At 42.8% G+C, this 51,320-nt stretch overlaps 1 protein-coding gene across 1 annotated transcript; it reads right to left on the reverse strand.

The window, feature by feature from the left end:
- Positions 1-1,951: 1,951 nt before the first annotated feature.
- Positions 1,952-39,125, reverse strand: CBLN4 (cerebellin 4 precursor). Its single transcript, XM_073682762.1, has 3 exons — positions 38,401-39,125; positions 27,543-27,659; positions 1,952-5,454 (listed from the first exon to the last, which is right to left on the reverse strand). Exons 1-3 carry the CDS (start codon positions 38,707-38,709, stop codon positions 5,257-5,259), a joined length of 624 nt encoding a protein of 207 aa, XP_073538863.1. The 5' UTR covers positions 38,710-39,125; the 3' UTR covers positions 1,952-5,256.
- Positions 39,126-51,320: the final 12,195 nt, after the last annotated feature.

Below are 51,320 nucleotides of genomic sequence, written 5' to 3' on the forward strand. Positions count from 1 at the left end.
ATAACAGGCTGGAGAAACTTGCACCTATTGCCACTCTATCTTCAGCTCTTTTGTGAGAAACTAATGTATTTGGGTAGCCACTTGGGTAGTCTACCAAATAGAATTCCTGAGAAAAAAATTGGGGATGGCTTCGCTACTGGTTCTGGGGGCAGCGCTAATACCATGGTGTCGTACCATAGTTTACTGGAAATATTCCAGGCTGGTAGGAGGCAAGCAGCTTCCCACAGAAAAGTACCAGCAGTAATGTTCAGGGACCCTTGCTTGTGAAGGGCGGAGACGATACCGGGAGAAATAGTGGCGGCTGGGGACCGAGTATGGACACCCGGCCGCCGTCGGCATAAGGTTGTGGACAGCTTCCACCTCCACGAGCCTAAAAGGCCACATTTCAAGTGCAAGCAGCTTTAGAGGACATCCTGGGAGAAATGACAGCTGGAGTAGATGCGGTTTCCCAAAAGTCAGTCCTTTAACCCAGTTAAAAAATATGGCTGTGGTGAAATACAACTCTCTGCCCACTGGCCACATTCACTTGACCACGGGTTTGTGGTTAGGCGGTCCTTCCCAGTAAGTGCACTGAGGAGGGCACAGGTAATGTTGTAGCACCCGTGCTTGTGGAAGGCAGAGATGACACCGGGACAAATAGTGGTGACTGGGAACCAAGTATGGATACCCGGTCGCCGCCGCCATAAGGTTGTGGATAGCTTCCACCTCCATGAGCCTAAAAGGCTACATTTCAAGTGAAAGCAGCTGTCAAAAATTTGGCAGTATAGTATTGCAGCCTATGGGTGGGTGGGTGGCTGGCTGCATACTTGCGCTTGCATTCCAAGGAATGGGGTAGGAACAACTGAACGCTGCACTAGGATAAGACGTGGACGATGATTGTTGCAAGTCTGCAACGACAGGTGCATGGCAGGAGGCATCTTCTCATGCGCCAAGGATCACTTATGATGGGCACACTTTTAGGCAGTGACCTGGGAGTCAGAGATGCTTCCAGGGGTCTTCTCCATGCTGTTCCCATGTCTTTTCAGCACTGTATGCATGTGTCTGATGATGTGTCACACACCACATGGCCAGATAAGATTGTAAAATGTTAAAATGACATTTCCTGATGAATGCATTTGTCATGGTTGAAAGCAATGCAAAAGTGCAAAAACGCATCAAAAGCGCTATGTGTGAACATAGCCCAAGGTGTGGAGGAGTATTTTTGTTTTTGGTTATTTATTTTGCCTTATATACAAGTCATTACCCTGGAAAGGATGTTCCTTAACATATTTCCCAGGAAAATCCATTTTGATTTTGTTTTCGTATGTTTTATTGTGAGTCCATAAAAGTGGCGTAATACTCTGGCAACATTGTTGACAGCAGTGATCTGGGAGTCAGAAATGCTTCCAGGGGTCTTCCCCATGCTGTTCCCATGTCATTTAAGCACTGTCTCCATCGATTTGGGCAATTTGTAGGCCCTCTGCAGACTGCCGGAGGGAGCTGCCTGAAAAATTCTCGAGTTTGCCATAGACTTACATTGGGCTCGTTGCTCAGGTCGAGCACCCGAATACTCCAATGTGGTCGACCCGAGCAACGTGTACCCAAGCATTTTAGTGCTCGACCATCACTAATGATCATGTGATATTTCAGTTTTTCTTTTTTAATAAATTTGCGAAAATATCTACATTTCTGTTTTCTTTCAGTTAACATGGGGTGCAGAGTGTACTTTAATGAGAAAAAAATGAACTTTTTAGAATTTACCAAATGGCTGCAATGAAACAAAGAGTGAAAACTTTAAAGGGGTCTGAATACTTTCCGTACCCACTGTAGAAGGCAAAATAATTAATGAAACCCAATTAAAATATATTTAGGTAAGAAAAAAATGCAATTAAGCGTGTTAGAGTCATGTTATGTATTCGATGTTATTAAAGTTATACCCCAAATATGATGACCACAATAAACACCCTATCTCTTGGTAGAAACAGTAACACATTTATTTGACCAAACTAAATGTCCAAACAGAATATGCTACATGGATGTGACAGTATTCTTGTGTTGATTGAATGTATCAAAAATATTGATTGAAGCCATTGATTTAGGGGAAAACATCTCCAAAAATATCCAACTTTTTTAAATTTAATGTTTCCTTTTCTGGCTGAAAATACTTTGATATTTCTGAAACTTAGCTTGGACCAATCACCCTTTTCCTGTTAACCATCAGACGACTTTGTCTTTAAACTACAATTATTATACCACCCGGGTCCATTTTTTATTTATTTTTTTCAAAACTCAAAGGTCAAAATTTCTGTAACAGATGAACTTTTATTATATATCATTGTGACACTGAGAAGTAACCATATATCTATTGACTTCTACTCTACAAATAGACTCACTACTGACTAATGTCTCTACGACTTATGGAGAATATTTTCATACTTTCTTTTTTGTTTTGTTTTTTTTTCCACCATTTACTATATCATTTCATCATTTTTAAGGCATCAACTGATAAGTTATGTGCAATCTATAAATCATGAGATACAATATTAAATTAAAATAAATAAATAAATAAAAGAGGATCTCTTCCCGGGCTGATAAAAGTGATTCCGTTGGTAGAAAAAATATCCCCAGGTTTCTAATAAAGTGCATATGATCAATCATGCTAATTAAACTTGAGCAGTAAGATTGAGCCGTCCTGCAGGGCAAGGCTGCTTTTTGCAGAGCTCGACAAGATGAATGACTTGAATGTTGGGTAAGCATTTTCTTGTCATTGTTATGAGCTATTTGCTTTATTGTTGGAGCATGCTGCTTATTAACACCTTACTAAAACTTTTTAAACTTATGTTTTTTTATTATACTAAAAAAGTGGTAGGGTGATTAAAGAGGAAATATTATTTCTTTTTTTTTCTTCCTTTGACTCACCGTAATATTTATTATTATTTTTCCAAGGCTTGTAAATAGGAGAGATAGTATATAAAGTCCATATGAGAAGATGGACTTAAATAGTATGTGCACCTTTATAGTTTTTGAAAACATTCTGTATATCTGGAGAGGTGCAAACACCTCTATTGGTGGCTGACTTCAGTTTTGTTTTTTATATTTTCTAGGATTGTTTTCTCTGACATGCTGCTTGAGGACCTGCAAGTTCAGAGTTTTCTATGACATGCTGCTTGTGGATTAGCAAGTTCAGAGCTTTCTCTGACAAGTGGCTTGTGGAATTGCAAAATCAGAGCTTTCTCTGATGTGTAGTTTGTGGAGCTGCAAGTTCAGAGCTTTCTTTGCGAAGTGGCTTGTGGAGCTGCAAGTTCAGAGCTTTCTCTGATAAGTGGTTTGTGGATTAGCAAGATCAGAGCTTTCTCTTACATGCAGTGTATGGAGCTGCAAGTTCAGAGATTTCTCTGACATACTGCTTGTGGATTAGCAAAATCAGAGCTTTCTCTTACATACTGCTTGTGGATTAGCAAATTTAGAACTTTCTCTGAGAAGCGGCTAGTGGAGTTGCAAGTTCAGAGCTTTCTCTGACAAGCGGCTTGTGGAGCTGCAAGTTTAGAGCTTTCTCGGACATGATGCTTTTGGAGCTGCAAGTTAAGAGCTTTTTCTTACATGCTGCTTTTCGAACTGCAAGTTCAGAGTTTTCTCTAACATATATCTTGTGGAGCTGCAAGTTCAGAGCTTTGTCCAACATGCCGCTTTTGGAGCTACAAGTTAAGAGCTTTTTCTGACATGCTGCTTTAGGAGCTGCAAGTTCAGAGCTTTGTCTAACATGTGGCTTTTGGAGCTGCACGTTCACATCTTTCTATGACATACTGCTTGTGGATTATCAAGTTCAGAGCTTGCTCTGACATGCAGTTTGTGGAGCTGCAAGTTCAGAGCTTTCTCTAACATACTGCTTGTGGATTCGTAAATTCAGAGCTTTCACTGACAAGCAGTTTGTGGCTCTGCAAGTTCAGAGCTTTTTCTGACAAGTGACTTGTAGATATGTAAGTTCAGACCTTTCTCTGACATATTGCTTGGGGACCTGTGAGTTAAGAACTTTCTCTGATAAGCTGTTTGTGGATCAGCAAGTTCAAAGATCAATTGCAGTTCTTGAAAAACTGTCCCCTGCCGCTTATTTTTCTCAATGCTCTAGTCATTATTTCTGTCTCTTCTCTTGACTTCACACTGACTTTTCTGTGCAAAAAGGCAAATTAGAATTTTCCTTGACGATGTATAACAAGCTGTGTGTGAATAATACTGACATGCACTAATCACAGAGGCCTCTACAGTGTTTAGGAAGAAGCTAGCAAGATATTTCACTACAGTATCAGACTAAATACATGGTTTAATTGCAACCTGGACCCAAAGAGACAATTTTGCATATGAGCTGTATACACAAAATGGCATAAGTTTAATAAGTAAAACTATTTGAAAAACTGCAAAGTCAGCTCATATTTAAATTTTGGTGTATTGCAGCAAATAAAAAGAATATTACAAAGGTGGGAATACCCTGTAATTATGGTGGTCACCAACTAGTTATGAATATCTAACGTCCAAATTTTGGGTCATTTTTCTGATAAAGCCATTCACTTAAATGAAAACCACATAATAATACACTGAGCCCATTCTCAGCAGGGGACCAATGCGGATTGAGATGGCCTGATGCTGCCACAATGTAGGTACCATACTGCAACAGTCAATACAGGGCACATAGTGGGAAAATAAGTAACAAACAGAAATACTATGTGAAAGGCAAGTCCAAAAATTTCCTTTAAGAGAAAAAAAACCTCAACAACCATTGATACTTCCCCTTTACCTTCAAACCACTTGGTTAGCTTTTCACATTCACAAGATTACATCAAAACGTCAGTTTTTGATCGTCCATTTAGTTTACAACAATGGTAAAATAATTTAAGACTTTTAGACTTTTTTTTAGTGATAGGACTGTTCGCCATTATAGTCTGCAACAAAAAAAAGAACTAAATTGACCTCCATTGTCCTCATCGCATCAGCCCATGATGTTTTTTTCCCCTTTTAGGCAAAGAAAAAATTTATTTCATTAAATATAAGTTGCAGGCAGCTTTAGAATTGTAACATTAGGCATATATATTCATTGTCTGATGGACTCCAGATATACTGCAAACACACAATAAATTTTCTTTGAAATGTTTTTAGAATTCGACTCCAAATTCCACCATGAGAAGTCAATCGAGAGACACTAATCCATCGATGAAAGAATGATCTTCGAATTACATAGGTGAAGGAATTGTCCAGTCTCCAGCACCAGAGTGATTGTCACACACTTCACAGAGGGAACACCAAGAAGCCAGAGAAGGTGGAGTACTGCCAACCCCCAACCAAGTTGCCTTTCTCTAGTTTTAAGTAAACTTTGTCCTCTTTATCCAAATACAGGAGAACTCCATTGGTGGCTGCCTCACGAGTGACATCTTTGTCCCCAGCAAAAGCTGATATGACCGGCTTCCCGTTAAGCATCAGATTAACCTGAAGAAGAAGAAGCACCAATTATATGAAGAAAAAACATCAAAAATACATTTCAGTGGTCACATCAGTCAATCGAATTCTGTGACTTTCACAAAATGTAGCTCAATGTAACAATACACTATAGAGAGAAAAAGTCTGACATTTTTGTCCGACAACCATCATTTCTCCTTGGTGTCCTTAGAAGCCCAATTTTTTGATTGTGCAGAAAATAAAACAGAATTTCCAGTTGGGCCACATGTTACTCAGCTCAAGAAAGTAGAGACTCTACCTAGTAAAGTTAGACTGTCCGCACCTTATTTCCTCCATATACATCCCTTGACTGATGACCCTGAGGACAGGGATTGTCATTACAGGACATACTTGGCAGCATCTCCTTGACTTGACTGGATGCAACTGATTAGCAGTCAGGACACTTTGTCATAAAATACAGTATAATTTTCTGCAAAAATGACACATCAAAGTTGGCTATTAAGGAAAACTTTGGGAATTGCACGGCAGAATTTGAAAATACTGGTGGTGGTTTAGGGGGTCAAAAACGATATTAGATTTTTAAGGATTTCACTCATCTACAGTGCCTTGAAAAATATTCATATCCTGTCATCTTTTTCACATTTTTTCACGTTACAACCGCAAACTTAAATGTATTTTATTGGGATTTTATGTGATATACCAGCACAATGTAGCAAGTGTTTGTGAAGTGTAAAGGAAATGATATTTGGTTTTCTAAATACTGTAAAAATATAAATCTGAAAATTGTAACATGTATTAGTATTCAGCCCCCTGTAGTCTGATACCCCTAAATAACATCCTGAGTGACCAATTGCCTCCAGAAGTCACATAATTAGTAAATTGAGGCCACCTGTGTGTAATTTATTCTCAGTATAACTACAGCTGTTCTGTGAAGGCCTCTGAGGTTTGTTTGAGAACATTAGAGATCAAACAGTATCATGAAAACCAAGGAACACATCAGACAGGTGAAGGATACAGTTTTGGAGAAGAGTAAAGCAGGGATAAGTTATAAAAAAAAATAGCCCAAACTCTGAACATCTCACGGAGTACTGTTCAATCGATCATCCAAAAATGGAAGGGTTATGGTACAACTGGAAATTTACCAAGACATGGCCATCCACCTAAATTGACATCCCAAGCAAGGAAAGCACTAATTAAAGAATCAGCCAAGAGGCCCATGGACATTCTGGATGAGTTGCAGAGATCCACAGCTCAGGTGGCAGAATCTGTCCACAAGACAACAATTAATCATATACTTCACAAACCTGGGCTGCATGGAAGTGTGGAAAGAAGAAAGCCATTTTTTAAAGCAAACCAAAAAAAGTCCAGTTTGCAGTTTGCAAAATTCTATGTAGGAGACACAACCAGAATGTGGAAGACGGTGCACTGGTCAAATGAAACCAAAGTAAAACATTTTTTGGCTAAATTCAAAACACCATGTGTGGCAGAAAACTAACACTGCACATCACCCTGCAACACCATCCCCACCATCACACATGGTGGTTGGTGGTGGCACCATCATGCTGTGGGGATGCTTTTCTTCAATAGGGACAGGGAAGCTGCTCAGAGTTGATAGGAAGATGGATGAAGCTTAATACAGGGCAATCCTGGAAGAAAACCTGTTAGAGGCTGCAAAAGACTTAAGACTGGGGCGTAGATTCACCTTCCAGCAGGACAATAGATCTAAATATACTGCCAGAGCTACAATGGGTGGTTTAGATAAAAGCAAATTCATGTGTGTGAATGGCCCAGTCATAGTCAAGAGCTAAATCACATTGAGAATCTTTAGCAAAACTTGAAAATTGCTGTTCACGGATGCTTTCATTCAATCTCACTGAGCTAGAGCTGGTTTGTAAAGAATAATGGGCAAAAATGTCACCTCTAGACGTGGTAAAAAGAGTAACGTTTCTCCTTGTGGAAAGTGACATACCGGCCCTGAAATGCCAATGTAAGGAATTACTTGCTGTGCAATGCTCCTTCGGGAAGTTAAATATCCAAATTGCCTCTTTAGAGAGGAAGAGGACTAAAACTCTGCCACCTGTTGGAAGTAGCAATCCTACAAGTCACTATTGACCGTTTAACGAGTCTTGCAATATGACTTAGGATAAAAGCCAAATCAGAATCTCAATTTGCAAACAGTGTTTTGGGGTATTTACTCTCGTCAGTGCAAAGTATAAGATCTGATTTGGCTAGGTGAGAGGCTCTGGACTGAGGTCTAAGGTGTAACGTTTCTCCTTGTGGAGAGTGACATACCGGCCCTGGCATGCCCATGTAAGGAGACTTATTTGCCTCTAGAAAATTAAATATGCAAATTGCCTCTTCAGAGAGGAAAAGGCTCAGTAGAGCCTCTCACCTAGCCAAATCAGATCTCGTACTTTGCACTGACGAAGAGCAATATCCTGAAACACTGTGTCTGGAAATTGAGATTCTGGTTTGGCTTTTAGGCTATGTGCCCACGATGCAGAAATGCTCAGGATTTTTTCCTGAGTGTTTCTGCATCTCCCTGGCAGAAAAAAACGCAAGCGGATTGTACATGCGGATTGTACATGCGTTTTCCTGCCAGGGACATGCGGATGTAAAGCGTTCTTCACATGCATTTCCGCATGCGGGTTGACAAGCGCTTTCCAAGCGATTTTAGCATCACTTGGAAAGTGCTTGACAACTTGGTTACACTATATAAATCCATGCAACCGGCACGGATTTATATAGTGTGACCGAGAGAATGTAAAAAAATAAAAAAATAAATATATACTTACCCTCCGATGGCCCGTGCAGTCTTGATTCACCGTCCCGGCTGCCGGCAGCGGTGGATTGAAGGACCTGCCGACGTCAGCGTCGCGTGACCCGTCACATAACTCTGACGTCAGCGCAGGTCCTTCATTCCATCGTGAAGTGCCGGGAAGCAAGGAGGAGCGCACCGCGGGCCGCCAGAAGGTAAGTATATATTAATTTTTTATTTTATTCTTTTTTTGCAGCTTTTTTAATGGTACCTGGGTGTGGATGAGACTCTCCTCTTCTCTACACCCGGGTACCATCCGCACATTAGAACGCGCCAATTACGCAAGTACAGATGCAGTCTTGCGGAATTGGCGCGTTCTAATGCAAGTCAATGGCGGCGAAAACGCAGCACTTCCGCAAAATAATTGGTAGTGCTGCGTTTTTTCCGCAATGATAATCCACAGCGGAAATTTCCGTAGCATGTGCACAGCACATGCGGATTATCATTGGGAAACATGGCGGGCCTTCTACCATGCGTTTTTTAAGCGTTTCTGCAGTCTTTTTGCTGCTGCGGAAACGCTTCAAAAACGCATCGTGGGCACACAGCCTTATCCTGTCATATTGCAAGTCTCGTTAAAGGGTCAATAGTGACTTGACAAATAGTTGTTACTTTGTGTTGGCATATCATATAAAATCCCAATAAAATACATTTAAGTTTGTGGATGAAATGTGAAAAAATGTGGAAAAGTTACCAGGGTATGAATACTTTTTCAATGCACTGTAAATCATAATATCTCCAGTGTTGGTCACTCATTGTCATCTAGACTTGTCTTGAAATCTTGAAGGTGTTTCATCACCACTTCGGATGGCTTTTTAGTTCAAAGTCGGGAGTTGACTTTGACTTGTCCTTGATAAGTCAACATAGTGGTTTCTGGTTTGGTGTAAGCTAGAATGAAGGGACTAGCGCTAAAGTGAAAAAATAGGTTTCCAGTCCATGATTTTTTTTTATTTTTTTTGACCTATTAAATAGAAATGATCTCTGGAACTGCCATCATTATGAGGAGCAGTCACCATTCGTGGATGGAGAGTTGGATGAACTTGCAAAGGTGAAAGACAACATTGAAAACAACCATATGTGAGCACATGATTGTTTCCAATGGCCCCATCTATTCATCTCTACAGGCGAGACCGGAGACTTGGGTTTCTTCATTCATTGAAATAGTTGGGTTCCTGAAAATCTTATGAAGCTTTAAATACTTTAGTGACATGGTGTTTTTGGCTAAAATCTCTTTTGCAACTAAGCTTCATTCAAAATTGCCACTGTTTGCCTTATATAGCCTCTTTGTTGCATTGTCTACTGCTGGGTGGACAGTGGGATAACTGGAATACATCAGTGAGCTATTTCTGACTCAAGAATTTATAATAACCCTTGTCTTCCTTCGTCTGAACTCCTCTCATCTGATTTATGCACAAAGTGTCTCGTGGTAATAAATCGACTGAGAGGAGCTCAGAAGAAGAAAGTTACCGTATATTCCGGCGTATAAGACGACTTTTGAAGACTGAAAAATCTTCTGTCTAGTCTGGGGTCGTCTTATACGCCGGTAATGCTTTTGAACTTTCAGAAATTGACATGCGGGGATACTCTGGGGGTGTTAATAAGCTGCCGTGGCCGTATCCCTGCCATGTCGGAGTTAATATAAGGTGGAGGGAGTTAAAATACGGCGGCGGTAGGTCCAGACAGTCAGCGCTTCTGTGCTGAAGCTGACAAATCGCTGCGTATTCCCAGCTCTGGACACAGCGCAGGGCTTCTGTGCCGACAGCTTTCACTTGTCACAGAAGCGCTGCGCTGTGTCCGGAGCAGTGAAGTTCGCATCGCTTCTGTGACAATATATGAAAAGCCGGCAATTCAGCAGCGGCATAAGCCGGCACCCGACAATTTAGAACAGAAAGAATAGAGCATCACACATAGATTAGATAGATAGAAACATGTCAGTCACATATATATGAAGTACAGTGACAGTGTTGCTTACTGTACTTGTCATTTAGTGTAAAGGATTTATTAAAACAAATATTAGTGTTTCCATGCACCGTCCCTTTAAAAAAGCCGGCCGGCAATTCAGCAGCGGTACCCGACAATTTATAACAGACAGAATAGAGCTTCACACATAGATTAGATAGATAGAAACATGTCAGTCACATATATATGAAGTACAGTGACAGTGCTGGTTACTGTACTTGTCATCTAGTGTTAAAATAACGGATTTATTTAAAAAAAAATTGGCGTGGGGTTCCCCTTAATTTTAGTCTCTAGCGGAGGTTAAGCAGACGGCTGGGGCAGATGTTTGAAGCCTGGGAAGGGGGTAATACCCACGGAGCTTCCCAGACTACTAATATCAGCCCCCAGCTGAATACTTAGCCTTTACTAGCTATTAAAATGGGGGACCCCCCCAAAAAAATGACGTGGGGTCCCCCCTATTTTAATAGCTAGCAAAGGCTAGGCAGACAGCTGGAGGCTGATATTAGTAGCCCAGGAAGGGTGCCATGAATATTGGCCCCCTCCCAGGCTAGAAACACCAGCCGTCAGCCGCCCCAGAAATGGCGCATCCATAGGATGCGCCAATTCTGGCACTTAGCCTCGCTCTTCCACACTGCCCTGGTGCGGTGGCAGGGGGTAATAGGGTTGGGGTTGATGTCAGCTTATAATGCCAGCTGACATCAAGCCCAGGTTAGTAATGGAGAGGCGTCTATAAGACACCCCCATTACTAACCCCATAGTCAAAGTTAAAAGAAAACACAAACACCCAGAATAAAGTCCTTTAATTGAAATAAACACACAATTCTTTATTGTTCTAAATTAAACCATACTTACCATCACGCCCATTCCAGCTGAAGCCAACGATCTCCTGCAATAAAAATAAAATAATAAAGCAACCTCATCCTTACCTTTCCATGGTTCCCAGGACAGCTCCAGCTCTGCTACATCGAGATGACAGGCTGGACCGCAGCAGAACGCTGCCATCCAGCCTGTCATCCCGCAGACACTGAGAAGCGCAGGCATGCTTGCGCTCCTCAGTGTCTCGCTGTGACGGCATCCAGATGAGCCGACAATGAACTCAGCTCACCTCCTGGACGTCCGTCACTGACAGCGTGGGAAACTTCTACTGCGCATGCGGGGAGCAGGAGAATTTTCCCACGCTGTCAGTGACGTGCATGAGGTGAGCCGAGTTCATTGTCGGCTCATCTGGATGCCGTCACAGTCAGACACTGAGGAGCACAAGCATGCCTGCGCTTCTCAGTGTCTGCGGGATGACAGGCTGGATGGCAGCATTCTGCTGCGGTCCAGCCTGTCATCTCGATGTAGCAGAGCTGGACCGGTCCTGGGAACCATGGGAAGGTAAGGATGAGGTTGCTTTATTATTTTACTTTTATTGCAGGAGATCGTTGGCTTCAGCTGGAATGGGCGTGATGGTAAGTATGGTTTAATTTAGAACATTAAAAAATTGTGTGTTTATTTCTATTAAAGGACTTTTTTCTGGGTGTTGTGTTTTTTTTAATTACTTTACTAGAAATTCATGGTGGTCATGTCTAATATTGGCGTGACCCCATGAATTTCAGGCTTAGGGCCAGCTGATAATGCCAAGCTGGCCCTAACCCCTTTATTACCCAGTGAGCCACCGCACCAGGGCCCTGGATGAGTTGGGTACAGCGCCAGAAGATGGCGCTTCAATGAACGCGCCATTTTCTGGGGTGGCTGCGGACTGCAATTTGCAGCGGGTGGGGCCCAGAAAGCTTGGGTCTCCCTGCGCTGCAGATTCCAGCCCCCAGCTGCCTAGTTGTACCTGGCTGGACACAAAAATAGGGCGAAGCCCCACGTCTTTTTTTTTTTAATTATTTCATGAAATAATAAAAAAAAAAAGGGCTTCCCTATATTGTTGTGTCCGGCCAGGTACAAATAGGCAGCTGGTGGTTGGGGGCAGCCCGTTCCTGCCTGCTGTACCTGGCTGGACACAAATATAGTGCGAAGCCCCACGTCAACATTTTTGGGAAAAATTAATTACAAAATTAATAATAATTTAGGGACTGCATCTTTATTAACCCCTCAATTGTCATTTAGTGTTAAAATAAAGGATTTTTTAAAAAGAAAATTGGCGTGGGATCCCCCATCATTATAGTCTCTAGCGGAGGTTAAGCAGACGGCTGGGGCAGATGTTTGAAGTCTGGGAAGGGGGTAATACCCACGGAGCTTCCCAGGCTACTAATATCAGCCCCCAGCTGAATACCTAGCCTTTACTAGCTATTAGAATGGGGGACCCCCCCAAAAAATGACGTGGGGTCCCCCCTATTTTAATATGTTTATGAGTGACAGTTTTCCTGCTATATACCTGCATGTCATAAGAATTTAAATTAAAAAAGGACCATGTTAAATTCAAATCTGTTTTTTTTTTAATTTTTACCGGTGTTTGGTATGCGTTGGAAAAGGGGTAGTCTTATACGGTGAATATATCCTAAACTCTATATTTTAACAGGAAAGTAGGGGGGTCGTCTTATACACCAGGTCGTCTTATACGCCGGAATATACGGTAATTGAGCTCACTAATGGATTCTCAGTTGATTCATTCTGTTAACAAAATACTGCATCCAAGAACACAGCTTGAAGATCTGATAGAATTTTATGTATTGGGTCCAATCAATTTGGATCAGTAATGGAAACACTGATGAAAAAATAATAAAAATAAATGTAAAAAATGGGTATGTATTGAGGGAAACCATTCAGCAAAAAAAGGGATGTATTGAGGGAAACCATTCAAGAAAAAAAGTGTATGTATTAAGCCCTTAGTCCGACCTGTCTGCATGCTCATGTAAGAGCTCAGTTCTTCTGCCTGCTGAATAGAGTGCTACAGAGCAGGGTCTCAGGACCTGGACACCCACCAAACACGGAGGTCAAGATGTGGGAAAATAAAGATGGAACCCTTTAAATTAAAATAAATAAAAAATGAACAATGAGCCGAGCCTGATATCTCTCCTTCCACCCGCTCTATATTTATCTTGCATAGACTTAATAAAGGACTTAACTATTGCACTAATTTCATGCAGGATTCTCCAGGGAAAAGGTCTGATCCAAGGAACAAAATGTCAATCCTGCAATAAATTATCATTAAATCTGGTGAGGAGCTCATTGTTTGCCCTGGATATTTTAATGAGAGGGTTATGTACACACGGAGTGCTCCCTTATACATAATAAAGTTCTATATACAAAGGAAGCGAAAATATATTATCCATACTGCTGGCACTTATACGGACTCTGCCATGTATATTATAAAATCCCAGCAGTGGTGGGAGACATGAGCCACAGGTAATTAGTCATAACCAGGAGTCACAAGCCTTCCTCGGATTTCCTGCATCCACTTTATCTGATAATCCAGCCTGAATAAATATAGTAGGTTGCAAATGAATATATGTACCCTTGCACTCTCCCTTATTCCAAAGCCCCCTATTGAAAAAAATACAAAACTTTTTCCGTTTTATGTATACAGCGCCTATGCAGTCCTATGAGTCTCCATGGTTGCAGACTACTAAGTGGAGACTTTAGGTTTTCAAGAATATGTAGGGCAGATGACGGCAGGATCAGACTACGGAGGGCTTGCTGTAATAACCTTATGAAAACTATATAAAAGAAAAAGTGAAAAGTACAAAATCCAATATTTTTTATATTTATTTTATTGGATTATGTTGTAGCAAGTTTCAGACCTGCTTAAAATGTGCGATCCTTGGGTTCATAGTGGCCCCTGTGTGATTGACCTTGAGGGTCGTAGTTATTATAATTATTCTTATCACTTATGTTATAATGTGTTGGTAGAATTTTCCAACACGTCTTGTAGAAACTCAGAATTTTCAATTAACTTTACAGATTGTGTCAAAGCCATTTTGTAATAATTATATTTATTGGACAATAAAGGAGGCAATTATCCTGGGCACAGCGCATAATATCCACCACCACCGATATACATAAGGAATCGCGGCTAAAAAAGTCATTAGAGAAGAAATCAAAAGAGTAGAAAATTTAACAGAAGGGTCAAGAGTAGTGTTGAGCGAGCACTAAAATGCTCGGGTGCTCGAAGCTCGGGCCGAGCTCGCCGTGATACTCGGGTGCTCGACCCGAACAACGAGCCGAATGTTAGTCTATGGGAGACTCGAGCATTTTTGCGGCGGCTCCCCCGGCAGTCTTTTAAAAGCCTAACAAGTGCCCAAAACGATAGTGACAGTGCTCAAATGACATGGGGACAGCATGAGGATCGCCCCAGGAAGCATTTCTGACCCCCAGGTCACTGCTGTCAACAACGTGGTCAGAGGTATTAAGCCACTTTTACGGACTCACAATAAAACGTTCAAAAACGAAAGTGAAAGTGCTTTCCTGTGAAATATGTTAAGGATAGTGTTGAGCGATACCTTCCGATATCAGGAAATATCGTATCGGATTGGATCGGACCGATACCCAAAAAGTATCGGATATCGCCGATTCCGATACCGGAAACCAATGCAAGTCAATGGGACACAAATATCGGAATGAAAATAAACCCTTTCTTTCCTTGTAGGTTAATTCTACATGAAGTAAAACAACTAAGAATAATGTAGAATGTATTACGCGAAAAGCCGGCAATTCAGCAGCGGCATACACCGGTACCCGACAATTTACAACAGAAAGAATAGAGCATCACACATAGATTAGATAGATAGAAACATGTCAGTCATATATATATGAAGTACAGTGACAGTGTTGCTTACTGTACTTGTCATTTAGTGTAAAGGATTTATTTAAAAAAATAATTGTGTTTTCATGCACCGTCTCTTTAAAAAAGCCGGCCGGCAATTCAGCAGCGGTACCCGACAATTTATAACAGACAGAATAGAGCTTCACACATAGATTAGATAGATAGAAACATGTCAGTCACATATATATGAAGTACAGTGACAGTGTTGCTTACTGTACTTGTCATTTAGTGTAAAGGATTTATTTAAAAATATAATAGTGTTTTCATGCACTGTCTCTTTAAAAAAGCCGGCCGGCAATTCAGCATCTGTACCCGACAATTTAGAATAGAAGGAATAGAGAATCATACATAGATTAGATAGATAGAAACATGTCAGTCACATATATATGAAGTACAGTGACAGTGTTGATTACTGTACTTGTCATTTAGTGTTAAAATAAAGGATTTATTTAAAAAAAAATTGGCGTGGGGTTCCCCGTAATTTTAGGCTCTAGCGGAGGTTAAGCAGACGGCTGGGGCAGATGTTTGAAGCCTGGGAAGGGGGTAATACCCACAGAGCTTCCCAGGCTACTAATATCAGCCCCCAGCTGAATACCTAGCCTTTACTAGCTATTAAAATGGGGGACCCCCTCAAAAAAATGACGTGGGGTCCCCCCTAATTTAATAGCTAGCAAAGGCTAGGCAGACAGCTGGGGGCTGATATTAATAGCCCAGGAAGGGTGCCATGAATATTGGCCCCATCCCAGGCTAGAAACACCAGCCGTCAGCCGCCCCAGAAATGGCGCATCCATAGGATGCGCCAATTCTGGCACTTAGCCTCGCTCTTCCCACTGCCCTGTAGCGGTGGCAGTGGGCTAATAGGGTTGGGGTTGATGTCAGCTTATAATGCCAGCTGACATCAAGCCCAGGTTAGTAATGGAGAGGCGTCTATAAGACACCCCCATTACTAACCCCATAGTCAAAGTTAAAAAAAAAACACAAACACCCAGAATAAAGTCCTTTAATTGAAATAAACACACAATTCTGTATTGTTCTAAATTAAACTCTACTTACCATCACGCCCATTCCAGCTGAAGCCAACGATCTCCTGCAATAAAAGAAAAATAATAAAGCAACCTCATCCTTACCTTTCCATGGTTCCCAGGACAGCTTCAGCTCTGCTACATCGAGATGACAGGCTGGACCGCAGCAGAAAGCTGCCATCCAGCCTGTCATCCCGCAGACACTGAGAAGCGCAGGCATGCTTGCGCTCCTCAGTGTCTCGCTGTGACGGCATCCAGATGAGCCGAGTTCATGTCCAATGAACTCAGCTCACCTCATGCACTTCACTGACAGCGTGGGAGAATTCTCCTGCACTCAGCGCTTCAGCGTGAGAATTTTCCCACGCTGTCAGTGACGTGCATGAGGTGAGCTGAGTTCATTGGACATAACCTCACCTCATTCACGTCACTGACAGCGTGGGAAAATTCTCACGCTGAAGCGCTGAGTGCAGGAGAATGTTCCCACGCTGTCAGTGACGTGCATGAGGTGAGCCGAGTTCATTGGACATGACCTCGGCTCATCTTTATGCCGTCACAGCGAGACACTGAGGAGCGCAAGCATGCCTGCGCTTCTCAGTGTCTGCGGGATGACAGGCTGGATGGCAGCGTTCTGCTGCGGTCCAGCCTGTCATCTCGATGTAGCAGAGCTGAAGCTGTCGTGGGAACCATGGAAAGGTAAGGATGAGGTTGCTTTATTATTTTTCTTTTATTGCAGGAGATCGTTGGCTTCAGCTGGAATGGGTGTGATGGTAAGTAGAGTTTAATTTAGAACAATAAAGAATTGTGTGTTTATTTCAATTAAAGGACTTTTTTCTGGGTGTTGTGTTTTTTTTAAATACTTTACTAGAAATTCATGGTGGTCATGTCTAATATTGGCGTGACCCCATGAATTTCGGGCTTAGGGCCAGCTGATAATACCAACCTGGCCCTAACCCCTTTATTACCCAGTGAGCCACCGCACCAGGGCCCTGGATGAGTTGGGTACAGCGCCAGAAGATGGCGCTTCTATGAACGCGCCATTTTCCGGGGTGGCTGCGGACTGCAATTTGCAGCGGGTGGGGCCCAGAAAGCTTGGGCCTCCCTGCGCTGCGGATTCCAGCCCCCAGCTGCCTAGTTGTACCTGGCTGGACACAAAAATAGGGCGAAGCCCCACGTATTTTTTTTTTAATTATTTCATGAAATTCATGAAATAATTAAGAAAAAAAGGGCTTCCCTATATTGTTGTGTCCGGGCAGGTACAAATAGGCAGCTGGTGGTTGGGGGCAGCCCGTTGCTGCCTGCTGTACCTGGCCGGACACAAATATAGTGCGAAGCCCCACGTCAATTTTTTTACAATTATTTCATGAAATAATTTTTTTAAAAAAGGGCTTCCCTATATTGTTGTGTCCGGCCAGGTACAAATAGGCAGCTGGTGGTTGGGCGCAGCCCGTTCCTGCCTGCTGTACCTGGCTGGACACAAATATAGGGCGAAGCCCCACATCAATTTTTTTTTAATTATTTCATGAATTTCCTGAAATAATTAAAAAAAAATTGACGTGGGGCTTCGCACTATATTTGTGTCCAGCCAGGTACAGCAGGCAGGAACGGGCTGCGCCCAACCACCAGCTGCCTATTTGTACCTGGCCGGACACAACAATATAGGGAAGCCCTTTTTTTCTTTATTATTTCATGAATTTCATGAAATAATTAAAAAAAAAATACGTGGGACTTCTCCCTATTTGTGTGTCCAGCCAGGTACAACTAGGCAGCTGGGGGATGGAATCTGCAGCGCAGGGAGGCCCAAGCTTTCTGCCCCCCCCCCGGTGCAAATTGCAGTCCGCAGCCACCCCGGGAAATGGCGCGTTCATAGAAGCTGGATGCTGTACCTGGCTGGCATACAAAAATATGGCAAAGCCCGCGTCAAAATTTTTGGGAAAAATTAATTAAAAAATAAATAATAATTTAGGGACTGCATCTTTATTAACTCCTCAAATGTCATTTAGTGTTAAAATAAAGGATTTATTTAAAAAAAAATTGGCGTGGGATCCCCCATAATTTTAGGCTCTAGCGGAGGTTAAGCAGACGGCTGGGGCAGATGTTTGAAGCCTGGGAAGTGGGTAATACCCACGGAGCTTCCCAGACTACTAATATCAGCCCCCAGCTGAATACCTAGCCTTTACTAGCTATTAAAATGGGGGACCCCCCCCCAAAAAAATGACGTCGGGTACCCCCTATTTAATAGCTAGCAAAGGCTAGGCAGACAGCTGGGGGCTGATATTAATAGCCCAGGAAGGGTGCCATGAATATTGGCCCCCTCCCAGGCTAGAAACATCAGCCGTCAGCCGCCCCAGAAATGGCGCATCCATAGGATGCGCCAATTCTGGCGCTTAGCCTCGCTCTTCCACGCTGCCCTGGTGAGGTGGCAGGGGGTAATAGGGTTGGGGTTCATGTGAGCGCCAGCTCTCTCTGCTCTCCTGATCTACATGTCTCACACTGGTAATGCCCACTTTAATTTAAAATAATCTCTGGAGGCAGATTCTCAGGAAGATCTATGTCCGGCCCATAGATCTTAACAGCTGATTTACATATTAACAAAAATGTGGATTTCTCTGGAATTAGACATCGGATCACAGATCTGAAGGTATAATTTTATTCAACTTTCCATGACCTACATGCTCTGGAGGAGTGATTCTACTGACAGATTTCCTGTAAGGGAAAATAAATAAAGTTTATTTATATATATATACAGTACAGACCAAAAGTTTGGACACACCTTCTCATTTAAAGATTTTTCTGTATTTTCATGACTATGAAAATTGTACATTCACACTGAAGGCATCAAAACTATGAATTAACACATGTGGAATTATATACTTAACAAAAAAGTGTGAAACAACTGAAAATATGTCTTATATTCTAGGTTCTTCAAAGTAGCCACCTTTTGCTTTGATGACTGCTTTGCACACTCTTGGCATTCTCTTGATGAGCTTTAAAAGGAAGTCACCGGAAATGGTTTTCACTTCACAGGTGTGCCCTGTCAGGTTTAATAAGTGGGATTTCTTGCCTTATAAATGGGGTTGGGACCATCAGTTGTGTTGTGCAGAAGTCTGGTGGATACACAGCTGATAGTCCTACTGAATAGACTGTTAGAATTTGTATTATGGCAAGAAAAAAGCAGCTAAGTAAAGAAAAACGAGTGGCAATCATTACTTTAAGAAATGAAGGTCAGTCAGTCCGAAAAATTGGGCAAACTCTGAAAGTGTCCCCAAGTGCAGTTGAAAAAACCATCAAGCGCTACAAAGAAACTGGCTCACATGAGGACCGCCCCTGGAAAGGAAGACCAAGAGTCACCTCTGCTTCTGAGGATAAGTTTATCTGAGTCACCAGCCTCAGAAATCGCAGGTTAACAGCAGCTCAGATTAGAGATCAGGTCCATGCCACACAGAGTTCTAGCATCAGACACATCTCTACAACAACTGTTAAGAGGAGACTTTGTGCAGCAGGCCTTCATGGTAAAATAGCTGCTATGAAACCACTGCTAAGGACAGGCAACAAGCAGAAGAGACTTGTTTGTGCTAAAGAACACAAGGAATGGACATTAAACCAGTGGAAATCTGTGATTTGGTCTGATGAGTCCAAATTTGAGATCTTTGGTTCCAACCACCGTGTCTTTGTGCGACGCAGAAAAGGTGAACGGATGGACTCTACATGCCTGGTTCCCACCGTGAAGCATGGAGGAGGAGGTGTGATGGTGTAGGGGTGCTTTGCTGGTAACACTGTTGGGGATTTATTCAAAATTGAAGGCATACTGAACCAGCATGGCTACCACAGCATCTTGCAGCGGCATGCTATTCCATCTGGTTTGCGTTTAGTTGGACCATCATTTATTTTTCAACAGGACAATGACCTCAAACACACCTCCAGGCTGTGTAAGGGCTATTTGACCGTGAAGGAGAGTGATGGGGTGCGACGCCAGATGACCTGGCCTCCACAGTCACCAGACCTGAACCCAATTGAGATGGTTTGGGGGTGAGCTGGACCGCAGAGTGAAGGCAAAAGGGCCAACAAGTGCTAAGCATCTCTGGGAACTCCTTCAAGATTGTTGGAAGACCATTTCCGGTGTCTACCTCTTGAAGCTCATCAGGAGAATGCCAAGAGTGTGCAAAGCAGTCATCAAAGCAAAAGGTGGCTACTTTGAAGAACCTAGAATATAAGACCTATTTTCAGTTGTTTCACACTTTTTTGTTAGGTATATAATTCCACATGTGTTAATTCATAGTTTTGATGCCTTCAGTGTGAATGTACAATTTTCAAAGTCATGAAAATATCGAAAAATGTTTAAATGAGAAGGTGTGTCCAAACTTTTGGTCTGTAATGTATATATATATATATATATATATATATGTATATGTATGTTCACAGATGGCGCGGTCCGGTCTGATAGGTGTTTCTGGTCTTGATCCAGCATCTCCTCTATTTCCTTCAATCGCCGTCCTTCTTCCCTGTTTCATGTGGATGATGCATCCTACGTCATTCACACAGGGTCCTCTATCGCGCTCTTGAAGAGGAGCACCTCTCTCTGCTCCGCTGAGGGCAGAGGAAAACACTCTAGTGTCCATGCGCCGGCTTTACCTACAGGTAATCGGCGCACTTTGGTCTTTCCTGGAACTACAATACTTTGCTCTGCCCTCCACAGGGCAGGGAAAAGTACGCCTGCACATGAGCGCAATGGGGGACACTGTGTAGATGACATAGGACATGCCATCCACATGAAACAGGGAAGGAGAACAACGATTGTGAGAAGAGAGGAGGCGCCAGATCAAGACCAGAGACACCCGTTGGACCGGACTTTGAGTATAAAATAAGGAATTTTTTGTGCCCTGCAGAGGGGATTGGGGACATTCAGACAGCATAGCAGAATGCTGTAACAGAGGCCTTAAAGGTGCTGGCCCTACTTTATATGGGGAAAACCTGGTGGCAGGTTCCCTTTAAATGCTAATTGCGGTTTAGGGGGTCAAAAAAAGACGTAACAGGTTCCTTTTAAGGGTTTCTCTTATGTAAATCATAATTTCCCCAGGGTTGGACTCTCGTTGTCCACTAGACATGTTTCATGACCATTTCTTTACTTCAAGGTCCAGACTTGACTTTACCTTTTCCTTGACAGGTCAGCATAGTGGTTTCTGTTTAGGTGTAAATTAGAATGAAGGGACTAGTGCTAAAGTGAAAAAAAAGGTTTCCAGTCCATGCAATTTTTTTTTTTTTTACTTTTTTCAAGTGTCAATTAGAAATGATTTCTGGAACTGCCATCATTATGAGGAGTGGTCAACATAGATCTATAGAATAGAATCTGTCAGCAGGTCATTCCTATTAAAACTGAGAGCAGCATAATGTAGGGGCAGAGAGCCTGATTCCAGGGACGTGTCACTTGCTCAACCCCTTGCTGTAGTTTCAATAATCAGTGTTTTATCAGCAGGAGATTATCACTAGAGGACTTGTTTTGTGCAAGGGAGTCCAGCTAATCTGTATAACCCCGCCTCCATCACTGATTGGCTGCTTACTGACAATAAGCAGTGTACACAGGAAGCTGTCAATCAGTGGTGTGGGTGGGGTTAGACACAGCTCAGAATTCAGAGAACTGGTAGATCTGCAGCTGGGAAAGCAGGGATTCTATCAAAACTGCAGCAAGCAGCCAAGTAAGTGATACATCACTGTAATCAGGGTCTCTCCCCCAACAATATGCTGCTCTCCTCTCTCGTACGCGAAAATCGGACTTGTGAATGAGCCCTTAAAGTGTAGCAATTTTGCCTTCTGTTTTACACTATGTATTGCTGGCTGCAGAATGAGTTAAGTGTAAATCCATCAGTAAGCTGGCTCTGAAGGTCCAATAAGAGAGTTTGTAACTCTTTTATCTGACTTTCTCAGCTGATTTATGACCACAGACCACATCAAAGTTGAATGTGCTTGGAAACAAAGAGCCTTTAAATGCCAAATGATGCAAAAATTATAATGAAATCCAACTGCAAAAATTATCTTTAGACACAAATACATGCATTGAAGGAAAAACAAAAGTCTCCATGTGAACTTTAAAAAACTTAAAAACTAGCTGACAGATCTGCAGTGATCACATCTTGGTTGCCTTTCCTATCCTACACACCATAGGAGTGCCTGAAGAGGCTCACATTACAAACCACATGACTGCGCACAACGGCTCACACCCCCTACATTTAGGCTATTACTCCTGACGGGCACCGTGCTGAATGTCAGACACCGTGCCACACATTGTTGCTATTGGTAACACGACTCATTTTCTAAAACATATTTCCATAAATCTTCCTAGCAAGGTATTGACATAAGAAGTGAAGAACAAATGATTTATGTAGATGATTTCTGATATTTTATGCCCTTTTAAGAAAGAACAATGACGACCTTTCCGCAACAGCCGATGCAACGAGGACAGGCGAAAATGCCGGAAATGTGATTCATTCTGTCTCTGCTTAAAAGTCATTTTTTTCTTTTATATAATTGTGTTTCAGGCTCAAAAGAAAAGACCTCAAAGTGGAAGGAACAAATTGTCTAATGTGTCATTAAGATGTTTGCTGGAATAATTATTACGGTCAAGTGCGTTATTATGGTCATTATGGACGACAGAGGTAAAATCTGACCTTCTTGTAGAATTATTTTATTTTATTTTTCTGGTGTTTGTGTTTGCTTTTCTTTTATGTAGTGTAATAGGCATCGATTGCTGTTGTCTGGAAACCATCAACTAGTAAATTTATTTTAGAGATGGAATTAATTTTGATTTTAGTTTTATTTTATTTATGGCTTTTGATAGATATAGTCACTGGATAGATAGATATATACAGTACAGACCCAAAGTTTGGACACACCTTCTCATTTAAAGATTTTTCTGTATTTTCATGACTATGAAAATTGTACATTCACACTGAAGGCATCAAAACTATGAATTAACACATGTGGAATTATATACTTAACAAAAAAAGTGTGAAACAACTGAAAATATGTCTTATATTCTAGGTTCTTCAAAGTAGCCACCTTTTGCTTTGATGACTGCTTTGCACACTCTTGGCATTCTCTTGATGAGCTTCAAGAGTTAGTCACCGGAAATGGTTTTCACTTCACAGGTGTGCCCTGTCAGGTTTAATAAGTGGGATTTCTTGCCTTATAAATGGGGTTGGGGCCATCAGTTGTGTTGTGAAGAAGTATGGTGGATACACAGCTGATAGTCCTACTGAATAGACTGTTAGAATTTGTATTATGGCAAGAAAAAAGCAGCTAAGTAAAGAAAAATGAGTGGCCATCATTACTTTAAGAAATGAAGGTGCGAAAAATTGGGAAAACTTTGAATGTGTCCCCAAGTGCAGTTGCAAAAACCATCAAGCGCTACAAAGAAACTGGCTCACATGAGGACCGCCCCAGGAAAGGAAGACCAAGAGTCACCTCTTCTTCTGAGGATAAGTTTATCCGAGTCGCCAGCCTCAGAAATCGCAGGTTAACTGCAGCTCAGATTAGAGACCAGGTCAATGCCACACAGAGTTCTAGCAGCAGACACATCTCTACAACAACTGTTAAGAGGAGACTTTGTGCAGCAGGCCTTTATGGTAAAATAGCTGCTAGGAAACCAATGCTAAGGACAGGCAACAAGCAGAAGAGACTTGTTTGTGCTAAAGAACACAAGGAATGGACATTAGACCAGTGGAAATCTGTGCTTTGGTCTGATGAGTCCAAATTTGAGATCTTTGATTCCAACCACCATGTCTTTGTGCAACGCAGAAAAGGTGAACGGATGGACTTTACGTGCCTGGTTCCCACCGTGAAGCATGGAGGAGGAGGTGTGATGGTGTGGGGGTGCTTTGCTGGTGACACTGTTGGGGATTTATTCAAAATTGAAGGCATACTGAACCAGCATGGCTACCACAGCATCTTGCAGCGACATGCTATTCCATCCGGTTTGCGTTTAGTTGGACCATCATTTATTTTTCAACTGGACAATGACCCCAAACACACCTCCAGGCTGGGTAAGGGTTATTTGACCAAGAGGGAGAGTGATGGGGTGCTACGCCAGATGACCTGACCTCCACAGTCACCAGACCTGAACCCAATCGAGATGGTTTGGGGTGAGCTGGACCGCAGAGTGAAGGCAAAAGGGCCAACAAGTGATAAGCATCTCTGGGAACTCCTTCAAGATTGTTGGATGACCATTTCCGGTTACTACCTCTTGAAGCTCATCAACAGAATGCCAAGAGTGTGCAAAGCAGTCATCAAAGCAAAAGGTGGCTACTTTGAAGAAACTAGAATATAAGACATATTTTCAGTTGTTTCACACTTTTTTGTTAAGTATATAATTCCACATGTGTTAATTCATAGTTTTGAAGCCTTCAGTGTGAATGTACAATTTTCATAGTCATGAAAATACAGAAAAATCTTTAAATGAAAAGGTGTGTCCAAACTATTGGTCTGTACTGTAGGTAGATACATACAGTACAGACCAAAAGTTTGGACACACCTCATTTAAAGATTTTTCTGTATTTTCATGACTATGAAAATTGTACATTCACACTGAAGGCATCAAAACTATGAATTAACACATGTGGAATTATATACTTAACAAAAAAGTGTGAAACAACTGAAAATATGTCTTCTATTCTAGGTTCTTCAAAGTAGTCATCTTTTGCTTTGATGACTGCTTTGCACACTCTTGGCATTCTCTTGATGAGCATCAAGAGGTAGTCACCGGAAATGGTCTTCCAACAATCTTGAAGGAGTTCCCAGAGATGCTTAGCACTTGTTGGCCCTTTTGCCTTCACTAATGACGTCCAAAATTTACATATACATTCACATATACCTTAGTGAACTCAGAATGCAGTTGTATTTATTTTTGATTGATAGATAGATAGATAGATAGATAGATAGATAGAGAAAATATAACAGCACTCTGTGTGCACTAGGGTATATGCAAAAATTGATTATATGAATAGTTTTAAATGACATTGGCCAATTCAAGTGTGCCCAGCAGCCACAACATGTACAGTGGTGTAAAAAAGTGTTTGCCTCCTACCTGATTTCTTATTCTTTTGTATGTTTGTCACACTTGCATGTTTCAGATCACAAAACAAATTTAAATATTAGACAAAGATAACACAAGTAAACACAAAATGCAGTTTTTAAATGAAGGTCTTTATTATTAAGGGAAAAAGAAATCCAAACCTACAGAGCCATGTGTGAAAAAGTGATTGCCCCCTAAACCTCATAAGTCTTTGGATCACCCTTAGCAGCAACAACTGCAATCAAGCATTTGCGATAACTGGTAATGATTATTTTACAATGCTCTGGAAGAATTTTGGCCACTTATCTCTGCAAAATTGTTGCAATTCAGTCACATAGGAGGGTTACCGAGCATGAACCTTTTTAAGGTCATGCCACAGCATCTCAATCGGATTAAGGTCAAGATTTTGACCAGGCCACTCCAAAGTCTTAATTTTGTTTTTCTTAAGCCATTCAGAGATGGACTTGTTGGTGTGTTTTGGATTATTGTCCTGCTGCATAACCCATGTGCGCTTCAGCTTGAGGTCACGAACAGATGGCCGGACATTCTCCTTCAGGATTTTTTGGTAGACAGCAGAATTCATGGTTCCATTTACCGCAGCAAGTCGTCCAGGTCCTGAAGCAACAAAACAGCCCCAGATCATCACCCTACCTCCACCATATTTTATTGTTGGTATGATGTTTCTTTTCGGAAATGCTGTGAGACATATGCCTTCCAAAAAGTTTAACTTTTGTCTCATCAGTCCACAGAGTATTCTCCCAAAAGTCTTGGCAATCATCAAGATGTTTTCTGGCAAAACTGAGATGAGCCTTTATTTTGTTTTTGCTCAGCAGTGGTTTTCATCTTGGAACTCTGCCATGCATGCCATTTTTGCCCAGTCTCTTTCTTATGGTGGAGTCATCATGAACCCTAACTTTAACTGAGGCAAGTGAGGCCTGCAGTTCTTTGGATGTTGTTGTGGGGTCTTTTGTGACCTCTTGGATAAGTCGTCGCTGAGCTTTTGGCGTAATTTTGGTCGGCCGGCCACTCCTGGGAAGGTTCACCACTGTTCCATGTTTTCGCCATTTGTGGATAATGGCTCTCACTGTGGTTCGCTGGAGTCCCAAAGCTTTAGAAACAGCTTTATAACCTTTGTCAGACTGATAGATCTCAATTACTTTGTTTCTCATTTGTTCCTGAATTTCTTTGGACCGCAGCATGATGTCTAGTTTAGAGGATCTTTTGGTCTATTTTACATTGTCAGGTAGGTCCTGTTTAAGTGATTTCTAACAGGTGTGTTAGTAATCAGGCCTGTGTGTGGCTAGGGAAGCTGAACTCAGCTTCCCAACGATGTGATAACCTGCAGTAAATTTATGTTTTAAGGGGCAGGGCAATCACTTTTTCACACAGGGTCCTGTAGGTTTGGATTTCTTTTTCCCTTAATAATAAAGACCTTCATTTAAAAACTGAATTTTGTGTTTACTTGTGTTACCGTTATCTAATATTTCAATTTGGTTTGTGATCTGAAACATTTAAGTGTAACAAACATGCAAAATAATAAGAATCAGGAAGGGGGCAAACATGTTTTCAAACCACTATATATAAGAAAAAGAGGTCTACCAGAAATGTATCTAACCCTTTAAGCTTTTTAATGCAAACACAGTCATTGTAATGTCAATGTGACTTCCACATATATGGATATGAGTGAATGGATGGTGACTGTTCTTCCCTGCTTTGATGTCACACACTATGAATAGAATTTGTGCACAGTTTTATGGCTTTCTCTCCCTATCACTATTGCTGACCTTTGACGTCCTCTCAGTATCCAGTTTTTACCCCAAAATGGGTTCTGCATTCCCTGCCTGTGCTTTTATATGATCTTTGATACACCTTCTTGATTTGCTGAGGTCATGTCATCCCTTCTGTGCCTGATGCAATCATTTGCAATATGTAATTAATTTGATTTGCATTAAAAAAGTAATTCCCTTTAGTATTATTTTTAAAATAAAATGTAATTAAATTACATGATAAGAAATATAACATAAAACTTAGGGAAAACATAAATAATTTCACAATTTAATATAAAACAATTATTATCCATAGTGTCTAGGGTACTTACCCCAAATTCTATATTTAGGCCGCGTTCACACATTCAGTATTTGATCAGTTTTTTACATCAGTATTTGTAAACCAAAACCAGGAGTGGGTGATAAATCCAGAAGTGGTGACGTGTTTCTATTATACTTTTCTTCTGATTGTTCCACTCCTGGTTTTGGCTTACAAATACTGAGGTAAAATACTGACCAAATACTGAACGTGTGAACGTGGCCTTATAAGTATACACGCTGCACAGGACATGCTTCCTCCTCATCCTCTACATCAGAGCTTTGCAGGAGTTGTGCACTGCAGCACAAAGCTCAGCGGCGGCTCAGTGTCGTCTCCCACCACTGCCTCATATTCTGACCACTGCCTTATACACAGGACTATATACGACCTAGGGTGCATGGAGGTGGAGGGGCGGCCACTTACCTGTATTGTTTGACTTTGGTAAACCTTTATTACATGAAAGTTGAAGCTGTAGATTCCTTTCCTTGGAGCCACAAACACCGATTCCAGAGTGAAAAAGTTTCCCACGTTTACTAAGATCTATAATACAAAGAGACAGCGATTATGGAGATCTACACCTTCTAATCTCGTCCGCAGCACCTTGAAGATCAGACTACAGCATGGTCCTAACTACAGCATACCGTCCAAAATACCGTGCTGATAATTTCATAACTTACAAAACTGTGAAAAGGTTTTATGAAGAAGTGGAAAAATGCTGTAAAGTAAGAAAGCTTTCAAAAATAGAAGGTTAATAGTTTATTTTTTATCAATTTTACAAGATGCAAAGAAAATGACCAGAAGACAAATCTACCATAAATCAGATAAATAGGTTGTTCCAAACACAGAAGATTTTGCTTGTACAAGTCCTTCAGTCTCTTCGTGTAATCCCAGACAGACTGGATGATGTGAGATCAGAGCTCTGTGGAGTCGTATCATCACTTTCAAAAGGATTTGCAAAAGCCTACATTCACAGGAGATTGGTGGTTAGTTCTCCTAAATGTTTGGAACAACCTTTCTGCCAAGTTACTTCAAAAACTGTGTACATGTGTATCTAGAAGAATTAATGAAGACAAATATGGCTGGAAGTATGCAAATCACATACTTGCAGTCACGTGACTGCCAGCTCTTACCGGCAATACCAGAGAATCCTGACAGCATGTGGTGCACACACTATAAGGATTCAGCAGTCTTCAGTCACAGTGACTGACTGCAGACTTTCATCTCAAGCCTGGACAGTCCCTTTAATGTGTTTTCATTGGAATTGGAGCTCTGTATTACTAAACTGTAACAATGAGCCCTAAAATGATATAGTATGGAATTTACTTCTTAACATCCAAGAACTAGGAGTTGTTGTTTTTTTGTTTTTTTTCATTTTTCCTCTCCTCACTTTCACGCTTTCTTTTTACCAGATAAGTTTTTAATTTGGCATCATTTTCAAGCAATAATGGTCGCATTCAATTTATATGATTTTTTTAGGCTGAAGGAATTCATAAAAAAAACTATTCTCCAATTTTTTTTATTTTATTTTTTATGCCATTCCCTGTTTAAAATTAATAGTGGGCATATTTTTATTGCATGGTTCAATATGAGTATGGGAATGGGTAATAATTACATATTCAATATGTTTATTACCGATGAATTACATTTATTTTCAAAATATGTTTTTTTTTTTACATTTTTGCGTTGCGACACAATTTTTTCATGGTTTGATCACATTACTTGAACTGATGGGAAGCACAGAGATCTACAATGATATTGGTGCAGAAAGGGATATGAGTTAACTCTGATCCTGGTTGTTATCAGTTGATGCTAGCTGTCAATTACAGCCGTCATCCAGCGGGTGATCACACCTGTGCACTCATCATTATGTATGTTGTAGGGCGGAAAAAGAGACCCTTCTAAGTTAGAATGCAAGAAAGGTTTACTCAACACAGAAATGTGAAACTATAAGCAGTGAGGTGCCTTAAATGTACAGATTGCTGTCTTAAAGGGAATCTGTCAACAGGTTTTTGCTTTGTAATCTGAAGAGAGCATAATGTGAGGGCAGAGACCCTGATTCCAGTGATGTGTCACTTACTGGGCTGCTTGGTGCAATTTTGATATAATCCCTGTTTTCTCTGCTGTGGATGTAGCAGTGGTCAGAATGCTGAGCTGTCTATAACCCTTCCCTCGCCCCTGATTGGCAGCTTCCTGTGTACAGTGTCAGCAAGCTGCCAATCAGTGGTGGGGGGGCGAGGTTACATAGATTAGCTGGACTGTTTGGCACATGACACGGAGTCCTGCAGTGATAACCTTCTGCAGATAAAATACTGATTGTACTGAAACAACAGCAAGTTGCAGAGCAAGTGACATATCACTGGAATTAGGATCTCTGCCACTACATTATTCTGCTTTCAGATTAAATAGCAAAAACTTGCTGTTAGATCCCCTTTAAAGGGTTATTTCCAAAATAGCAAGTTGTCCTATATATATATGGGGTTGCAGATCACTGGAGTCTGTCTGTTGGGTCTCCAGCGATCTGAAGAATGGGGCTCTATAGAGTCCTGCCTTTAGTGGAGCAGCAGCGCGCATGCTCGGTCTACGCTTTATTCATTGTTTATGGGACTGTCAGAAATAGCCAAGGACAGCGCTCTGCAATTTCCGGCAGTCCCATAGACAAGAAATAGTATAGGTTGATCATGAGCACTCCCACTCCAACCAGCTTGTTGATGGTTTCCAGGTAGAAATAAGATTTTTTTTTTTTGCACATACTATACATATTATTTTATTGATTATTAATAAAGGTCCGACTTCACATTAAAATAATCCTCAGATTACATACGTTTCTGTGAAGGTTTTCAGACTCTTGACTTTAGAGTGATGTGAATTATATCGGCTCATTGTCAGTGAGAATCTCTCAGCTCCCTAATTACTGCACTAATAATGAACAGATAATTATAAATTCATCGACATCATTAGAAAACAGCAGAACAACATCCTAAACACGAGGAAAATACAGCCTGGTACTCTTATTCACGTTCATTCATTCATTTAGAGATTGATTGAGTCACTTATTCATTCCTTTCTAAATCTGATTTAAATCCTTTCTCTCATATATCAGCCTAGAGCTGTCTGCTTTACCTTTGCTGGTTTCAAAAAATAGGGGAAACCCCTTATCATTTTTTTCTTTTAATTTATTTGGCTTAATATAAAGCTGTACAAGCTATCCAACTATCTATCTAACTAATATCTATGTATCTATTTATCTAACTATCTATCTATTAGCTATCAATTATCTTTGCACATCTATAACACTTAAAAATTAGTCATTTCTTGAATACATTACATTGCGGTAGGTGTCACACAGACGGCACAAGGATGCCACACGGGTGTCATCCGTGTTCGGTATGTGTTTTACATGGACCCATAGGCTTGTATGGGTCTGTGTGATCTGTTCTGCCTGTAAAAAAAATATCATGTCTCTGTGTGGTTCATACGGCACACGTTCTGTGTGAAAATACGGACTTGTGTGCAGCCCCATCGATTATAATGGGTACGCGTGTACGTGTCTCCGGTACGTGTGAAAACGGAGGCCATATCTAATTTTAGGAAACTCTGTAAAATACTTAATACAAAAAACTCAGCAGGTATCCCCCTCCCTGAGTCCAGCACCTTCTCCCCGCCGCTCAGGGACTTAACTATAATAAGTGCAGGGGTTGCAATCACATCGGCACCCTGGAGACTAGCGAGGGCCCAAAAGGTCCCTTTGACTCATAGGAAAAGACTTACTATTAAACACCTTGGAGGCCCTGTTGAAGATTTTGCATTGGGGCCCACAAGCTTCAAATTACGCTATTGCAGCTGCTGTGATATCAGTGTTTTGTCTGCAGCGGTGACGTTGCATCAATAATGCGCGTCTCTCCTCTAGCCGCTCACTGAGCTCAGCAGTTATATCGAGGTTGACAGCATGTGCTGCTGAGCTCAGTGACTGACAAAAGTGATGACACGCGCTGTTGACGCAATATCACCTCTACAGCCAAAGCGCTGGGCCGAAAGAGGTTGAGCACCTGCTGAGTTTGTGGGGCGTTTTACAGAGATTGAGGCCCACTGTCAAGAAAGTGGACAATCCCTTTAAGAAAATAGTAAGAGAATAGGGGCCCTCATTTTGATTTTCCACCATAGGATAAGACCCTATTGTTCTCGGTGTCCTTTGTTTCTTTAAGGTGACGGACGCTCTCTAATCAATATTAATTGATACATTTGTGCATTTACTTATTTCATTCATTGATTCCCCGTATAGCCCCCATTACTAATCTATAGAGCAGGAAGACGTGATCCTGATATCGAGGCAGAGGAGCTGAGAATCCAGAGCCCGTGTAGTCACCCCCTCCTTATCATCGGACAATTATGGTCCTCCAGAGCGATGATGTCTATAATGGCCGAGCGATGACTGTATCTACATCACCTTTACTTCCTGCACATCCGGAAATATCTGACTACATCTGTTCCTACAATTATTAGACCAATATAGGAAGCTCCAGCAAATGTCAGATCTATTAAAATAATAGTGTCAAATGGGAGACAGATGTAGCAGAGCTAAGACTGACATTTAGCATATGGTGAAATTACAACGTTCCATATGTGGTGTTACATGGGACTGCAGGTGACATCTACTACATTATCTGTACTCGGAGAGTTATCACTGTGTTATCTATGGTGTTACATAGGACTGCAGGTGACATCTACTAAATTATCTGTACTGAGAGTGTTATAACAGTGTTCTCTGTGGCTTTACATAGGACTGCAGGTAGCATCTACTACATTATCTGTACTGAGAGTGTTATCACTGTGTTCTCTGTGGTGTTACCTGGGACTGCAGGTAACATCTACTACATTCTCTTTACTCAGTGAGTTATGATTGTGTTATCTGTGGTGTTACATAGGACTGCAAGTGACATCTACTACATTATCTGTACTCAGAGAGTTATAACTGTGTTATCTGTGGAGTTACATAGGACTGCAGATATCATCTACTACATTATTCTATACTCAGAGTTATCACTGTGTTATCGGTAGTGTTACATGGGACTGCAGGTAACCTATTCTATATTATCTGTACTCAGAGTATTATCATTATGTTATCTGTGGTGTAACATGGGACTGCAGGCAATATCTACTATATTATCTGTGCTCAAAGAGCTATCGCTGTGGTATCTGTGGTGTTTCATAGGACTGTGGGTAACATCTACTAAATTATATGTACGCAGAGATATCACAATATGTTATCGGTGGTGTTATATAGGACTGAAGATAACATCAACTACATATATACATGTTTAGATATATGTGTTTATATATATATATATATATATATATATTCAGGTTAGAGTACAGTGGATTATCTAAGACAAAGGATAATCAGAAGTGGAGCAGCGTTGCGTCGGTGCCATTATTGTGTGTGATCGCAGTCGCAGATTCCTGGTATTTCTCTGCCAGTCTGGAGTAATGGACCTCACTGCAGCCTTACCACAATGTATAAACTTCGCATCCCCCAAAGAGCAACATAACAAACTCAAATTTGCTACATCTGCATACTATATTCATTCTGGAATCGCCCTGTTAATACACATGAATAGGAGTAGTAGTTCCACAGTAGCCAGCACTCCTTAGGCTGTGGATCACCAGCCCATGACCATGTTGTATAGAGGCAGCTGCCAGTCTGTGCGGAGGGAGAGCTGCACAATATACTACTCTATATACTAGGCAGTCAAGAAATGCTGAGAGATGTAGTCTTACTAAAAAATAGAGCTACATGTCTATAGGCTTTATTGTAAACAAGCAGAGGCTATTAAGACATGCTGAGAGTTGTAGTCTTACCACAGATGGGGGTGGGGGGTCACCAGTTACAGACCGTTGTCTATGGACTGAATTTAAGGTAGAGGCTGTCAAGGCATGCTGAGAGTTGTAGTCTCACTTCAGTTGGAGGATCATAAGTTTCACTATGTTGGTGTACAGGTCATACTGCTTTGGTACATATGCTGGGAGTTGTAGTCTCTCAGTAGTATGAGGAATGTAGGTATGTACCATATTTGGGGCATGCTGGGAGTTGTAGTCTCTCAGTAGTATGAGGAATGTAAGTATGCACCATATGTGGAGCATGCTGGGAGTTGTAGTCTCAATAGTTGGATGAATGTAGGTATTATTATTATTTATTATTATTATTATTATAACGCCATTTATTCCATGGCTGTTTTGCAGGTATGCACCATACTTGGGGCATGCTGGGAGTTATAGTCTCTTAGCAGTTGGAGGAACGTAGGTATGCACCATACTTGGGGCATGCTGGGAGTTGTAGTTTCTTAGCAGCTGGAGGAACGTAAGTATGCACCATATGTGGAGCATGCTGAGAGTTGTAGTCTCTCAGCAGTTGAAGGAAGGTAGGTATGTACCATATTTTGGGCATGCTGGGAGTTGTAGTCAACCAAATATTTAAAAGAAGTACAAATAAGCTTGTGGGGTTTGTAAAATCCATCTGGTAATGTGGAGATGATGGGGTCTATGATGAAAGGGATGTTCAGGGTGATCCTCCCAGCTCTTCTCCATGTGCCTATTAACCCTTTAAGTGCAGCACAGTGTATCATCATTGGTGCTGAGATCCAAGCCTTCATTAAGTCTGGAGCCTGTGGAGTTGGGGTTTAATAGAGACTTTTTGGTCCTGATCTCCCCCTCCCATTATCAGACAGTGAGCAGTGTGGCCTGTGGCTATGTAGCCCCCCAGCTGTGCCCCCTGCTGACAGTCACTCACCAGTTTTCTTAAAATTAAATAACTCCATGATGAGGATTTCATCACTGACTTCATGAATCATTAATTCATTCATGTTTTACATGTTTTTTTCCTGCTGCCTCTGACAAAACTCACTATACTGGAGTCACCGAAGATTGTAAAATGTGCAATTGTACTTTTGTGGAACTACAGCTCCCAGCATGCATGTCTACGAGCTGTCGGGGCATGTTGTGAAGTATACTGTAGTCCTGAAGCAGTTGGAGAACTATAGCCTGAAGAAGCTGTCAGGAGATGTTGTGAGTTGTAGTCTGGCAGCAGCTGGAGAGCAGTAAAGGTACAGACTGAGGAGTGACTGCACCATTAATAGATCGCAGGAGTTATCAATTCCTAATTACAGCAGACAGGAATATAATGCATGAAATATTTATCAGATGCTGCACTGAGTATGGAGGGTGGGGGATGTGCTGGGGGAGACTTTCTCCTGAACTTGCAGCAATGCACTTATCAGATCACTGCAGCCAAGAGGAGAAGCTCCGGAGATTTCACCTGTTGATCGTCCTGAGCCGCATGAAGCCTTCACATTAACCTGAGCCTGGACTATAGAGGGGCCACATCTCCATGTCATACACCATTATAACTCACCTATCCTACTAAGGAGGCTATCCCCTACTGTTAGGGGTCATCTATAGATGTGATATGTGGGAGGATAGCCTGAACAGTAGAAGAACTTATCTGTGTTCTGTTAGGGAGGCTAGATAAAAAAGGATAGCCTTTATCCATCATATGAAAGAGTATCATGTAAATACTATATAAGGAGGCTATCTTTTATTATATGAGGGAGTATCATGTATATACTATATAAGGAGGCTATCTTTTATTATATGAGGGAGTATCATGTATATACTATATAAGGAGGCTATCTTTTATTATATGAGGGAGTATCATGTATATACTATATAAGGGGGCTATCCTTTTGTTATATGAAGGAGTATCCTTGTATATATTATGCATAAGGGAGGCTATCCTTTATCGTTTTAGAAAGTACCATGTAGATATTTTATAAGTGAGGCTAGATTTTATTATATGAATGAGCATCATGTATATATTATGTAAAGGAGGCTATCCTTTATTATTTTAGAAAGTATCATGTATGTATTATATAAGGGAGGCTATATTTTATTATATGAGGGAGTATCATGTATATACTATATAAGGAGGCTATCTTTTATTATATGAGGGAGTATCATGTATATACTATATAAGGAGGCTATCTTTTATTATATGAGGGCGTATCCTGTATATATCATATAAGGGGGCTATCCTTTATCGTTTTAGAAAGTACCATGTAGATATTTTATAAGTGAGGCTAGATTTTATTATATGAATGAGCATCATGTATATATTATGTAAAGGAGGCTATCCTTTATTATTTTAGAAAGTATCATGTATGTATTATATAAGGGAGGCTATATTTTATTATATCAGTGAGTATCATGCATATACTATATAAGGGAGGCTATCCTTTATTACATGAGGGAGTACCATGTATATACTATATAAGGGAGGCTATCCTTTATTACATGAAGGAGTACCATGTATATACTATATAAGGAAGGCTATCCTTTATTACATGAGGGAGTACCATGTATATACTATATTAGGGAGGCTATCCTTTATTATTTTAGAAAGTATCATGTATATATAATATAATGGAAGCTATCCTTTATTACATGAGGGAGTACCATGTATATACTATATAAGGGAGGCTATCCTTTATTACATGAGGGAGTACCATGTATATACTATATAAGGGAGGCTATCCTTTATTACATGAGGGAGTACCATGTATATACTATAAAAGGGAGGCTATCCTTTATTACATGAGGGAGTACCATGTATATACTATATAAGGGAGGCTATCCTTTATTACATGAGGGAGTACCATGTATATATAATATAAAGGAGGCTATCCTTTATTACATGAGAGAGTACCTTGTATATACTATATAAGGGAGGCTATCCTTTATTATATGAGGGAGTATCAGAATATGCTTTATAGATATGGAGACTATCCTCTATATGTTTCACTACTGGGCAGTTACCTGTCATTAAGATGTATTTACTTGCCTACATTTTGCTTGTTCTTTTAGGCAGTATAAGCTTTACTACTTCCTAAAAGAAGACTTTACTGAGTATTCTCTGGCGTTTTCTGGAGTTGTACCAGTTCTGTCGGGCAATCACCATTTTATCAGATATGTTGGGCATACTACCCATTTCCGAACCACTTCTAAAAAGCAAACTACATTTTTTGTCCCAATACACAATCCCACTACTGTTCCGTTTAATAAGTGGTTGCAGTTAGGCTGATGATTTAGGCAGGATTCACTTTTTCAAGTTATATTTGAGAAACGTTAAACCAGAATGCCAAGACTTTATTAGTTATATTAGCCATATTCTACAGCTACATTGGGCAGTAAGTGTTATGGGTTAGGCAGGGTATCCTCAAATCAGTTTATCAGTTTTGTTAGACTGGGAATACGTTTTTGGGCACCTTATAATATCTATTGTATCAAGCATTATTACACTTCATCACTTGTATCATCACATCAGTTACATTAGGCAGGGTATCCGTTATTAGGCAGTTATGTTCGTGCGGGATATCAGTTATGTTAGGCAAGGTATCCGTTATGTCTGGCAGTTGTTGGGCAGGGTATCAATTATCAGGCTGAATATCAATTAGGAGGAATGAAGTTACATATCAGTAATGTTAGGCAGGGTTATTAGTGTGTGTAGTGTATCAGGTGTTGGGTAGGATATTACAGAGTATATCATGTTCGGTAAAACAGTTATTAGGCACTGGCAGGGTTTCAGCCACTATATAGGGTATACTGTACGTTTATTAGAAAAAGCATCAGTTATTGGTCCGAGTGTCAGTTGTTAGGAAGGGTATGAGTCTTTGTGGCAGGGTATCAGTTATTATGTAGGGTACCAGTTGTTAGGAAGGGTATAAGGCACTAGGCAGGGTATCAGTTATTGGACAGAGTATCAATTACTAGGCAGGGTATAAAGTATAAACCAGAGAATTATTTACTATGCACAATATGAGTTATTAGGTAATGTACAAGTTATTAGACAGGTGATCAGTTATTAGGCAGAGTATTTGTAATAAGCGCCTGAGAGGACGGGTATTTGGTAGGAAATTAGTTATTAGGCAGAGTAGTAATTATAAAACATGGTATCAGTTAATAGGTCGATTATTAGGTAGGGTATCAGTTATTAGGCATGATCTCTTATTAGGCAGGATATCAGTTATTAGCCAGGGTATCTGTTATTAACCAAGGTATCAGTTATTAGTCAGAATATCCGTTAATAGGCAGGGTATCAGTAATTATTGCAGGATAGCAGTTAATAGGCAGGATATCATTTATTAGGCAGGGTATCTGTTATAAGGTCAGTTATTATACAGGGTGTCAGTTATTAGGCAGGGTATCATTTATTAGACAGGGTATCACTTATTATGTTGGGTGTCATTTATTAGGCATGGCATTTGTTATTAGGTCAGTTATTATACAGAGTATCAATTATTAGATCAGTTATTAGGCGGGGTATCAGTTATTAGGCAGGGTGTCTGTTATTAGGTCAGTTATTATACAAGGTATCCGTTATTAAATCAGTTATTATTAGGCATATTATCAGTTATTAGGCAGGGTATCTGTTATTAGGTCAGTTATTAGGCAGGGTATCAGTTATTAGGTTGGGTATCAGTTATTAGGCAGGGTAGCTATTACTATGCAGGATATCCGTAATTATGCAAGGTATCAGTTATTAGGCAGGGTATCTGTTATTATGTCAGTTATTATACAGGGTATCAGTTATTAGATCAGTTATTAGGCAGGATATCAGTTATTAGGCAGGGTATCAGTTATGAGGCAGGGTATCTGTTATTAGGCAGAGTATCAGTTATTAGGTTGAGCATCATTATTAGGCATGGTATCAGTTATTAGGCAGTGTATCTGTTATTATGTCAGTTATTATACAGGGTATCAGTTATTAGATCAGTTATTAGGCAGAATATCAGTTATTAGGCAGGGTATCAGTTATTAGACAGGGTATCAGTTATTAGGCAGGGTATCTGTTATTATATCACTTATTAGACAGAGTATCAGTTATTAGATCAGTTATTAGGCAGAATATCAGTTATTAGACAGAGTATCAGTTATTAGGCAGGGTATTAGTTATTAGGCAGGGTATCTGTTATTATATCAGTTATTAGACAGAGTATCAGTTATCAGGCAGGATATCAGTGTCAGAGTATAATCTCTCAGGCAGGTACTTGCTATCAGGCAGGGCATCATCTCTCAGGCAGGTACTTGCTATCAGGCAGGGTATCATCTCTCAGGCAGGTACTTGCTATCAGGCAGGGTATCATCTCTCAGGCAGGTACTTGCTATCAGGCAGGGTATCATCTCTCAGGCAGGTACTTGCTATCAGGCAGGGTGTGAGCAGACGAAGCTTTACCTGGTCGAAGTAGATGATTCGCGTTTTGTTGCTCATCTCGGACGGCTCGTGGTTGGTACTCCTAACTGCAGAGAATGCCACCTTGGAGTTTGCTGCTCTGACTGAGATCCCCAGAGGAGACGAGGACGACCCCTTGGAGTCGGTCGCCGGGTTGGAGTCACAGACCACCAGACATTTCCCCTCCAGCACTATGGGCTCGGTGTCGTTTTGCGCCCGGGCAGGGGACGCTTGGAGCAGGAGCGCGCAGGTGACGGCCGCCAGCACCGCGGACAGCCGCCCACAGGAGCGCAGTGAGTTCAGCCCCGGCATCCTGTCCCTTCTCCTCTCTCTCTGCTCAGCACAAAGAAAAAAACACCAACCAAAAAAAAAGCAAAAAAAGCTTCACAGTTTCCAAAATGTTCCCCCTCCTGGAAGAAAGAGTCTCCTGTCCACTTCCCAAATCCTAAACTCTTCCTCATCCAACTCCACATCCACAGTGAATTACTGATGAGGAGGCTCATGGAGCAGCAGCCTGGAGGTGGCCATCATGTAACTACCACCTCCATCAGATCATCCTGGAGCTGGTGGGGTATTGATCCACTGTGCAGCCAGCAGCCCAGATCCAGACTCTCATCTCACTGCTGGCAAAATCCAGAATCCTTATTCCCCAAAGCCTTATGTCATAAGAAAGTAGCTCAGCCCTCAGCCTGCACCATGTACACTGCCTGTAAGACAAGGGGGCGGGACTGGGAGATCTGGTCTGCCACAATCTGATCGCAACAGACTCATCTCCAAACTTTATAACAAAGAGAAGAAGCAACTAATGACTGCAGAATAGATAAAGATGGAAATGTATGGAAAACTCCTAAATATACTCATGCTATCTATCTATCTCACTCTCTCTCTCTCTTTCTTTCTTTCTTTCTATCTGTCTATCTATCTATGTAAATTACAATTTGCAGCTAGTTGACTTTATGGATGATGTGGATGTTCACAACAGGTACAGTATATTGGTGTTGGATACTGAGACTTATAGCTCCCAGAAAGCTCCATTACCTCCTTTGTCAGACACAACCAAACCTAAAAAGCTAGATTTACCTGACTTGTAAATGTATACGTAGTAACATAGTAAGTCAGTGATGGTGTATCAGTCAATGATGGGTGTACAAAGTAGTACTGCATGTATCAGTCAGTGCCAGGTGTCTCAATCAATGCTGGGTGCATCAGTCAGTGCTGGGTGTATCAGTGCATGCTGCAAGTATCAGTCAGTGATGGGTGTATCAGTGCATGCTGCAAGTATCAGTCAGTGATGGGTGTATCAGTGCATGCTGCAAATATCAGTCAGTGATGGGTGTATCAGTGCATGCTGCAAATATCAGTCAGTGATGGGTGTATCAGTGCATGCTGCAAATATCAGTCAGTGATGGGTGTATCAGTGCATGCTGTAAATATCAGTCAGTGATGGGTGTATCAGTCAGTGTAGAGTTTATCAGTCAGTGCCGGTATATCAGTCAGTGCAGATTGCATTAGTCAGTGCCGGTGTATCAGTCAGTGCCACATGTATCAGTCAGTGCCACATGTGTCACTCAGTGACAGTGTATCAGTCAGTGCAAATGTATCACTTGGTGCCGGGTGTATCACTCGGTGATGGTGTATAAGTCAGTGCCAGTGTATCAGTCAGTGCCAAATGAATCAGTCAGTGCTGGGTTTATCAATCAGTGCTGGATATATCAGTGCCAGTGTATCATTCAGTAACAGTATATCAGTCAGTGATGGGTGTATCACTTTGTGCCAGGTATATCAGTCAGTGCCGGGTGTATTAGTCAGTGCCAGTGTATCAGTCAGTGCTTGGAATATCAGTCAGTGCCGAGTGTATTAGTCAGTGCCAGTGTATCAGTCAGTGCTGGGTGTATCACTCGGTGCCAGGTATATTTATTTATTTTACTCACTTACATAGCACCATTAATTCCACAGCACTTTACAGACATTATCGGCACTGTCCCCATTGGGGCTCACAATCTAAATTCCCTACCAGTATATCTTTGTAGTGTCAGTCAGTGCTGGTGAATCAGTCAGTACTGGGTATATCATTCAGTGGCGGGTGTATAACTCAGTGCCGGTGTATCATTCAGTGCCGGGTGTATTAGTCGGTGCCAGCGTATCAGTCAGTGCTGGGTATATCAGTGAGTGCCGAGTGTATCACTTGATGCTGGTGTATCATTCAGTCCCGGGTATATCACTTGGTGGCAAGTGTATCAGTCAATGCCAGTGCATCAGTCAGTGCTGGGTATGTCAGTTCCGGGTATGTCACTTGGTGCCGGGTGTATCATTCATTGCCAGGTGAATCAGTTGGTGCCAGTGTTTTGGTCAGTGCTGGGTATATCAGCCAGTGCCAGGTTTATCAGTCAGTGCCAGATGTAGCAACCAATGCCGGTGAATCAGTCAATGTTGGGTATATCCGACAGTGCCTAGTGTATCATTCTGTGCCGGATGTATCAGTCGGTGTCGATGTATAAGTAAGTACATGGTTTGTCAGCCAGTGCCGGGTGTATCAGTCGGTGCCGGTGTATCATTCAGTGCCGGGTGTATTAATCAATGCCGGTGTTTCAGTTAATGTTGGGTATCTCAGTCAGTGCCGAGTATATCACTCAGTGCCAGGTGTATTAGTCAGTGTCAGTGTAAAAGTCATTGCTTGGTATATTATTCAGTGCTTGGTATATCAGTAAGTGCCGGGTATATCAGTTGGTGCTGGGTACATCATTTGGTGCCGGTGTATCATTCAGTGCCGGGTGTATCAGTCGGTCCCAATGTATCAGTCAATGTCGGTGTATCAGTCATTGTTGAGTATATCAGTCAGTGTCGAGTGCATTACTCAGTGCCAGGTGTATCAGTCAGTGCTGGTTTATCCCCTTGTGCTAGGTGTATCATTCAGTGCCAGGTGAATCAGAAGGTGCCAGTGTATCAGTCAGTGCTGGGTATTTCAGTCAGTGCCAGGTGTATCAATTGGGTCTGGTATAGCAGTCGGTGCTGGTGTATCATTCAGTTCCGGGTGGATCAGTCGGTGCCAGTGTATCAATCAATGCTGGTGTATTAGTCAGTGTTAGGTATAACACTCAGTGCTGAGTATATCACTCAGTGCTGGTGTATCAGTCAGTGCCGGTTTATCAGTCAGTCCTGATTATATCAGTCAATGCCGGGTGTATCAGTCAGTGCCAGTGTGTCACTCGTGCCAGTGTATTAGTCAGTGCTGGGTGTATCAGTCAGTGTCAAGTGTATCACTCAGTGCCAGGTGTATCAGTCATTGCTGGTTTATCAGTCAGTGCCGAGTATATCAGTCAGTGCTGGTGTATCACTAAGTGCTAGGTGTATCATTCAGTGCCATGTGTATTAGACGGTGCCAGTGTATCAGTCAGTGCTGGGTATTTAAGTCAGTGCCAGGTGCATCAGTCATGCTGGGTATATCAGTCGGTGCTGGTGTATCATTCAGTTCCAGGTGGATCAGTCGGTGCCAGTGTATCAATCAATGCTGGTGTATCAGTCAGTGTTGGGTATAACACTCAGTGCTGAGTATATCAGTCAGTGCTGGTGTATCACTAAGTGCTAGGTGTATCATTAAGTGCCAAGTGTATCAGACGGTGCCAGTGTATCAGTCAGTGCTGGGTATTTCAGTCAGTTTCAGGTGGATCAGTCGGTGCCAGTGTATCAATCAATGCTGGTGTATCAGTCAGTGTTGAGTATAACACTCAGTGCTGGGTATATCACTCGGTGCTGGTGTATCAGTCAGTGCCGAGTGTATCACTCGGTGGCAGGTGTATCAGTCAATGCTGGTTTATCAATCAGTCCTGATTATATCAGTCAATGCTGGGTGTATCAGTCAGTGCCAGTGTATCACTTGTGCCAGTGTATTAGTCAGTGCCAGGTGTATCAGTCGGCCCCAGAGTATCATTCAATGCCGGTATATCAGTCGGTGTCGAGTGTATCACTCGGTGCCAGGTGCATCAGTCACTGCTGGTTTATTAGTCAGTGCTGAGTATATCAGACAGTCCCGGGTGAATCAATCAATGCAGGTGTATCACTCAGTGCCAGGTGTATCATCCGGTGCCAGTGTATCAGTCAGTGCTGGGTATTTCAGTCAGTGCTGGGTATATCAGTCACTGCCAAGGGCATCACTTGGTGCCAGTGTATCATTCAGTGCCTGGTGTAGCAGTTGGTGCCATTGTATGCCAATCAATGCTGGTTGTCAGTGTTGGGTATATCAGTCAGTGCCAGTGTATCTGGCAATGATGGGTATATCAGTCAGTACAGTGTGTATCATTTAGTGCTGGGTGTATCAGTTGGTGCCAGTGTATCAATCAATGCCGGTATATCAGTCAGTGTTGGGTAGATCAGTCAGTGCCGAGTGTATCACTCGGTGCCGGTGTATCAGTCAGTGTCGGATGTATCATTCGTTGCCAGGTATATCAGTTAGTGCCGGTGTATCATTCAGTGCCGGATGTATCAGTCTGTACCAGTGTATCAATCAATACAGGTTTACCAGTCAGTGTTGGGTATATCAGTCAGTGCCGTGTGTATCAGTTAATGCTAGTGTATCAGTCAGTGCCAGTGTATCAGTCAGTGCTAAGTGAATCTAACAGTGTTGGGTGTATCATTCAGTGCCGGTTATAACAGTCAGTGCTGGTGTATCAATCATTGTCAGGTGTATCAGTCAGCTAAGGTGTATCAGTTAGCACTGGTGTATCAGTTGGTGCTGGGTGTATCAGTCAGTGTCAGTTGTATCAGTCGGTGCCAGGTGTAGCAGTGAATGCCGGTGTATCAGTTAGTGCTGAATGTATCAGTCAGTGTCAGTTGTATCAGTCGGTGCCAGGTGTATTAGTCAGTGCAGGGTGTATCAGTCAGTGCCGTGTGTATCAGTCAATGCTAGTGTATCTGTCAGCACCGGCGTCAGTGCCATATCAGTCAGTGTCGTGTGTATCAGTCAGTGCCGTGTGTATCAGTCAGTGGCAGGTGTATCAGTCAGCGCCGGTGTATCAGTCAGTGCCGTGTGTATCAGTCAGTGCTAGTGTATCAGTCAGTGGCAGGTGTATCAGTCAGCGCCTGTGTATCAGTCAGTGCCGTGTGTATCAGTCAGTGCTAGTGTGTCAGTCAGTGGCAGGTGTATCAGTCAGCGCCGGTGTATCAGTCGGTGCCGTGTGTATCAGTCAGTGGCAGGTGTATCAGTCAGCGCCGGTGTATCAGTCAGTGCCGTGTGTATCAGTCAGTGGCAGGTGTATCAGTCAGCGCCAGTGTATCAGTCAGCGCCGTGTGTATCAGTCAGTGCTAGTGTGTCAGTCAGTGGCAGGTGTATCAGTCAGCGCCGGTGTATCAGTCGGTGCCGTGTGTATCAGTCAGTGGCAGGTGTATCAGTCAGCGCCAGTGTATCAGTCAGTGCCGTGTGTATCAGTCAGTGGCAGGTGTATCAGTCGGCGCCGGTGTATCAGTCGGTGCCGTGTGTATCAGTCAGTGGCAGGTGTATCAGTCAGCGCCGGTGTATCAGTCGGTGCCGTGTGTATCAGTCAGTGGCAGGTGTATCAGTCAGCGCCGGTGTATCAGTCAGTGCCGTGTGTATCAGTCAGTGGCAGGTGTATCAGTCAGCGCCGGTGTATCAGTCGGTGCCGTGTGTATCAGTCAGTGGCAGGTGTATCAGTCAGCGCCGGTGTATCAGTCAGTGCCGTGTGTATCAGTCAGTGGCAGGTGTATCAGTCAGCGCCGGTGTATCAGTCGGTGCCGTGTGTATCAGTCAGTGGCAGGTGTATCAGTCAGCGCCGGTGTATCAGTCAGTGCCGTGTGTATCAGTCAGTGGCAGGTGTATCAGTCAGCGCCGGTGTATCAGTCGGTGCCGTGTGTATCAGTCAGTGGCAGGTGTATCAGTCGGTGCCGTGTGTATCAGTCAGTGCAGAGTGAGCAGCTCATCCTCATCTTCCAGACATGTGATCTGAGCCTGAGCGGCTGTAAATCATTAAGACTGATTATCTTAATGAAATCTGCAATGACCCGGCACACAGAGTCTGTATGTAAAACAATTACTGGCTCCCAGGCCACAGCGCTATTGACAATCTCTCTATGAAGATTAATGCTGTGTTCTGTTATTTGCTGGCGCTGCCAAGTGGATGGTTCAGGGAACTGCGGGCAAAATGCAGAAACCGCATGCTAAGTAGGCATTTATGAACAGGGCGAGCGGAGGGGGTCATTAAGAGCAAGATCTGTTAGCTGAGGCTGGAACTACAACTCTCAGCAGTGCCCCATCAGCCGGAGAGCAATTGGCTGTAGAAAATTCATGTGGAATCTATGGTAGTATAGTAGATTCCACATTCCAGTAGATATTAGAGTAGTAGAGCTGAAACTGGCAGATGTAGCAGAGCTGACGTTATAGAAGGTGGCAGGGTTGGGTTTGCATTTCACACAGCTCATAATTATATCACAATGGATCAAGTCTTATTATTATGCAGTTAAATTACAAGTCCTCATGGTCTCCTTACATTGTAGCCTCGGGTGCTGCATTGCGAACTAATGATAATGACAGGTCTTAAAGGGATATTTCATATTAATCTGTCCCACTGTGTTATGGATAGTGGGGCGAGCAGAGATGATTCTAGAAATCTCTTTGTCAATTATTAGCCCTATCAAACTTTGCTCTGGGCATAACATGTGTATGTTCCTGTACTTTTCTTTTTGGGGTGCTTCTCCCATGAGTGTGTACACAGCAGGACTCCCCCATGTATTGATTCTAAGGCTTTGTGCACACTTGAGTATTCACAGCAGATTTTTCTGCACCAAAAACCAGTGTTGGTAGGTAAAAATGTTGCATAATATACATGTGTTTTTAAAGTGTTTTGACCAGTTTTTACCTGCCACTTTAATGCGATTTAGTTGCAATTTTTCCCCATTTATTTGAGTGGGTGAAAAACCCTGCAAAAACACTGGAAAAATTGACCTGCTGCAAATGTGAAAAAATGCTTTGACGCTTAAAATCTTCAAGGAAAAAATAAGCTGGGTGTGCAGGAGATTTCAGAAATCAAGCAACAGGAGGGGCTGCAGCGTTATGTAGGATGAGTAACTAAATTAATTTTAAGACCAAATAACTTCCTACAGCTGATATAGCAGGCAGAATAATGCAGAGACGCACTAGCACATCATAAAATACCCCCCCCCAAAAAAAAAAAAAAAAAAAAAAAAAATAAGGGACTACTGCAGATATATCTCAAAATATCACAAACTTTAGTGATATATGAAGAAAAATATACATTAAAAAGAATTAAACGAATTAGGGCTGTAAAACATATATGGTCAGATATACACTGCTCAAAAAATAAAGGGAACACTTAAACAACAGAATATAACTCCAAGTAAATCAAACTTCTGTGAAATCAAACTGTCCAATTAGGAAGCAACACTGATTGACAATTAATTTCACATGCTGTTGTGCAAATGGAATAGACAATAGATGGAAATTATTGGCAATTATCAAGACACCCTCAATAAAGGAGTGGTTCTGCAGGTGGGGACCACAGACCACATCTCAGTACCAATGCTTTCTGGCTGATGTTTTGGTCACTTTTGAATGTTGGTTGTGCTTTCACACTCGTGGTAGCATGAGACGGACTCTACAACCCACAGAAGTTGCTCAGGTAGTGCAGCTCATCCAGGATGGCACATCAATGCGAGCTGTGGCAAGGTTTGCTGTGTCTGTCAGTGTAGTGTTCAGAGGCTGGAGGCACTACCAGGAGACAGGCCAGTACACCAGGACATAGTGGGCGTGGGCGGTAGGAGGGCAACAACCCAGCAGCAGGACCGCTACCTCCACCTTTGTGCAAGGAGGAACAGGAGGAGCACTGCCAGAGCCCTGCAAAATGACCTCCAGCAGGCCACAAATGTGCATGTGTCTGCACTAATGGTTAGAAAACAACTCCATAAGGGTGGTATGAGGGCCCGACGTCCACAGATGGGGGTTGTGCTCACAGCCCAACACCGTGCACGACGCTTTGCATTTGCCACAGAACACCAGGATTGGCCAAGTCGCCACTGGCGCCCTGGACTCTTCACAGATGAAAGCAGGTTCACACTGAGCACATGTGACAGACGTGACAGAGTCTGGAGTCGCCATGGAGAGCGATCTGCTGCCTGCAACATCCTTCAGCATGACTGGTTTGGCAGTGGATCAGTAATGGTATGGGGTGGCAGTTCTTTGGAGGGCCGCACAGCCCTCCATGTGCTCGCCAGAGGTAGCCTGACTGCCATTAGGTACCGAGATGAGATCCTCAGACCCCTTGTGAGACCATATGCTGGTGCGGTTGGCCCTGGGTTTCTCCTAATGCAGGACAATGCCAGACCTCATGTGGCTGGAGTGTCAGCAGTTCCTGCAAGAAGGAGGCATTGAAGCTATGGACTGGCCCGCCCGTTCCCCAGACCTGAATCCGATTGAGCACATCTGGGACATCATGTTTCGCTCCATCCACCAACGTCACATTACAGCACAGACTGTCCAGGAGTTGGCCATATCTATGCCATACAAGTGTTCATGTCATTATTTTGCCAATTGATTTATATACAACCCACTGTGGATTATACTTCATGGATGTGTTTGTACACTGCTCAAAAAAAATAAAGGGAACACTCAAATAACACATCCTAGATCTGAATGAATGAACTATTCTCATTGAATACTTTGTTCTGTACAAAGTTGAATGTGCTGACAACAAAATCACACAAAAATCATCAATGGAAATCAAATTTATTAACCAATGGAGGCCTGGATTTGGAGTCATCCCAAAAATTCAAGTGGAAAAAACACACTACTGGCTGATCCAACTTTGATGTAATGTCCTTAAAACAAGTCAAAATGAGGCTCAGTATTGTGTGTGGCCTCCACGGGCCTGTATGACCTCCCTACAATGCCTGGGCATGCTCTTGATGAGGTTGTGGATGGTCTCCTGTGGGATCTCCTCCCAGACCTAGACTAAAGCATCCGCAAACTCCTGGACAGTCTGTGGTGCAACGTGACGTTGGTGGATGGAGCAAGACATGATGTCCCAGATGTGCTCAATCGGATTCAGGTCTGGGGAACGGGTGGGCCAGTCCATAGCTTCAATGCCTTCATCTTGCAGGAACTGCAGACACACTCCTGCCACATTAGGTCTGCCATTGTCCTGCATTAGGAGGAACCCAGAGCCAACTGCACCAGCATATGGTCTCACAAGGGGCCTGAGGATCTCATCTCGGTACCTAATGGCAGTCAGGCTACCTCTGGCGAGCACATGGAGGGCTGTGCGGCCCTCCAAAGAAATGCCACCCCACACCATCACTGACCCACTACCAAACCGGTCATGCTGAAGGATGTTGCAGGCAGCAGATCTCTCTCCATGGCGTCTCCAGACTCTGTCACATCTGTCACATGTACTCAGTGTGAACCTGCTTTCATCTGTGAAGAGCACAGGGCGCCAGTGGCGACTTGATGACTCCTGCTGTTCTGTAGCAAATGCCAAGAGTCCTGCACGGTGTTGGGCTGTGAGCACAACCCCCATCTGTGGACGTCGGGCCCTCATACCACCCTCATGGAGTCAGTTTCTAACCATTTGTGCAGACACATGCACATTTGTGGCCTGCTGGAAGTCATTTTGCAGGGTTCTGGCAGTGCTCCTCCTGTTCCTCCTTGCACAAAGGTGGAGTTGGCGGTCCTGCTGCTGGGTTGTTGCCCTCCTATGGCCGCCTCCACGTCTTCTGGTGTACTGGCCTGTCTCCTGGTAGCGCCTCCAGCCTCTGGACACTACGCTGACAGACACAGCAAACCTTCTTGCCACAGCTCGCATTGATGTGCCATCCTGGATGAGCTGCACTACCTGAGCAACTTCTGTGGGTTGTAGAGTCCGTCTCATGCTACCACGAGTGTGAAAGCGCAACCAACATTCAAAAGTGACCAAAACATCAGCCAGAAAGCATTGGTACTGAGATGTGGTCTGTGGTCCCCACCTGCAGAACCACTCCTTTATTGAGGGTGTCTTGATAATTGCCAATAATTTCCATTTATTGTCTATACCATTTGCACAACAGCATGTGAAATTCATTGTCAATCAGTGTTGCTTCCTAAGTGGACAGTTTGATTTCACAGAAGTTTGATTTACTTGGAGTTCTATTCTGTTGTTTAAGTGTTCCCTTTATTTTTTTGAGCAGTGTATATATATAAAATAAAAAATATATCATAACTTTTTATATTGCAATATTATATTGCAATCTAACCAGTTGTAAGAGCCTCTGATAAGCGGAGCCTAAACTCGATCAATAAGAAATTAGAGAGAAGCTGCTGTTCATTATAATGGCCGCTATACATAATGTATAATGTGATATATAGGAGATGACTGGAGCGCCTTGGGCCAGAGCTGCTGCCTCTGGGATCAGGAAGATGTTGCAGTAACTAGTAAGTGAATCCCTTTTTGCTGGTGTTTTGCTCAGGTTGTCCTATTACTACGTCTTAGCATATTATTATATTGTTTTCTGTCAGTCTCCTTTAGAGTAAATTAAAGACGACCTGTCACTTTCCATAAATATGGAATATTTTACCTGGTGTAAATACCGTAATTCTCCAGAATCCGGCATTGTTTTTCATTTGTTTCTGCAACTCTCCATTCCTGAGATTTGTACCCCTCTTACCTTTATATAAATCTAGTCCTTTTTTTTAGCCAAGTAGGCATGCAATCAACTCTTGTATATATAGGAGTCTTCTTGATGACCACACCCAGTTGGCGCTCAAATTACTACATGTCTCTCAACTCCACAGATCTAATATGGCAGGCTTTAGCTGGATAGTCTCAGTGGATTCAGTCTCAGTGGTCAGAATTGAAAATACCTTCCACAGCTGACATCCTAAATGTCAACGGGGCAGAGCTGGAGTTAGGGCTGGCAAATTTGGAATTTGCCAAGTGACCTTTTATTTTAGGGGTCACAGACAATATGACATTGAGTAGTAATCTGAGATATAGTATATCTTGACTTCAGCAAAGTATTTGATAAAGTATCTCATACTATTGTGACACCCCAGGGGTCTGGTTGCCACAGTGATAGAGATATTATGTCTGAGAGCAGGTGGGAGGTCCTTTGGTCAGGGATCCTGGCATGCCACACCTCCTGCCCAGTCTTGGGAGGGGAAGAACTTCCCCTATATAAACCCGGGGCTGAAGCAGGGTTAGCAGTCAAGGAGAGTAGAGACAAGAAACAGTCACAGGAAGAAACAGCAGAAGCTCAGTGGGAGCAATACTACTACAAGTCAGGGGCTGGCAGCTGCAGAGCTCGCCCTGACTGAGAAGCTTTCTTACCGGACCCGGCGTCCGAGGCTGTGGGGACTAACTCTTACCCAGCAGCAGAAGCCGACCGGCAGGGGATTTCAGGTCCTCAGGCCCAGAAACCCGAAGGCACGGTCACACGCGTGGGACCAGCACCGCCATCGTGGAGCGGAAGCCATTAGAAGGCCCCGAGTCACCGGCCATACGGGTGAGCACCACACGGTACACTCAGGGACGTGGGCTACTTATATCCGCTTCTAGCAAGGTAGCCAGAAGAGTACAGTCAGTTTGGGAGGCCTACAACTCCGCCTGGCCAGGGGAGATCCCATCTGCTCAAGGACTGACCAGGCCCCGTTCACTAGCAAGTACTCCGGGAGGGTCTATCGTTGTTACCAGTAAAGACCCTGAATTACACCGCACCGTCTCTGAGTGGTTCCTGCTACCCCCATCATCCACATCTGCTGCCCTGAGGCCATACCCCTCCCGTTGGGGGTTATACCATCTACGCTGCACCATCCATCCACCGGCCTCAGCGGACTGTCCTGCAGCGGCAGCTCCATAGCTGCATTCAACGGGTGGCGTAGTCGTCCTGCATGTACCGCTGTTACATCGCCGCTCAGTTTGGCTCCCTGGGCACGGACCGGGTCACCGCCACGAGACTACAACCCTCAAGAGATCCGGCTCCGGGTAAGCTCCCGCGTGCGCAACGCAGCGCGACACAGGCCCAGGGGCGCGTCAACTTTGGCGTAGTCGGCAGGATTTCGTGCCCGCAACCACCGGGTACTGCGTGCCTGAAAAAGAGACTTTTCAAACTTACCTGTGGTGAAGATTCCCGCCATCCGGCGCCATCTTCAGCCTTCTTCCCGCCATCGGTGAAGTTTCCCGCCATCCGGCGCCATCTTCTGCCTTCTTCCCGCCATCCGTGGAGTTTTCCCGCCATTGGACGCCATCTTGAGGACGCCGCGCGGGAAGAAGAGGGGCATGGACTCCGAAAGCGCGCGAGAACTGAAGCCCCGCCTCACGTCCGGACGTTGCGTAAGGTCCTGGAAGGAGCCCAGCAGATGCCGACGTCACAGGAGCGCGACGGAAGGTCCTCAACCCTGACGATCCACTGCGGAGCCGCGGCCTACGGAAGAGGATCATCGCAAGGTAGGCCACGGTCCACTAGGGGGCAGGAAGATGTCGGATACGGAGGAGAGCTTCACTGCCTCAACCCCCGCCAGCGCTACCGCTGCTGCAGTTATGCCCTTCACCATGCCCTATATCCCGGGAGCAGCTTGGCTACCCCAGTACTCAGGGGAGTCACATACCCTGCATGACTTTAGAGAAAAGCTGGATAGCCTCTTCCAGGTGTACCCCCTCACAGAAGAGCAAAAAGTGAGCATCCTGGTGGCCCAACTAACCGGGGCAGCCAAAAGGGAAGTAAAATCCTGGCCACCTGGGAGGAAGACTGTCGCAGGGATACTAACCCGGCTGAAGGACACCTTTGATACCCGCACCTCAGCCGAGATTAAGCTTAGATTCTACGGGTGCAAGCAGCGAGCGCATGAGAGTATAAGGGACTATGCACTAAACCTACAAGAGGCCCTGAGGGCCATTAAGCAGACCGACCCTGATGGAGTGGGAAACGAG

The sequence above is a fragment of the Phyllobates terribilis genome, unplaced genomic scaffold (genome assembly GCF_046119375.1).
Source record: "Phyllobates terribilis strain yellow unplaced genomic scaffold, ASM4611937v1 Scaffold_5__5_contigs__length_657084704, whole genome shotgun sequence".
In the NCBI taxonomy this organism is placed as follows: Eukaryota; Metazoa; Chordata; class Amphibia; order Anura; family Dendrobatidae; genus Phyllobates; species Phyllobates terribilis.

What these genes read in the sequence shown, in the direction of transcription:
- CBLN4 (XM_073682762.1), bottom strand. Translation starts at nt 38,709, where the DNA reads ATGCCGGGGCTGAACTCACTGCGCTCCTGTGGGCGGCTGTCCGCGGTG. An exon ending in GAATCATCTACTTCGACCAG is followed by an intron (nt 27,660 to 38,400) that starts GTAAAGCTTCGT and finishes TTTGTATTATAG; the next exon opens with ATCTTAGTAAACGTGGGAAA. An exon ending in ACCAAAGTCAAACAATACAG is followed by an intron (nt 5,455 to 27,542) that starts GTAAGTGGCCGC and finishes CTTCTTCTTCAG; the next exon opens with GTTAATCTGATGCTTAACGG.